Source organism: Sceloporus occidentalis, unplaced genomic scaffold (assembly GCF_023333645.1).
Source record: "Sceloporus occidentalis isolate IW3139 unplaced genomic scaffold, rSceOcc1.0.p SCAF_131, whole genome shotgun sequence".
NCBI lineage: Eukaryota > Metazoa > Chordata > Lepidosauria > Squamata > Phrynosomatidae > Sceloporus > Sceloporus occidentalis.
Window position 1 is genome coordinate 827569 of NW_028317111.1, and position 72089 is coordinate 899657.

Here is a 72089-nt window from a genome sequence, read left to right on the forward strand (position 1 = left end):
AATTTATAATTGGAGAGGCAAAGTCTTCCCACCCACACAGCGGTAATAACTTAATGATCCCATGAAAACTTCTGTGGAACTTGAAAACAGCAAGAAATTGTGATTATTTCAGTAGCTCATTATCTCACAGTGTTCAGGAAAAACATCCAAACGCACTTCTTCAGACACGCGTACAAATATCTGCCACTCTCTACACCCCACCCCCTCTAGATTGTAAGCTCTCTTTACCTAATGTATCGGTTCGTCTTAGTCTGTCAGTTCTAGTTTAGTCAGATCCTTTAGCTGTAGGGACTGTAAGAAGCGCCGCTTCAGGTCAATTTCTACCCCCGGGCACAAGAGCGGCATTTGGTCACATCCACTCCCCGCCCACTCTCTGCCCACTCCCCGCCCACTCTCCACCCATAAAAGGCTACCTGGAGGTAGCCTTGCCCCTACATGTTGGATAATAGATCCCGAATTGTCTCTCATGCTCTCTCTCACTCTCTCTTTTTGTCTCCTTACCTTATCCGCTGTGTTCAAGCGTGACTCCCGACGCACTTCTGTAAAAAGGGCGGAGCTTCCAGACACACCCACTCCCCCGATTAGAGAAACGGGGGGGCTGTCCCTGTGACTCCGCTCTTTTGCAGAAGTACCCTAAAAAGCCCCCATATTGCCGACAGATTTGCAGAGAAAGTGAGGTGCAGATAGAGGGGCGTCTTAGGGTAGTTCCACAAAGCAGCGGAGTCGCAGAGAGAGCCTCTTCCCCGTTCCTCCAATCAGAGGGGCCAGTGTGTCCAGAAGCCCCGCCCTTTAGCGGGAGTGCGCTGGAAGTAAAAACTAAACACACGGGACTAGCGAAAAAACCAGAAGACGTTTTCCCTGCTGTAACGACTCAAACCTCAATCAGTCTCATCTTAGATCCAGGAGCCATACACCTGTCCCATGCATGTTTAATACTCTCACTGTATTACCTTCTACCACTTCTGCTGAGAGGCTGTTCCACTTACCTACCACCCTCTAAGTAAAGTTAACTTTCTTAAGTTTCATCTAATCATGGCAAGTGTACTTTTGGTGGAATAGACGGTGGAAATACTGTCTAAAGAATAGGATGCCCCGTATTCTAGACAAACAAACAAACAAAAACAACAGCTGACAAATTCTCCAAATCAGATTCTGAAAGGAGCTAGAAATGAATCCAGATTTTTCGTGTTCACTCTAATGCCCTCCGATGAATTCTGTATTAACACACCGCCCATCGACATCCTGAAAACGGCTCGTTGAGACGCTCTTTAAAGACGGAGCGGTCACGACAGACAAGTTACCATGGAAACGCGCAATCATTAGGCAGGTAAGAGGCTCTTTCTCCATTGCACCTAAGATGAAGCTTGTGTCCTCAGAGTCATCAGGGGAAAATTGGACTTGCGCAGCCCTGGCTACTCCGGCTTGACTGCCAAATCACAATCCGAAGACACTCTCTTTCCATAGTAACCGAGTCCCCTGCCTTTCGTGTCCAAGCCCGTGTTTTCTATGTGAATCGCATTAAAAAAAACCCAAAGCGCTTCCCTCCTTTGATCTATTGATTGATATCCATTATAGCCTATGGCACATACATAATATTTAAGCGCTTTACTACTGATATTCTCAGCCTAGACAAGCGGTGGCTGAGAGTGATGGGAGTTTAAACCCCACCGGGACGAAAATATAGTAAAAATATATCCAAATATGGTCTACACCATGGATGAGAACAATATAAAACCACAACAATATGATATAATGGGTAAAAAATACAAAATTAATTATTGACCCACATATCCTACATAGGAAAATTAACTAAAACGAAATAACTTTCTTGTTTATCATGTTTATATGTAGCCGTACATATATGTAGTTTGCATGTGAAACCCATGTAAGTGATGATGCTTAGTATATTGCAGGATGTACACGCATAGAAGGAGTTAAATGACATCATAATGCTAGAGAGAAATAATAAATAGAAAATACATATTTCCAGAAGTTTGACCACCTTTTTGCTTTTGGGGGGTTACCACTTCCATCACCCTCATAATGGAAGCTGACCTCCAAATAAAAATGATCAGTGCAGAGTAAAGAGTCTCCATACGTGCGGCTCAGAGGAGAGAAGAGCGAGAGGGGGGAGTGATGGAAACATTTAAATACTTAAAGGGGTTTAACAAAGTGCAGGAGGGACGTTTATTTCAAAAGAGGAGAGACGTTACAACAAGAGCTCATAATCTAACACTAGAGAGACACAGGATTAGACTAAAGGAAGTTTAACTTTACTGAAAGGGTGGTGGATAAGTGGAACAGCCTCCCAGCAGAAGTGGTAGAGGGTAATACAGTGAGGGTATTAAACATGCAAGGGGACAGGCATACGGCTCCTGAATCTAAGATGAGATTGACGACGGATTAAGGTCTGATCTTTCCAGCAGGAGTAACGGGTGACTAGATGGGGGCCGACGGGGGCCGATCTGTTGTCAGATTGTGTGTGTAGAAATCTCCTTAGTAAACACGTTGCGTTTTAACCACAATGTTTGCAGGTGATTATTTAATACAAAATACCGTGTCCTCTCCATTGTTTTATATGAATGGGTTAGGCTCTGTACCTTTAACTACTTGCGTACCAAAAAATGCAGGGTGTCTTAGAGGACTCTAATCTAAACGTCGATAAAGAGTAATAAGGAGGCTTGATTTTCCAATTACACTCCAAAATCCATCTGCCCCCCCAATCAATAAGTCTCTAAGTGAAGCTCTATCCTTCACTACGCCGGCATGATCCCTACTGCCCCCCAAAAACAGGACAGGGGGGCAGCTACCCAGGACCGAGGAACAGTGCCTGAAAATTGGGACTATCCTGTGAAAACCCAGGACTATCGGGAGGGATGCATCCCCTGCTGCCTACCACCAGTTAGAGTTAGCGCTGGCTCATGCAAAAGTTCCAGTGGGGTTTAATGAGACCCCCGTAAGCAGCCAATCAACTGCACTGCGGAGCTGCAGCTTCTCCTAAAGAGACACATTGCCGTTTTTTTTATAACAGAACGGGTATTAAAACGTTTCCGAAGAGCGTTATCTTGCGAGGCTGCATGTGACATTAAACTGTCCCTACACTGAGTGACAGCTCTACTTTAACACTTTAAACGCCGCGGAGTATCTGTGCAGCCCACAACTGAACTTTTCCTAGTTACGACTGACCTGCTTACGCCAACATAGTTAAGCAGTAACCTGATCCATGGATTATTACGCCGCCGGGGGCCAAAGTCCCCAGCAGGGCAGGGCTCTGATTGGCTCGCGCTTCCCCCGGCTGGAAATAGCAACTATATAAATGGTGTCAGCGTGCGGACGAGAGGAAGCAGACGGCGTTCCTGCTCTTTCCTGCCGCATTGCGAAGTTTGGCGGAGCAGAGAGTTAATAACGTTTTTTATTTTGCCATAACAACAGACCTGATGAGATCGGAACAATGTGTTACCTTCCCGTAACCCCCCCAGGGGGTAACACGGGCTTCCTGGAGGAAAAAAAAAAATCCCCAGGTGGAAGAGGATCTCGAATGGGAATCATGGGAAGCATTCGGTTTATACGAAATAAAGGGTTTTTTTATATTTCCAAAAATGATTATATTCATTTTTTTCGTAAATATATTTTTATGAAAAAAATGGTTATATTTAATGACAAAAAGCTACAGGTAGGTTTAATAAAGGGATTTAGCTGCGAAAGCGATGGTTCCGAGGAAGTGACTCTTCTCCTTTTCGGAGGCCGCTATAAATAATAACGTTGACATTGGACGGTTTATAGCGGGTTTGATAAATGGATCCTAGCGTAATAATGACACAATGAGCTTTAAAACTCATTAACCCCATATCCTCCGTTCCAGGTGGCCAAAGCGGGCTACCTTCATTGGAGGGCACGGTTAGATGCAGGTGGGACATGCTAGTGACGGGGACCGGGGTAGGACCGCTTACCAACGCATTGGGGCGGGATAATGATGTTAATACGCCGCAAGGAAGCCCCGTGAGAGCGGTGATTGCAAAAGCACAGATATCAATGTGTTCTGGTCAGGAGAAACCCTCTGATCTCCCAAACCGGCCCACGATCTCCTCTGGCCATAAAAGTGGGACAGTGCCTAAAAATCGGGACTGTCCCCTGGGAAACGAGACGGTTGGGAGGTATGCCTTGACCATGTAAGGAAGCTTCATTGACCAAATGATTTATGAAGGTCGCTTTAGGTGCCCTGTGTCTGGAAATAGAATGCCTTCCGACAGGTCCTAATTGGCCAGGGTCGGGTTTGAGCTAAAATAAAAATACTTTTAATAAATAAAAAAAATATTGATCATAGAAAATATTTGGAGAGTTAAAAATAATTTAACTGCCGGTGATTGGGGGAACAGAAAGGGGTCTGAGGGGTAGAGTCATGGGAATGGGGAGAGAAGAGGCTGGTTGAAGGTATTAGTTTGGCTCGGAAGAGATCTGGATATTAAAAATACCAAAAAATTAGATATTAACCCCAATTTACATGGCTTCTGCTCAGTAAGAAAGGAAGTGCTGCCCTCTAGTGGAAGGTTGGCTCAAGCGCGGTTTTGTGCGTCCCGTATTATGTCACTGTTGCCAAAATTTGGACAAACAGAAGAAATGACACGTATGTATTATGTATTCATTGTGTATCCAACTGCATCGAAAACTTGTAGAAAAGAAATCGACATCTGGTGGATTTACTGAGTTTTCCACGATGATCGAAATTATTATTTATACAACAGTTCCCGCAGCGCTTCTTACAGTCCCTACTTTCAAAGGGTCTGGCAAAACTATGAACTATGTAGGTGAACTATATGTAGAAAGACCTGTCGAGCTACGTACAAAAGACACACCTGTGCTCAAGAAGGTATCCTCTCTGAGGCAACTCTGCTTGGTGACCCTAGGAGATTTGCTTGTGTACACACCTTTGTTGGGGGAGGTGTTGTTTGAGGCGGAGGGTCCGTGGCCCACACTGGGAGGGTCGGCGAGGATGCAGGACCATCCTTCCACCATCCATGAAGAGCCACCTTGCGGTGCTTAGCCTCAGAGGTTTGGACTACAAAAGCACAGACCTCTGTTGGTCTTCAATGTCTCCAAATCTGGGACACTAACATGGGCAGCCCCGACCCTGCATAACGTATACCTAAATCAGTGAGAAATGTCCCCCGCATGAACTATTCATTATGCAGGGGCAGCTCGGCCAGAATCCCATTGGGTGCGGCCCTCCATAAAGCGCGATAAAGCGTAGGGCTCCAAGTGTCAATCTCCCCGTTGAGTAAACTCGACGCCCAGGTGCGAGCAGAGAACGTTATTTTCAGGACGTATCGGCCTGAAATATTTTTATGTAGCCGAGGAATTTATATGGCAGCCGTCCACGACCATCCCAACGAATGGCAATGCTGTGACAGATCGCCATAAACGTGTCATGTTATGGACGGATACTAAGTTACGCCTTGGGTCCGACCTCCTTGACAAACACATTAGTTCACCGGGTTGGACTCCGCCGTAGCCGGGACCGCCGGTGAAGAATTCATATCTTCCTTTGTTGTGGTAACAATGGAAGGTTCTTTGTTGCTCATCAGAGCTGCTCAGCGTTTGGCGGCCGTCCGTTCTCTTTGTTCTGCTATTGTTTGGTAAAGGAGTTTAGCCCTGGAACCATTCCGTAAGAATATACTCGCAGTTTGCTGTTGACATTGGAACCTCCGCAAATTATCAGTACTGTGAGAACACCTCGGCTAACCAAGATAGGTGATTTCTTTCTGAGTCATGTAACCAGTTCTGTAACAGTGTATTATAAACCCGTAATGTGATGGGATTAGCTGCCAGCGAAGAAAAGGTAACATTAAAAGGATACTTAAATACATATGCTTAAACCCTGGAGCTGCAGCTTACCTGGCTCATTTGGGACTCCCTTCTCGGCCTTTTGGCTAAGAGAAGAGGGGAAGCTTGGTCCTCTGGCCTCAGGGCTGGGACCTGTGTCAGAGAGCCCGAGGCTGTTATAGTGGCCCCTGGCATGGATCCACTGGGGCACTTTGAGTGGTGCGCGGTGGGACATGTGACTTTGGGTTTCGGTAGTGAGTTAAGCACCATTGGGTGGCCTAAAGTCACAGTGGAACTAAGTCCCCGAAGATTCTGACCAGTTTTGGTGTGGGGGGGGTGGATTGTGTCTTCTGGCCCCCACTTTCCCTTGAAGACTTAAGTGTATGGATGTGAAGACTTCAGTGGGTCTCCTCTAGTGGAGACCCTAGAAGATCTGGCCCACCCAAGGTTTATGCCTGAGTGGGAAGGAAAGGGCTGCATGTCCCTTTGGGGGAGTACAGCCCCAGAAGACGAAGACTGGGGACTTGGCTCCACTGTTTGAATCACCAATCACCCTGTTTTCACTTGCACGGTGGTAGACGACGATGAGCACAACCTCGGGCTCTTCAAAAATGTCTATGTGCAGAAAGTGCTCCCATTGATTTCAGATCTGGAGCTGAAGCTTCTCCTTAAAGGTTGGGGGGGTTCTTAGCTTTTTTTTCATGCGGGACCCCCAGGAGGTCTAATAAGACTGCCCCATGTGTCTATGCAGAAAGTTTTTCCATTCATTTCAACTCTGGAGCTGCAGCATCTCCTAAAGGGCTTTTTTAACCCCTACAAGATTATGTTTCTGTGTCTTCTGTCTGGTGATCTTCTAAAGTGTATGCTGTGATTAAAGTGCAGTAACAAATAACCCTCAGAACAAATGTCTGCACACAAATTGATGCCACGCTGTATAATGCCCCCCTAATGGATAGGTTTGCTTTTCCTAGTATATAAGCACTGATATGTGCTCGGGGTTGGGGTCTGGGAAAACCCGCAGGAGGCCAGGGACATCCAATACAGCCCAGAATCAAGGGGGGGGCGGCACCTTCTGGCCCGGGGGGACAAGTAAAGTGGACCAATCGGCATCTTGCCTCTCTAACATAAGCACTGGCACACATATGCACATACATACACACTCACACTAACACACATAAACATACTTACAAATACTTACACTAACATACTCTTACTCATACTCACTAACACACACCCATGCCAACACAAACTCCCTCTCATACCACTTACACATAAGCATTCAAACTCACACCCTTACACATTTACGCTACCACACACAATAGCACATCCATGCTAACACACAAACACTTACACATTCATGCCTACACAAACGCTTACACATACACATCCATGCTTACACACAAACGCTTACACATGCATGCTTACACACAAACGCTTACACATACGCATCCATGCTAACACACAAACACTTACACATTCATGCTTACACACAAACGCTTACACATACACATTCCATGCTAACACACAAACACTTACACATTCATGCTTACACACAAATGCTTACACATACACAGCCATGCTAACACACAAACACTTACACATTCATGCTTACACACAAACGCTTACACATACGCAGCCATGCTAACACACAAACACTTACACATTCATGCTTACACACAAATGCTTACACATACGCATCCATGCTAACACACAAACAATTACACATTCATGCTTACACACAAACGCTTACACATACGCATCCATGCTAACACACAAACACTTACACATTCATGCGTACACACATATACACATCCAAGCCATCTTCCCTACATAATGATTGTAAATATATGAGCGATGTACGTTGAGAATGCCGTAACATCTGTCTGTGAATACTAAGCCCTTCTTTACACCGCAAGCAAACCATGAAGTGTGAGCTCTTTACACCATAACAGGGAAATCAGGTTTAAACATAGACCCGACACACTAAACAGGACGTTGTCTACTCTTACGGCGTCTAAAGCAACACCAGAATACAATTACCTGAACAGCTTTGTGGAAACAGAGGATTATGGCTGAAATCCGTCCGATTTATTAGGTTTTTTGGTCATCCCGAGCCACCGTATGATGTTTGCTTCATCGATCATTGAAAAAATGGCATAATATTTAAATTAACTAATTGTATATAGTTGAGTTTATTGTGAGTTTTCACATTACGGACGTCTGCAAATGTTTTGTGAAATATTCATGTTAAAAAAGATTTTTTTTTGCAAAAATACATATTTTGCAGGCTGTACCAATTATTGAAAGACGTGCATTTTTTTTCATCCATGAAACCCTGTAATTACACTAGGCCCAGACATCGCGTGTTCCTGTACTGTTATTGCCCCGCCGAGCTCTGTTTCTGCCCTGAAAAGCTGGAATGCAGCGGGACAGGGTGGCAAAATCGGGACTGTCACGCATGAAGCAGGACAGTTGGGAGGCATGCATATTTTCTAGAACAATGATACGATACGGGCTAAACCTCACCACGGGACTCTCTATTGAAATGTTGGGCAACAATTATCCATAGAATTATACCCAGAAACACAGAATGTGACGGCAGATCGGACCCGTTCTCACCGTCTAGTTGCCCGTTTCACCCGGTGTAATGACTCAGACCTCGTTTCTCATCTTAGATTCACTTGCTGTATTACCCTCTGCCACTTCCACTGGGAGGCTGTTCCCGGTACCTACCACCCTCTCAGAGAAATGAAACTCTCTTACGTTACATCTACGACCCTCTCGTTTTGGACGTTGCCCTCTCCTTCTGCCTCCTCTGAAATAAACGTCCCTCTTAAACCCGTCTAACCCCTTAACACACGGAAGCGTAGCTCGTCGTTCCGTAAAGAGCTATTAGTGTTCCCGCGTCCAAATAACAGCCCGGTGTCATCTCTCCAGTCCGCTCGGTGCGGGGAGGGACGCGCTGTCACACAGACATGTAAGGTACAAAAGGCCCGTCCCTTGTCACTTAATCACACCCCTCGTGTTTGCCTCGGGGCTATTTCGGTCTGTCGCACCGAGCAGGATCTCTGACAGATGACGATCTTGTAACCAACACAAGCAGCAGGACTTGTTGCTCCATCGAGCCGCTTCCAGCATCGGAGGAATTCCCTGGAACTGAAAGGGTTAACTTCTTCTTTGTCACACACATTTATATATATATAGATATATAACCGGGGAGGAAAAAGAATTCTGCTCAGAAAGAGGATGTGCCCGCAATAAACAACTCCATGCGTGGGTGCGAGGCACACGTGCTGTGAGGATTAGTCTTTGCAGGGACCGCAGGATCGGAACTGGTGGTTTATTGCAATTTACGGTAAACAACTAAGAGGAGAGCGGATTCCTGAAAAGGAAGAAGACGATGACGGACTCCGTTCCAACCAACGGGGAAGAGAAGGACCCCGACATCGAGCTGTTTGTGAAGGTAGGTGATTACACAGAGTTGTTTTACCCCAGAGATAGGTAACAGCCGGGTCAGTTGCATGGTGTCGGTGTAACTCCCATCACTCCGAGGGAGGCTGAAGTTGATAGGAGTTGTATTACAACAGTAGCCGGTCGCCTGATTAGGTTCTAATGATAAATATTCTGTGACCCGTTTCTAACGTAATCGGTTATTTTAAATTAAGGGATTCAATAAGAAAAAAAGATGTTTATAGGGTAACGTCACCCGCGCTTACTCCCGGGCCGCACTGTTTGTTACGGAACATTCGTCGTCACATCCAAAGTGCCCATATTGAACTAGCAAATGGAACAGCCTCCCAGCAGAAGTGGTAGAGGTTAATTCAGTGGGGGAATTTAAACATGCGCGAAGCCATCCTGAATCCTATGTTTCTATGTATGTGTAAAGGCTGGTAATTTACACGTGTAATGATGCCACAAGCCTTTGCGCCCGTCGTCCCCTCATTGGATCAGGATCTGGCAGCATTTAGTAATCGGGCCGACAGACGGGCTGGGGTGGCACAGAAAGCGCTTTGACTTTGTCGTGTAAAAGTCTGTGTTACAAGAACCGCTGGAAATCAAACAAACCGGCAATGGAAAGCAATGGAGGGTTTCCAGTACTGAAAGGGTTAAATCTCCTTAACGGTACGCTCACGATGCCTAAAACGCTCACACACACATATGGCGCTGAAACAGTTAAAAAATTCCGAGATATGGGGCTTTGACACCCAATAAAATACAAGCTGCTCATCCAAGGCCACCGAAATAATAATAATAATAATAATAATAATAATATATAATAAATATATTATTATTAATGTATATTATTATGAATATATATTGTTATTAATGTATATTATAATAATAATAGTTATTAATTAATTATTATTATTATTATATTATTATTTTGGTGCAAAGCATTCCAGCTCTAGAACAGTTAATATCTTTATTAAAGGGACACTCCAGCCTATATAAGCCCTTTATTCCATATGATAACTGAGCGGTCCCTTTAAATTGATATGGTGTCTCTCTTGCGTCTGCTTCTGCAGAATCCCCCCCATTGTACAGCGCTACGGAATTTGATGGCGCTATATAAAACAATAAATAATAATATGCATTTGCCCCTCTCCCTGCCCCCCCCCAAGCTATTTTCTCTTGGCAGAACATAAGATACTCACCACCAGTCAGTTCCAGCACTGCGGGCGAGGGTATATTCAGACCCCCCGGTGCGCATGTGCAGAACGTGTTCCCATTGGGAGCTCTTACCTGCCACTGCTTGATACAAATCACAGGAGGAGGGAAACTGCACATGCAAGGCTGCAGCTTCTCCATCGGGTAAGTCCTTTTTCAATTTTTTTTATTTAAACACAGGACTGCCTGTTGGGGGGGTGTTGTGGGGATTCATGGATATATACGGAGAGATAATTCTTTATTTATCGGAAGGGGAATTGGGGTAGGTCGCGCATGAAACTGCCGCACAGCTGTGTTTACAGGACGGGATGAAATACCGTTTGGATGGTTTCACTTTAAGGCTGGGGTGACGGCCGCCAAGGCGCTCGTTAGGTGTGTCTGCTGTTTTGATACTCAGCTATGTACGTCCGTACATTGTTTTGCCAATATTTCGTTTCTATGTAAGATCGTTCTTCCGAGCGCTTTAAAGCCGTTAAAGGTGCTGTTCCACTTAGACAAAACACTTACTGCACTCTCCTGTATGTTAAGCAACTTAGCAGATCTCTTATTTTATTCTTTCTCCTGAAGGTCTTTTCAGTTTCAGTTCTATGGCATGCCCCGACGTCACATGACATTTGAGTGTTCCCGGCGTAAATTGCAAATGAGATAAAATTTGACATGATTAAAAAAAAACTATTTCTGGGAAGGATTGAGGAATGATGTTTGTAATGCCGCATGTAGTTAAAAAGAGGTGGGACTGCAGCTTTAAATCTTAGACTCCCAAATGGGAGCACTTTTCCCGCTTACGCAGTGGGGGTGTCATTATGGCCCCCGCCAAAATATTTGCAGGGCCGGACCTGGAGCCAATTGGCGGCCGAACACCTCTCTGGCATGGTGACGGAAAGGGGCAAATTCATACAATGGGGGAGGGGGGGATTTTGTGGAATCTTCCCATTCTTTATAGTGCATATAAGGGCTGGAATGTCCCCTTAAGTATAACAGGGGTTAAATTCAGCTTAAAAACGGCGGTTCATTTCCTCAAATTCCTTTAATAGAACTTGAGTTTCTATAATAGAATTCAGCTTTATTTGTGAATTTTAGTGCTGCATTTTTTTCCCCCTGAAAGCAATTTTCTAGCTTAAAAGAACGTCAGAGCAAGAGGGGAGATTCACGACTTCAGACGAGGTTATCGGGCTGGGAAGAGATGTGAGAAAGAGAGCTCCCGGTTACCGGCGCACACGGCCGGGAACGGAGCGTTACAGGATATAACGCGGTTAAATGAACACGGCCTCCACCCAATAGACAGGGGCTTTTTGGGACAAGAACGTTTCTTAATGATTAATGTAACAGCCCCCCCCAGTCTCCTCGTTCACCCAGAAACACCTGCAGAGCCACATGGTCCTTCTCATTTCATTTTGATGGCACATACGCCTGCTCAGGTGTGCCGGGTAGCTGCCCTACTATAGGGATCATGGTTTGGTTGGGGAGATCCTCTGACCTCCCTGATCGTCCCAGGCTGCCATTAAACCCACAGAGGTCTGGGCAGTTATGTCAAGGTGGCCACCTTGCGAAGCTCTGAGTACCACGGGGCGGCTCTGTAAGCAAAGTTGGCAAGTCTCTGGCCCCGTCGGCTCCCTCATCCAGTCCCACCCGATCTCTGCCTCTAGTCACATCCCCCAACACTGGTGTCTCGATTTGGACACCGGAAATGTTGGGGAGTGTACATGAAAAAGATCCAGAACTTTGCCCTTCACAGGCATCTTGACTTCCTCATCAAAAGCATTTCAGTATTCGCAGTTTTCCAAATTGTTCAAACTAAAAACAAAGCTGTGTCCTATGAAGTAATTATTATTGCTCTCTGGGCTGGTCAGGGGAGATTAGAGGACCTCTCCAACAGGCTCATGATACCCAATGCCCGCAAAAGCGAGAGAGTGGGGCAGCTACATGGGACAGTGTCCAAAAATCTGGACTGTCCTGCAAAGACTTGGACACTTGGCACCCACGTTGGCACTTCTTGGTATTCAGATCTTCTGAATTACCTTCTGTAACGTCTTTGTATAAGGACCATTATTAGAACTATTTGGTTGTCAATGGAATGTTCGTGATGGGCTTTAATATTTGAAGATTCCGCGTCAGCTTCCAGCTAGGTTTTATACCCTGATGTTATAGAGAATGTGGGTTGACGCGGTGTAAATATCCCTAATTTGAGGTCAAGGTGTCAAAGAGATTAAATTCTGGTGATAACTCACCCCGGCCACCAGACAGACCAATACAGAGACCTAAATCGATCCTTTTGCATACATAGTAATGAATCATCTTCACGCTAATCTGTAAAGGGCCATCACAATAGGCAAAGCATGTAGCGTGAAAACAAAGCAACAAAGTATTTCCTCTAGCGCTGGATTCCAGGGCTGATTTAGTCTGGTTCCACCCTCTTCTTCACCGGTTTCAGTGCTGCCTGTGACCAAGGAGATAGGGAAACACACTGACAGCCCATATCTCTCAACACACATTGCTTTGCTCCAGAAAGATCCCAGGGTGTAAACAGCGCTTCTGCACCATAAACGCCATGCCAGCTGGAGTCATTCCAGGTCCGCCATGACAGCTAGTGATCACACGCTTAACCCTTCATGTGCTATAGGGCTGTGCAAGCTACTCAAGCATAGTCTTCATCTGCCGGTCCCTTTAAGGAATATTAAATGAATGTTCCCATTATTTCATCTTGTTTTATAACAAGCCCCCACTTTTCACAATCCTGAACCCTGACCCTAGGTAAGAACGCATAGGGACCGCTCGCGCCCCAATGCCTGTGTTGTCTACGATACCCCCATCCACAGCCCGTTATCTTAATCATTTGGAACCAAAAAATGAACTCTTTTGCGCACCAGAGTAAAGGAAACTCCCCCTGGGGGACTTAGAAAAGGGAACTGGAACTTGAGAGGTTCATTTTCAATCTGAGTCATTGTACGATGGTTCCGTAGAAAGGGTGGAAATGGGAAGCCACTAGAAGAGTATATCAGAAGTTGGCAGGAACCTAGAATGTAAGATCCCAACACTTGGCTTCCCAATACATGCTTCCTCCATCTTCATCTCCTATACAAGTATGGCGTCTATCAAGGAGGAAAGTCCCATTCGGCGAGCCAGACATAGGGTCCTGCCTTGGCCCCAAATTACCATCTCATCCACCATTAGCTTGGGTATTGACACGTGATAGATCTATCTGAAAAGCTTGAGGGCATCTTGCTTCTCCATGGGTAGTGCTACAAGCTGAAGTAGCTGTTTGGTGCTCCCATCATAGAATGCGGGACCAGGAAAGCATGAAACAGAAGAGAATACCGCCCTGTGTACTCATTAGACTAATAACGAATGCTTCATTCGGTACGGTGCTCTTTAGAATGATATTAATTCTCCATCAGTATTCACTTTTATCATTTGCATTCATGGTTGACGTTCTGTGAACCTTGATCCCTGAACCTGTCTGGGATTGGCACCTGGTTATTTTTAATGCACTCGTTGTGAAAGGCAGGGCTGTGCCGCCTGACATGCTTTCTTTAGGTCTTTATTTAAACATTTTAGCAATATAACAAAGCAGTTGACGCCGTATCGTGGGGGCTGGAGAATTACCAACTTAGGTGTAGACAAACAGCATAGCGAAATAATAACAACATCGTAGAACAGCAGCAGATTCTGGAGCGCTGTTACAGTAGGGGATAGTGAATACAACAATGTGGGGGTCATCTACTTAGGAGACACATTGTTTGGGGGTAACTTAATGTTTATTTATGGATGATCCATTGTTGGAAGTTAGATCCTATGAGCCAAAGCTGCAACAAAACATCCATCGGTCATCTTTCTTTGCCCAGCCGCTGTTCCCTACCTGTCCTTTCATTTTCTATTTGTAGAGCGGTAAAGTTGTCCGTTAGTTATGTGATGACAGCGTAAATGCAGGGGCAGGGGCCTTGGGAACATTTAAGGTGCTAAATCGTTAGGGCAGAGCTTGAGCCGCAGACCTTGTGACCAAAATGTCACCGGTATCGTCTGTCATCCTAAAAATAGGGACTATTAACAATGTCAGCGTGTGGGCTGATGGAGGCTTCAGCTGAAGGTGAATGTGACAGGTGAGTACGCAGGGTGCTCGATCTGAAGATATTACTGTATTACAAGTCACGGGTTACCTGGGCTTTACAGATGTAGAAGGACAAGTCAAACGGGGGACAAAGACGGACTCAACGACCTTTTCAGCACTTGTGTTGGAGTGTGTGTGGCAAGAGGCTTGGAGCGGCATGGCTAGGCTCAGGGGCGGACATGGTCAGGAGCGGGACCCGCAGCTGATTGTTGGAAGGTGGCACCATGGGAGCGACAATGGACATCTGTTCTGCAACAGCACAGGCCTACGAGTCCCTGGGCCGTTCGGGGGAGATCACAGGATCTCCTCCACTGATTCAGAATCCCCCATACTGGCAAAACTAAGAGAGTGGGGCAGCTATGCAGGGCAATGACCAAAGTTCTAGATACTTGGGAGGTATACAAGTGTTCTGTACAATGTATTCAATTGCAACATTTGAAATGACTTTGTTGCCATGTCCGCCCTTCTGTTATGATGTTGTTAGTAACAGACTTGTGATGGTACATGGTTCGGCTCAATGTTTTTAACCCAATCTCAGAGTTCTTGGCTTAAACTGGCAGATATTTTTATGGTGACAGAGCACCAAGTGGCTTATTCTGGCCTAGGACAAGTAGGACTGGGTTTCGGGTGCCTGGTCCAGGTGGCAGCAGCTCCTCCGCCACTTAACAGGGGCCCAGTTGTGCTTTTGGCTTCTGATCTCCCCAACTTGCCCATTAACGCTATGGAAGACCATGCTGAGTCAGCACAGCCTTCACACCTTACTTCCACCCAGAGCTGTGGAGTGGCCGGTTATGACATCATATCCCCGCACTCAGCTTTAAGGACCGCAGCGTGAGGGGAGAAAAAACAAAAACATTTTTGTTGGAAAACAATTGATATCATTTAACCCCCCAAATGCATACGATGCATTCAATATATCTTAATAAAATATATGGGATGAGAAAATAAAAAACGAAAGGAGTCATTGTCAGTGTTAGAAGCTGCAGTATTTTTTAGAATTCTGCATATCTCTCTCTTATCAAAAATGTTTGTAAAACTGGAGGCAATAATATCAAATTGCAAAATGCATAGAATATACAAAATAACACCAAATGGAGATCCCCAATGTTTTGGCTGTATAAACCTTTATCAAGGCATAACGTCACTTTTTTTCTCTTTCTCTCTCTTGTTTCTCTATCTCTCTCACTCGCTTCTCAATCAGTGATGGTGTTTCTTTTGGAATTAACCGTTACAAATGCTACACAGCACATCGATTCAGCCCCGTTTACCCTACCTGACCTGCCAACGGGTTTCCATATCAATACTCCACGCGCGATCTGTCCTCTATTTACATCTTTTGTATCTCTGAGTCTGAATGCGATATATTTTATTATTATTTGCATGATAAATAAGAGTCCCTTTATGGCCCAGGGAGACACCAACACAACATCTCATCAGCTGCTTGTTACTGTTACTGACAGATCAATGACAATTCCATCCATTGCTATAGTAAGGGTATGAGTGTCGTCTGCTTCAATAGTCCAGATTTAACCCTTCAAAGTAACGAGTCTGTGCAGAGCCAGCACTCAAAGGGGGAAAAACATGCAGTTATACCTTTTTTGGTCTTATTGTCCTTCTGTAAAAAAAATCTGTAAAGCGTCGTCCCTAGACCTGCCTCGTACCTAGACAGGTGTCACCAGGGCCAGATTACTGCCACATCTAGAAGCTTTTCAGGACTCCCAAGACCTTGATGACTCCGTACACCGCGGGGGGTCCCCTACCTGCTATTCCCCCCCCCCTAATAATTACAGATGATGAGTGACAGGTTCACTCCTAAAGCAGGATTTGCTTTGCAATCGTTTATGTGTTTTGTGCCGGAGATGCGATTACCGGGGAGGGAGCCGCTTCCAGATAAGATACTGCCCAGACGTTACCGGCTGATAAGAAACGCAGAATCCAACCTCTCTAACGCGATACGTTCCTCGCTACGTACAATTCTTGGCCTGGTATCTTTAACATGTTATGGCTGACCTTGTGTAGGAACAGCTGGTTCCTCTAGATTATAAAACCTTATATTGGTCAATGCATAAGTTTACCATTTCCCCCCAATACAGCACTTTCTTTTGCACCCCTCTGCAAGCAAATTATATATATATATATATATAAGGCTCATTGAGAGCCGAAACGTTGGACCTTCACCAAGTCAATACATTTTATAAAAAGAAGACCCGCTGAGTGCATCAACTTTATTTGCTGTATATATATATATATATATATATATATATATATATATAGTCTTTATCACTCCCATCACTCCTTTATCACTCCCATCACTCCTGTGTTCCAATGGCACGTTGTGTTCGCGGATCCAAGTTTAAGTTTAAAAGGCTAATTGATGGTTAGAAAACCCTTTTGCAATTATGTTACAGCTATGATGAAAACGAACAAGTGACCCTAAACTTTTGAATGGTAGTTAGCGTGTATGTGTGTGTATAAATATATATATATATGTTGTATGACTTGTACTTGTATTTGTCAAACAAAATAGCCGAATGTCCCGATGTGACATTTTTAGCATTTTTTAATAAATGTTTTCCAGTTTTTCCATTTAAAAGCATTCCCTGCTCAGTATTATGCAAATCTCTGGGTGTCGTAGTGATATAAAGATGCTAAATATCAACATCGGGTGGATGGGATCAGTCTGGCCTATGTCCTGCCGTCTGTCCAGGCCAACGTTCATATTTTGAAATTGCCAATATGCCCTCAGCGATAAAAAAAAGCACCTGAGTAGCGATTACCGGAAAGTTTCAATGGGCACCAGGCCGAGTGCCCACATGTGGGTGTAGCTGCGTCTGATGTGACCACGTTGCACGGCATCTCTGCCATTGTTATCCAAATTGGTAAATATGGGGCCCGCCGGCGGTATTAAATTATTAAAAAAAGTTATTAAAAAGATACAAAATCCAGCCCAATGAAACCTTCCATGTGAAAATTCCTATGCGTTACTTGTATCTTTGGTAAAGGGGGAGTTTGCCCCAAACACAGTCCTTTCCGCCATGCAGTTATACCCCGTCGGGCTCAACTTGTTTGACCCTGCCAGAGCTGTGAGAACATGATGAAAAAAACCCGAAGGATTAGAATGCTGCAGGAACGTAAACCCAGCAAGTAAAACAAAACCCCGACGCGCTCCGACCCGTTCTTCGCGAGGGAGTCTGCTTTATTAGATTCGGGAAAACATTGTAAGCGTGCTTCTGTTACCATCCCCCCCCCTCAGGATCCTTCTTACTTTGTGTTCTTTGACTCACTATTTGTCCTGTTTACCCATTGTACAGCGCTGTAGAATATGGCGGCGCTATTTCTAGATTGCAAGCTCTGTTGAGTAGGGCCCTCTCCACCTATTAATTCATATTTTTTTATGTTATGCGCTATGCTATGCGCTCGTTATCGCCTGTTTGCCATTGTACAGCGCCACAGAATATGGTGGCACTATACGGTATAAACAATAAACATGCTTTATGACTTTTATGCTGCTAAAAAGGTTCCGTGTTACTTGTCATAAAAACTGTTGTGGGAGCGAAATGTTACATTTTGGGTAAATCTAATTAATACTTCCGGCAATGGCTGTTTATAACGAGCTACCGCCAAGGGATTTGGTCCCTTTTTGATAAAGTTTATAAAAATGAGGGTATTTATTTAGATCACCACCAGTGTGGTTTGGTGTAAGACCTTCTTCATTCGTAATAACTGCTTAGCTGTAGATTCCGTGAGACTAAAATACTGGCCAAAAAATACTATGTGAAGCGAATCAGCTGATCTATCATATAGGTCTCCATAATTTCCATCTAATTTGTGTTTTGTACAAATATAGTAAAGAATTATTTATGTAGATTGTGTTAATAATTCAGACCACACAATTTATTACTGATAAAAGGGGAATTTCTCCTATATCTTTGATCTGCTTAATTAATTTTTAAAAATATTGAGCCGTTTTCTTTTTTTTTTTTTTTAAACGTTCTAGTCCCCCCCCCCCCCATAATATAATGTTTTCAGGAGTTCTCGCTCTGTTATCTGACCTCAATCTACTAGACAAACTCCCCGACTTCTTATCACACTGCCTGTGGGAAAAATAGATCGGCTCAGTCTAAATCACTCAGCCGGACTCTCTGGCTAATGAAGATCTATGGAGAAATGGACTTCATTTGGATTGCCATAAAGAATCAGCTCTGTGTGGTGTTGGGAAATATCACACGACTCCTCCTGTATACATTTGCCCCTTCCCCCACCCAGCAGTTATTGTGCGTGCAGGACATGCCTACACAATATATAAATACCGCCGGTGCTGGCACAGCGATCGCTGTAGGCGGGGGTCTGTTCTACCCCCTTGTGCAGCAAGCGCTTGCGCTTCTATTAATTTCAATGGGAGCACTTTCCTACCACTCATTGGCTGCATCAAGCAGCCAATCAATAGCAAGAATGATCGAACCGCAGAGGAGGGAGGAAGAAGAAAGCTGCAGCGCTGCATTTTACACCTTAAGCCAGTGCTTAATTTTATTATATATATTTTTAAATATTATTATTCTATTACTTTATATTATTATTATTATTATATTATTATTTTAAATATTTTTATATTTATATTAGGGCTGCAACTAACGATTATTTTAATAATCGATTAGTTGGCCGATTATTTTTTCGATTAATCGATTAATCGGATAAAAAAAAACAATATGCAAATTTTTTGTTTATTTAAAATAATTTAATGAACTGGATGTTAAAAAACAACTTAAAATTTACATTAACATTCTTATTTTGTTATGATGTAATAAAAAAACAATATTTTCAAAGTACAAAAACCCAAACACAATATTTATGAAACAAAATAACCCCAAACATTCTGAAAAGAGGTGGACTATTACTGTTCAAGAAACTTTGCACCCAGCACTTTGCATCCGGCACTTTGCACCCGGCACTTTGCCCCACCCCTGGCACTTTGCACCCAGCACTTTGCACCCGGCACTTTGCCCCAGCCCTGGCACTTTGCACCAGCCCTGGCACTTTGCACCCAGAACTTTGCACCCAGCACTTTGCACCCAGCCCTGGCACTTTGCACCCAGAACTTTGCACCCAGCCCTGGCACTTTGCACCCAGCACTTTGCACCCGGCACTTTGCACCCAGCCCTGGCACTTTGCACCCAGAACTTTGCACCCAGCCCTGGCACTTTGCACCCAGCCCTGGCACTTTGCACCCGGCACTTTGCACCCGGCACTTTGCACCCAGCCCTGGCACTTTGCACCCGGCACTTTGCACCCAGCCCTGGCACTTTGCACCCAGCACTTTGCACCCAGAACTTTGCACCCAGCCCTGGCACTTTGCACCCAGCCCTGGCACTTTGCACCCAGCCCTGGCACTTTGCACCCAGCCCTGGCACTTTGCCCCTGCACCCAGTCTCCAACTCTGCCCTGCACCCAGCCCTGCCCCCACATTCTGCCCTGCCGCCACACTCACACCCTGCACCCACTCTGCTCTGCACCCACACTCTGCCCTGCACCCAGTCTCCAACTCTGCCCTGCACCCCCACCCCCACTCTGCCCTGCACCCAGTCTCCTGCCCTGCCCCCACACTCACACCCTGCCCTGCATCCCCACCCCCACCCTGCCCTGCGTCTCCTACCCTGGCCTGCCCCCCCCCCACTCTGCCCTGCATCCCCTGAAACCCCACCCCCACCCCCGCGAATCGCTCTGTGCGAACGGAGCCACTCGCACAGAGCGAACCGCAACTAAAAGAAGGCGCGTGTAGCGGAAGCGGGGAACGCTCGCGGAGGTAGGTAAAAGGAGCCGAGTGCTCCAACAACTAATCGATCACTCGATTAATCGATAACGGAAATCGTCGACAACGATTTCCGTTATCGATTATTATCGATTTTATCGATTCGTTGTTTCAGCCCTAATTTATATTTTTTATTACATATGCATTCTACTATAGTTGTTCTCACAGATTATAGTGCTTTTAAGTCTTCTTGGTATATTTATAAAGAACCTGGACGTACAATAAGTGCTATTAAAACTATAAAATCAGGTTATATATATATATATATATATATATATATATATGTGTGTGTGTGTGTGTAGTGTATTTTATGAAAGCAGCTAATTCTTTGAGACATAACGTAATCTTGCAGAAGTTGCCCCGAAAGAAACGTTGTCAGGACGGCTCTCCTTTTGCTGCAGTAATTCAGTGTAAATGATCTTTGAAACCTCATAAAGCTCCGTTTCACGTGCCTGTGCATCGGCGAGAACACTATTTTTTAATAGTTTTTTTTACGCAGTACCTGGGCATTGTCCTCAAACAATTGAGACAGATAAAAGCCAACGTTGCAAAGCCACGGGCGCGTGAGTCCCATTGTCGGCCGGGCACATTCTGGACTCCAGGTCCCCTTTGTTTGCCGGCCGGCGTATTGTGTTACTGCTTTCGTTTTGCGTTACTGGATGAATGGAAAGCTTAATTCGGACAGAGCAGATTGAATATCAGGGGAGGAAATTATAGTCCCTTATTTGTCTGCAGACAGCCTTTTGTTTTTATGAGTTATGTGGCTGATTTTTTATTTATTTTTTACCGTTGTGATAAAGAAGGATCATTGTCTGTCCAGAACATTCTAAAAATAGCCTGTGTCAAAAATGAAGGAGACCGCTGAGGCTAGTTAAGAAGTTCTATTATTACTTAAGGCGAGTGTACGGCGCTGCAGCTTTCTACAGGTGTAGCAGCGAGGGAGAAGTTGATGATTAAAGCCAGACAGCCTTTTTCAGGGTTAACGCTACAGAGACCCACGCGTTCACATCCATCTTTACTCTTTCCCCCCAACTCCTACTGAATCCGTCATGTTTTGTGTAAGTGGAACAGCAGCTTTAACATTGTGTCAGTCTTCACACACAGAATAGGAAGTATATTTAAAGGGATACTTTAATGATGAGCGGTCCCTTTAAATGTCCATAGTGTCCCTCTTCCAAATGCCCCCCCCTCCGTATGCATGTGTCCGCTCCCCCACCCACCAGCTATTTGGACGGGTGCGTATTGAGACCCCCATGTGGTGCGATTTCAGCAGGAACTCTTTGCTGCAGCTGATTGGTTGCTTTAAACAGCCAGTCAGTGGCTAGAATCATCAGACCATAGAGAGGGGGGGGGGGTAAGTTGTGTAGCTGCAGCTTCTCCCTAAGGCAAGCATATTTTTTTATTATTATTTTTAGCAATGCGTATAAAATTACTTACTTTCATATGCAATGTTTGCTTAGGGTGTTTTCCTGGGATGCTGCAGCATCCCTTTAAGAAAGCATTCATAAATGTCTTTAACATTCATAAAAATAAATAAAACAACAATAAAAAAATCTTTTTTTTTTTTTTTTAACGGCCCAATCTATCAAACCTCGTCTTCCCCTGAGCTTTGATTTCAAGATATTGGCAGGCAGTTGCTAATTAAAGTTCATAACACGGTGATTAAATTGCTGTTAATTGGCAATAACATGGGGGTATTAACATGGGGGTATTAACATGGGGGTAACGCTGGTTGCTCCCGCGGGTTACCCCCCTATCATCGATACTGAATAGACATTACTAGCTGATGCCGGCACATTCCTATCAGGATTTATGGCTAGCAGCTCCGCCCCCTAGTATGGCAGCTAGCGGCTTTTAAAGGGACGGTCACAGGATTGTTACACCCCTAGGCCTTAAGTACGTCACAGCAGTTAGTCCCTCCCTTGTGTCTGCTTAATCCCACCCCTCACACAGTCAGGTCAGCTCCAGGAAGTTCCCAGCTATGACGATATATTTCTTTCTCGCCCAACGTGTGCAATCATTTAATATTCACGACTGGGTTCTATTTCCAGAGCAGACACCCGCTTGTCTGAAGAGCTTGCGCTCCGTCATGTCATTTGCCGCATGCTGATTATTCTCACCGTCCTCGTAATATGACGGTCGCTACGGCGAGTGCCTCCTGACGGAGCGAGTCTGAGTAGTGGAATTTCAATGAATAATTTAGCGTGAGCTTGTGTTTCAGTGCAAGGTTAACTTTCAACTTCTGACGGCCATCAACACGCTGTGTATTCGCAAAGAGATCCTAAGCCTGCGCAAACATGCGTGCCGCTGTCTGCCGCACACACACTCTTATTACATCATGCCTTATACCGGAAGCATTGTTGCGGATTAGGTTATTTGGAGAAATAGAAATATGTATTATTTTGACAGAATCGCTGACCTAGACTTGACCTAGGGTGGCGAACCCAGCCGGCCCCCACACGGCCGCCATCTTTGCTACAGGGCGCTGGGATATGATGTCATATCCCGTGGCACGCAGTCTACGTTGGCTGATCAGAGATCCCATTAAGCCACGGGACACCGGCAAGGACTGACCGCCCAAGAGGGCCATTTACCCCCTGGTTATGCTGTCTGGATGCCAATGGAAGCCCCTTAACCTCTGGGCTATTGATCCCATGTGATACCCATTTTTGATATGGGGGTTAGTATCTCTTTAAGGTTTTGGCACTAAATATTACACCCTTATGTCGGGCTTTCATACATCGATGCTTTCTTCATATCCTGCACGGGGGGGGGGGTGACATTTAGCTATATGTATGACAAAGAGTACCTACCTATAGATCTAGGATATGCTAAAGCCACGAGAGTGAATTTAAAGAGACAATTTAAAGCGCTTGGTCCAATGGCATGCAGAGGGTCTCATTAGACTGTGCCTCCCAACTGTCCGGCTTTGCAGGGGACAGTCCTGATTTTGCCGCTCTATCCCGCTGTAATCCCGAGCTCTATCTCTGCCCCGCTTATCGATAGATCTTGGTGGGTCCGCAGCATTGGGGATCGCAATTCTTTGACACCAGAGAATGCATGCTGCGCGTGTGCAGAATTGTGCACGTGCCCAGTAGCGCTACTGGTTTGAGTGACAGCATCCCGATTCTCCAGGGGTAGAAGTTAGGAGGCATGTTGGACCCATGTACTGCGCATGCACAATGGTCAGCAGGAGATGCATTCCGAAGAGTTTTGAACTCCTTTTCCTATTGTGCGTTGCGGCCTTATTTATTTATTATCTGTAATGCCTGTAAGAGAGAAGATAGATATCTACAGAAATATGTTTTATTTTACGTTCTATAAATTTATGTTGTAGAATTATATGAGCCAATCATTAACGGCACGGTCACTGCTGACCAATGGGAAGCTAGATATCCTTGATGAATCATGATCTTTTATCATTTTTAATCAGAAACTGTTTCTCAAATCATGGTAATTTAAGACATAGAGATAAATTATTATTACTATTATTAATTATTATTAATATTAATTGGCATGCTGTGTATTTTATGTCCCCCCTTTTGCAGGCTGGCAGCGATGGGGAGAGTATAGGAAATTGCCCCTTTTCTCAGCGGCTTTTCATGATCCTTTGGCTGAAGGGAGTTGTCTTTAACGTAACCACGGTTGACCTGAAAAGGTATGAATCGCATGGATGTTTAAAACACACGCAGCCCTTATGTAACGTGGCACATGCTAAACCACCCCGGGACACGGGTCTATGTTTTTAATGAGCCGCGGGGCAACGTTCTAGACGTGAATCAGTCGTCATGGAAACCAATGGAACGTTCTTGCTACACGCTCCAGATTGGGTTAGATTGCACTAGAATTTTTATAAATAAAAAGTACATATTGCATGGGGTGTGATATAATTACGTTTACTGAGAAAGGGGGCCCTTCTCATTGGGTGAGCTATGATTGGCTCAAACCAAAAGACCACATTTCCATCGTAGGCTCCTTGCGTGTGTTCTTGATGATGTGTTGCATGGGGACTTGTGTGGATGATCGTATAAATTGGGTGGAGAACTGAGATGGGTAGAAACCTAGCCAGCTTGGCTTTTCCCACTTGTTGGGTGGCTTGTCCATCTCTACAGCTTACAAGCTTACAGCCTAGAACAGGGGCGTCCAACCTGTGGCCCTCCAGCTGCTGCAGGGCTACATCTCCCATAATGCTATTTCAGCTAAGGGCCTGGCAGAGGAGTATGGGAGATGTAGTCCTGCAGTTGGAGGGCCGCAGGTTGGACACCCTTGGCCTAGAAGAAGCATGGGTCAAACGGCAGGGCCAATACTACTGCTAACGGGACTAAAAGCAGTTTAAGCCTAGATGACAATCTCCTCGACTCGTTCATGAAGCCCTTGCTGCTTGTTCTGGTTCTGAGAAACCCATGACAGCATACTCACATCTCATCCCGAAACGCTACAAGGTCATGGAACAAGGCTGTTGGGACCGCTCTCCTCACTAGAAGAGCTTGAGAAATACTAATCCGGACTACGCTGCTAGAAAAAAATCAAACATTAAAAGAAAAAACTCCTGAAGCTGATATTAATCAGTAACCCTCCTTCCCTGCCCCATTACGGGGCATTTACCTCACTTTTACAGAAAACCAGCTGACTTGCACAACTTAGCCCCTGGGACTCATCCACCGTTCCTGACCTACAATGGAGAGGTGAAGACCGACGTGAACAAAATCGAAGAGTTTCTGGAGGAGACGTTGGCCCCACCAAGGTATTTGTGTTATAACTCCCTGCTTAATGGAGAGACTCTGCAGTATGTGCTACTCCTGGGTTTACTACAATTAGTAGAATGTTCCACTTTTGATAAAATGAAATGAAGGGGTGACAGAACTTTGGAATTCACTGTTAATTGTTATATTTTTCCTAGCCCCCCCCCCCCGCCCCAAGTACAAAACTATTGACTCCAAACCTCGGTACAAAACTAGGCAGTTACCCAGTCATGAGGAATCAGGCCCTCAGTAATGGGTTTCTGTGAGTGGTCCTCCCTTCACGTTTTTCACAAATTCTACTGGAGACTATTAATTGCTGTTTAATTTCATTGAATAAACCCTAAATTTGCCAGATTATGTCCCACGAGAACTGTCCTGAATATCCCAGAGCTATACCAATCCAGAGAATCTTCTACCAGATGTCACCCGCATTCTATGACACCCACCCCTCCTATATACAGTAATTACCCCCAGCACTGTATACAGTAATAACCCCAAGCACTGTATACAATAATATAACCCCCCCAGCGCTGTATACAGTAATATAACCCCCCAGCGCTGTATACAGTAATAACCCCAGCACTGTATACAGTAATATAACCCCCCAGCGCTGTATACAGTAATAACCCCCAGTGCTGTATACAGTAATATAACCCCCAGCGCTGTATACAGTTATATAACCCCCAGCACTGTACACAGAAATATAACCCCCAGCACTGTATACAGTAATAACCCCCCCAGCGCTGTATACAGTAATATAACCCCCCCAGCCCTGTATAAAGTAATGTCGGTCGGCATTGACCTAGTCTATGTAATTTTTCTCCAATAGATTCCCTTCATATGCAAACCTGGAGGCCGCCATTGTTGTCAATCATGTGATATTGTGGGTGATTTTCCTGTCCCAAACACCACAATGAGCTGATGCTTTATGGCAATGCTAATGAAGTCCGTCTCTCCATAGACTTTCATTAGTCACAGAGTCATTCTATTGATTCCCACAGGCAGTATGATAAGGAGTCGGGGGGTTTAGTAGATCGGGGCTCAGATAACAGAGAGAAAACTAAATACAAATGGCTGATATGCAGCTGCCTGAAAACATTATAATTTAGGGCAAAAACTAGAACTGTTTTTTAAAAAAGCAGCAGAATATTTTTGAAAACACATTTTTAATCTGATATTATCAAATTGGTAAATGTTCCCTTTTAACATAATAGAGAGTACAAAGTATGGTTTGTAAATTAGTAGAAAAATACAAATCACCTTTTAGTTTCAATTGTTATTTTTCACGATTATCTGTGATAATCGCTGTTCATGCGCAGATATAAAAGTCCTGTTTACACCAATTATGTGGCAGCACCATTTTTCTTGTTTTAAGCCCAGTTTAATGTTGTTTTTTTGCAGATATCCCAAGCTCGCAGCGAAGCATCGAGAGTCCAACGCGGCCGGCATTGACATCTTTTCCAAATTTTCAGCATATATCAAAAATACCAAGCAACAGGACAATGCAGGTAAGTGACCAATCCCTGTCCCCCTCCCAGGGTCACATGATTTCTCCCCACACATTCATATTCAGCTACCTTCTTCACTTAGTTACATAGTTAATTCATTTACATATCCTTTATTCTACCTCCCAACCTCTATCCCTGGCGAATCAGGATGCTGAAGGGGGCGGAGCCTGGGAAGTAGAGTGTCAGTGCATGCGCACACAATGAAAACCAGGACAGCGGGATTGTGTTCCCGAATCCCGCTGTCCCACCAAGCCCTACCTCTATCCCGAAAATGTATAGTGTGGTCATGCGTATCCAGCTAGCCGACACACTTACATCATTAGGTGTAAATAATGTAAATTATAAAAAAAAGTATAATAATAATGATAATAAAATGTGGGCTCCGCCATTAAGGTGCCGGGGCTACCTCGTCATTCCCAGTCCGGCCCGGTTCCACAGTAACTCTCGTGTGAGTAACAATGTCTGTGGAAGTGGGTGGAAATGTGATGCTTATGGAAAATGTAACTTTCTACCCTTTTTCCCACCTCTACTTCCTACGCCTGCGCCATTCTTTCTCAGAGAATTACAGAAGGAGAATGCCTAGTGAAGTTATAAAAAGTGTTAAAAAGTTCTTCATTTAAACCTGTATATTTTACAAATAACATCTTTCATGCTCACATACTGACATGACACACGCACGCACACTTACCTTCTCACTTCTATCTGCCATACTTTCCTCTTCTCTCTCTTTTCCCCCCATATAATCGCCCCCCTTGGGTGCATATGGATAGATCACACAATAATATAAAAGAATATGCTGTGACTTCATTGTGAAACTTTGTTTCTTATCTGGTTTTGTACAAAGTTTTGCAACATTTATGCATAATAGGACATTTATATATAAAAGGTGCTCCCTAAGAGCCAAATATTATGCAAGATACGTTAATAGCATGAATTAAACCCCTATAACACTATAAAATGACTTTGATCAGGGGTGTCCAATCTGCGGCCCTCCAGCTGCAGCAGGACTACATCTCCCATAATGCTCTTTCAGCTAAGGGGCTGGCTGAGGAGTATGGGAGATTGTGTCGTGCAGCAGCTGGAGGGCCGCGGGTTGGACACCCCTGGCATAGGTAGAAGGAAATTGAATCTAAGAGGAGACCAACAACCGATTAAGGGTTGAGACTGGATGGGGAGAATGGGTGATATCTTCTGCATCTCCTCCATCACAATGCACCAGTATACATGCACACATCCATACTTAAATAATAAAATAATATAATTAAAGGGAAAGTATATCTATTTATCCCGAAGGTCGCACCTTCAATGCACCACAGAAGCTTGTTTTGTAGCATAAATCCCACAGATACATTAGGAAACGTATCTTTAAGAGTCATAATTGATGAAAATGACATCTGAGGGTGTCCAATATCAGAAAGCAAGAATTGGTTCCAGATCGTCAGGATGCAGACGGTTTGGCTTAAAGAGGAAAAAATGATGTGTTTATTTCTTTAAGTCACTTCTATTAACACGGGGTCTGATTGTAACAGGCTGTCCGTGTTAGCCGGCAAGATGTCTTCTGCTCTGACAAAGCCGGACCAAACTGTGCCTTATTAATGCTGCCTGCAGGGGAAAGCTGACAACATTCAGCCCTGGGTGGCAAGTCAAGCCCAAAATACATACGTGAGACAACACACTCAATATTCACCATCCAGTCCTGTCCAAATAACATTTACAGAAAGGGAAACTTAAAAGAAGCAAAGCAAGAACCCCTTCATCAGCTGAATGCCGCCTGGTGGCTAAGTGCGGAATTGCAAGTAAAACACATTAAAAGCTGAGTGGTGCTGTTTGCTCAGACAAAACATTAATTGTACTCCTTAATATGTTAAGCCAATATCTGCCATGTTATACTTTCTTCTAAAGGTTTAAAGCAACACAAGAAACATTTTCAGTGTATATGGCAACAAGTTGTAAGTGCCTGTGTGTGTCACATGACAATTAAGGGTTCCCTGCAAGAAATATGAATGAAGCAAAATTTTACGGAATGATTACGGAATTATTTTTGGGCATTTAACTTTCTAATACTGCATTTTCTTACAAAAGTGTCAAATTTAGAGAGGTAAAGTGTGCAATTGGGAACGCATTATTATTATTATTATCTTTTATTTATATAGCGATAACAATTTATGCAGCGCTTATAAAATAGTGGCCCAAAATAAAATCAGACCAGCGCAGGGGGTCCCTTGCAAAATAAATCCAGAACGCCAGATGTCTCAAAATAGCATTATATCACAGGAATTAAATAAAGCAAAACCATACTGATCTGTACCTCTGTAATAATGATGACTATTACCATACCTGGGTACTTAATTCCTTACTGATTTCTTTAAAGCCTTACGCAGGGCCGGCCACCTTGTCGCACCTGTAGATTTCTTTTTTTGTCAATTAACCCTTGGTAACTTGATATAAGGGAATAGTGAGCGTCGATCAATTTGCATTGACCCCACTAGACATACCTTTGCAGTGACTGCACTATTTTGTTACTGCACTAGAGGGCAGCAGAGTACCACGTTTGCATGGAAAGCAACCCTTCCATCTTTCAAGATTGACAAGTAAGGAGTATTCAGTTTAAAGGGAACTTAAGATCTACTGCAAAAGGTGGCAAAACTAGAATATCTAATCGGTTTACTATCCGCATGTTATATATATATATATATATATATATATAATTTCTTACTTAAGACCTTAAGACCTGCTGCAAAGGAGGTCCATAGCTGGCCTCTACTTAATATGAATAAAATATAGCAAATGGAAGAAAACTAAAGCAGCGGGAAAAAAACCTAAAAATTTATTTATTTAGTTGATTTGGAAACCACTTCAAATGCGCAGGATTTCCATGTATTTTGGAAATAACAGAGAAAATAGATTTTTCAAAATGTAAAGTTTTCACGTTTCGTATGGCCGCACCGTAACTTCAACAGTGGAAACAGAAAACAACATTGCCCTACAAACGTGTGTGTGTCTGAAAAGGTATTTCATAAGGGTCATTTTGTCATTTTTAAGCAGCCTATTCACTATAAGGTGCATCTAGTCGCTTATTCAGTCGTTGGTCTCGTCTTAGATTCAGGAGCCAGATGCCTTTCCCATGCATGTTTAAATTTCCCCAATGTGCTCTACCACTTCTACTGGGAGGCTGTTCCACTAACCTACCACCCTCACGGTAAAGTTAAACATCCTTACATTACATCCAACATTGCCAATGCTTGAGGGAAGAAAAAATATATATACTCGATACTTAACTTTTAAAGTTGCTCAGTATGCAGTGTAGCCCCAAATACAGAGGTTTTTATGTTTTGGGGAAGCTAGATGGATAAAGGTGTTCAAACCACTTTGGGTACAAAGCTCTATTATGATTTATATATATATATATCACATTCCAACCAATTTTAGCTTATTCCTACTGCTATAAAATGAAAATAATATTTTTCAGGATTTTTTTAATTTAAATTTTCTTAAAAAATTTTTTCTCATTAAGCCTACTGATTTTCACCAAATGCACTACCCACTTACTAAGCCCACAAATCTACCCTCTATTAATCGTAATTTTTTTTTACACTATCTAAATGTATTATATATATTTTTTTTATTATATATATATATACGTAATGTATTTTTTATTATATATATATATACGTAATGTATTTTTATTATTTATATATATATAGATGTATTTTTTATTATATATTTATATATATATATATTGTATTTTTATTATTTATATATATATATAATGTATTTTTTTTAATTATATATATATATATATATATATATATATATATATATATACTGTATATGTACATACGGCTATATAGTGTGATATAATCCTAACAGGGCTGGATTGCTTTCCATGGAGCTGAATCAGTGAGACTGTCCTGCAATTAAAAGCCCCCTCTGGGTACTATTAATAATAATATCAGGCCTTCTAAAACCACCCCAATTCCACTCACTTTTTACAAGTTTCACTAACCACATACCCAAGTGCCCAGATGTCAAGTTGAAATAAAGGCCACACACTATACTAGACAATCTATTCACCATCTATACCATACAGCGACCACCCATCGGCGGAATCGAAGGGTTAATTTTGGAACATTTTACTAAGTTAGAATTTTCTGTTTCAACTTTGCAACATTTTAACAGTTTGTCTCTCGCCTTCCTCATCTGTTTGAGGCAGGGAGAGGATCAGACTTACAGTCATGTGAACAAATTGCTGTGATTGGCTGTCACTGTGATCACGTGATACGTAAGTCTTTAACAGAGAACGCTCTATGCCGTCACGGACGGCTGCTGTCTTCAGGATGCCCTTTGTCCCAAAGCGGTTAACGAATGTGACAGCATGCTCGATTTTATCACCCTTTACCTTTAGTTGCCCCTATTACCTGCCCTTTAACACCGCGGTATGTATCGGACAGGGGTATTTCCAGCTCAGTAATTTGATAATCTGCAAAGATTCTGTTATCACTGACCAATCTTTCCCTTCGTTGTAATAAAATACAAAGCAGATGAGGCAGAATGACACAGAACAGCCGTGGGCAACCGGCTTCATGTCTCACTTAATCAGAACGCTAGTCATTTCTCTCTGTCATTCATGATCAGCCCGATCAGACCGGCCGCGGGAATGGTGTTCACACCACGTCGGCTATTAAAAGAAATACAACGTTTCATGGATTATTGTTGTCAAAGCGCATGACCCCCAGTCTGTATATCGAAACATACTATATATGACAGTAATATACGATATATAAGGGGGGGGGGTGCCACCAACGGGTCCAAATAAGTAATTATTATGTAAATATTACATACTTAAATCTCCAGTCTTACTTTAAATCTTTAATTTTACTTGCCTTGGACTTGAATATTAACCCACGCACGATCCCGTGGGGCACTCCAGTCCCTTCCCTCGCAATCTGTAATCTGCAAATCACCTACTTATTTGGGGCCAATATTCCACTTCACGTCTGTGGTGTCCCACGTGTGGTCAGACAGAAATCACAAGCCAGGCATTGGAGAAGAGGCCACAAACTGTAGCCTTATCCAAAATCCATGGTTCCACGCAAGGGGCGTCTGATATCACTGCTCTTTGCCAAAATGGTAGAGTCGTCTCCTACAATGCCTGATGAGGTTGGAGAATACATGGCGAGGGACCTGAGACCATTCCTCCAAACAGAAGGTGGTGGACACTGGTGGACTCTCCTCTTCAGTTCACCCCATAGTTTGAACTCTACACCCCCTAACCAGTCCTTCCACCTATGTGGCACCTTGCATCCCAACCTCAATGCTCCTCTGGATCCATTAAGGATCTGAGTAAAACTAGACTGCTTCCCACATGGTAGACTGGTAGGACTCTCTGCTGTTTTGGCCTGACATAGGTTTCGTATGTGCAGGAAGGTCAGGTCCGGACTGAACGTCTGGCACTCCGGGCAAATGTCAGCAGGGCCACTGGCCAACAGCACCACAATCTCACCTGAACTGTCACTCCAGTGGCCACTGCATAAAATAGTGGCAGATTAAAGTGCCGGGGCCACTGCGTCATCACAGTCCCTGAGTAAGTGCATGCTAAGGAACACACATGAATCTCCATATGGCTTGCAAAGACCAATGTGCTTCAAATACAACCCTTGCCAGGCTGCCACTAAAAAGAACTAAGTTGTTTATAAAGGGGATCTGGTTGTCAGTCTGGTTCCGTCGTAGTGCAGCTCGGCAGTGAAATGGTGGCATTCTGTGTCTGTTACCGGTCAGCACTCATCCTTGATTGCTCGTGAGTGCTGGTTAGGCTCGGCAGCTGTCACAAATTATCATGGCAGACATGAATGGATCAATGTTGGCGCTCGCCTGGCTCGGTGTCAATAAAATCAGAATAATTCCTTCTCTCCATTGGGTACGTCTTCCTGGCGCAGGAAAGACGGCATCGTGCAAACATCCACTTTTTTTTTTTTTGGCTAAAAAGTTACATTCTGATAGGCGTTTTGTCAATGTTTATATAGCTCAGACAGCTAATCCCATTCCCAGCTAAGGAGTTCACGTTTGGTACCCTAATCTGGCGATCAGCACATGTGGAAAAACAAAAAAACGCCGGTGACCTCAGGGGACCTTCTTTAAGGATTGCGAAGATATTCGCTTGTGTTTCACGGCAGCTACAAGGGAGATGCAATCAAAAATCTTTTATGCCACGCGGAGAGGCCCATAAATATGTGAATTATACATATATTTTTTTTAAATATTAAATAATATTATTTAAATTATTATTATTATTATCTTTATAGAAATATATATTTAAAATAATTATTTTGTTTGGGCATATTTAAAAAAAAAAATGATAATTTACATGTTTATGGGCCTCTTGATTCCAAAAGTGACGACTCCAAAACATCCATGTTCAATATTATTATTTTTTTTTTTAATGGAAGATTTTTTAGGGTCACCGCTACTGCATTTATGGCGTAAAAGTCGGTCAAACAAGTGCTTTAAAAAATAAAAAATTCTGGAAAAAAATATATTCTAAGGCAAGACTGAAAAATTTCTTAAAATATACGGATAAAAAAATTCGGATGGCTTGTCATTCTATGTTCGGGCGACATCACATCAGTTCACATAATGTTTGACCCAACATTTGTTCTTCAGCTAATCTCAGCACTGTCCATCAGTGCTAGAGAACTGCTAATGGAACTTTGGTTATACTAGAATTCCTCAGCTAGAAGGAACTGTTTAGAGTTGGGTGACATTAAGGGCGTATGTTCTATTAGTAAGGCAGACGCTATAAACAGAAGGCGAGGGCATCGGAGGAGAATGAACCCCTGACGCCTGCAAAATCATAGGAACCGTGTCAGCAACTCAGCAACTGTAGCTGGAACAAGTCACATAAGGCTGACCGCCTGCCAAGGACCGAGCCGTACCGTCCTGGCGGCAAATACATGGAGAAAGAATTGGGATGCCTGCAATGCAAGAATCCCCATTGAATGTGTTGTCCAGATGTGAACCTGCAGCGAGAGCTCGTGACACCTGCACCGACAGCCAGCGAGCCGCCGGGAGAGCGAAAACCCTGCGTGTAATCTGGAATCCAAGCCTCGTGTCTTCTGGATTCCGTAAACCTGGAGGAACAGGCATATGGGATTAATCACCGCTCGTGTCATATACACTTCCCATGTATCATAGGTTTATTACACACGCCACCTATAATTTTCTCTCTATACATATATCACTGTGATTATACGTTCTTCCACACGTTTATGTTTAAGTGGAGTTTGTGTTCTTGGCTGCTCTGGGTGGGGGGGGGTTGGCGTGTCACTGTAGACCCTTCAAAGAATACAAATAGGAGGGGAAGATAGTAGAAAGCTTCCATGCGCAGAAGAGCGAGGACTAGATTTTAAAGAACTAGATTTATCCATCTCGGCTTTATGGCTCTCTAAAAGGCCTATTATCAACCGGGAATTATCAAGTTTTGGATAATTATAGTTACGTTTCAACATGTCATGACTATATTTTTCAGTTGAGTCATCCAGGTGGTTGTGGTTTCTTTTCTGTCTGGTCCTCCTGGTTCTCACTTATGTTTCAGTACAGTATGGGTATCCAGCAATTCCATGTCTCTTCTATGGAGGTTTTGGGCTCAATGTAAAGCTATCTGTACCCCTTTATCTTGAAGACACCCAGTTTTTACCTCCTATGAGGAACAGAAGAAAGAGAGCTTTGAGGGACCAGCCCAAGCTTAGAATCCTAGGCTTTTACTTTTCCACCATGGCCTCTATCACCGGTGGTCCAAGAGGACCAAGATGTAGCCGCTCCTCAAAGTTGAGTTTTAACACTTAAGGAGTATGTTTAGCCAAATTTAGCCCATAATAAATAAAATATTTGCTTTCAATTGTTTGTTACCAAACACTGGAATACTCATGGAACACTTCTATACCCCACACACACCACAATGGCCTGTTTTCTCTTTTTTAAACGTTACTGTCAGGCGGCTAACCAAACGTGACTCTAACATTCCGAGGTTTGAGGAACAATCTGAAAGAGAAACTGTTACGCAGAACAATGGGGTCAGATTGTTCGAGCGTTAGGAAGGCTTGTGTCTTTCCCTCGCCTTTGACCTTGTCGGTTTGACGGAGAGACTTACGAGACCAGCAGCTAACGGGTAGCACATGTGAGCCTGACGTATAACGAAGTAAACTTGGTCGGTTTCAGCAGACAGCTCCTGAAAGTGACAGATCTGCCGGACGTCTACAAAATATTCTCTAATATTCCTATTCACCTATTCTACTTCTATAAAATAAGTCAGGGTATGTTAGGTAGTCTGAGGTTAAATCAGATTAAGCCAAGGCCTATCCCTTTAAATCCTGACTTCATCTGTGTTTTCTCAAAGGGTTTTTAACCCTACGCTATTGCACACTTACCAACATTAACTCCTTCATGTCAACAGTAATGACTGCAGCCTTTTATTTGCCATTTTAACCATAATTACCCTTTTTTCAAGATTAGCGTACACACATATATTATCTTTTTAAGAGCAGAGTGATTATTTTGACAATTCCTTTGATATTTATAGTATATAATTGAAATTTAGTAGTTAACTATAGAAAGGCCCGTTAGTTTATTTATGTGAAACTTATTTTTTCTTTTTCCAATTTTTCTATTAGTGTTTAAATTCTAATCCCTTTACATTTTATTCATCTGATCCTTACGGTGCCAAATAAAAATAAAATAATATATATATTTTTTTTTTCTTTATTTGCTTTTTGGAGTCTTGCGGCAGCATTGTGTTTGTTTTCTGGGGTATCTGCTTTCATATTTCTCATACGTAGCAATTACTCATAATTACGTCTAAACATTAGCATGCAGGTGATTGCAAGAATAACGCCAGGAGACGTGAAAAATGTGTCTAACTCTCAAAATCCCGTGTTATACCCAATTATAGATAATTGCAGCTCCTGTGTTCGCACGTGTGAATTCACAGTGCTTGCATTGTCCGCGCGGCGTAATTATTGACTTCAATCACTGTCTCCTTAATCGTCATCTTTCGGGGGGGGAAAACTGTAAATGAAACGTTCTGTAAACATAGCACTTACGTTGTTAATTGGAAAGTATTATAATAATAATAAGATAAGCTTCTGTGTCGTGCTTTTCATTGAAAATGGTTCAAGGATAGGATAGAAAATGGTTCATTCAGACAATAATTCTGTTTCTGGCAAGCACTGTAGTCCTTATATCGCCTGCTTGTCTCCCCAGCTCTGCAGAAGGGTTTGACGAAGGCTCTGAAGAAGCTGGATGATTATCTGAACGCACCGCTAACAGAGGAGATTGATGCCAACAGCCGGGAAGGAGAGAAGACCTCCAGGCGGAAGTTTTTAGATGGAGATGAACTCACCTTGGCAGACTGCAACCTTCTGCCCAAACTTCACGTGGTGAAGGTAACTTCTTGGGCTCAATAGCTTGGCTAGGCTGTAAACATATAGACTTTCACCGTTGCTTATTTAGAAAAGGTCCATTACGTTAATCGAGACATCCTAGTGGCCGTATGGGGAACTGCAAGGGTAACACAGTAGCCTAGAATGATCTCTTAATCATAACCTTAAGTAAAACTTTGAATACATGAACAGACTTTTAACTTTCTCAGTTTTATACTACGGCTAATTTTGTTTAGGCTTTGCATGCAACAACTCGGACGAGTAAGAGTAATAGAAAGATCTACAAAAACATATTTTAATGGCAAAACAAAAGCTGCATTATTATTATTATTATTTTTAAAAGTTTTTTTTTTTTCTTTTTTTATCGTCACCTATAGATTGTTGCAAAAAAGTACCGGAACTATGAAATCCCAGCAGACATGACCGGAGTCTGGAGATACCTAAAAAATGCCTATGCGAGGGATGAGTTTACCAACACCTGCGCCGCGGACAAAGAGACAGAGCTGGCTTACGCCGACGTGGCCAAGAGGCTCTCCAAGTCTTAAACAGCGTCTTATTGCCACGTGATAAAGTGTTTATTAATTCACGGACTCCTCTCCGCGGAGCCTTACGATGCCTTCTAACCCAGTGTCAGCATAGAACTAGAACCAGCAGCAGTCCAGTCCACGATGAACTACAACTCCCACAATCATGAATCGTGGGACTTGTAATCCATCCATATCGAACAAACTGCAGGTTGGCAACCCGTTTTATCTTCCAGACCGGCCAGCGGGGTGACTTACCAATATTTTTGCTGCCAGCAAACCGCTTAATGATTGCTTTAAAGGAAATATTGATAGGACTTGGTATGAATTCTATGAAAGATGAGCATAATGATATTCACAAACCGTACGCATAATTTCTAAAGTAGAATCATAGCTTCTTAAGACAATACATGATCGTCTATAAAGTATTTTTTTTATAAGCCGACTGTTATATTGGTGATTTACATACACAAGAATGTATTATTTTGCAGAAACTTGTACGATACACATTATTACATTTATTTCAGTGATGCTATATAGTAAATATTAGTATAATATTCATAGATTCCTATCGGAGCCTTCAGTGTTTGTGTATTATTGATGAAAATGTTGGGCGATCTCGAGACACAATGATAAGTATTAACATTTAAGGGGTGTTAGACCATGGATCTTGATAGCCACAGTCCATGAGAGCTACTGTTTGATTATATATATATATATATATATATATATATATATATATATATAGATAGATATAAAAAAAAAAAAAGGAATTTCTGTTGGCCTTATCACCATAGCAACCAGTGGAATGTTCTTCCTCACCGAACCATTCCATCGGTTGGTATGGCGATAAGACCACTTTCCAAATTTTGCCCAGAATCCTTTATTTTATACATAACCCCTAATGGGTATGGGAAACCTCTAGTACGTTGTATGGCTGTACATTATAATTGTATAAATATGGAAGGGGGGCTGACTTCGGGTCAGGACTGGATACCCCATAAGGTGGTCAATAATCAATAATAGCTTTCACCACTCTCTATTAATTTTTTAGTTAAGCTCTACTAATTCACGTACCATTTGAGAAAGTGTTTAGGAATATTTCAAGGAAATAACAAATCAGGAATAAAATTGGAAACTGGAATTTAGACAGACGTTTAATATTCTATGTCAACGCTAAGAACACAAATACTCCAACAGGATTGTGGCCCTTTCAGGACCGAGTTTCAGAAGCTCTCTGTAGGTCCTAGTTAATCCGCCATTTGCGATATATTGTAATGTATAAATATGAAATAAATTAATTTGACATAATTCTGGTATGGTTTTATTATTTATTTAGTATTCTGAAACAGGTATATTTTTTAAAGATGGTGTATTGTTAAAAAATGAAATAAAAATATTAATAATAAAAAAAAAAAAAAAAAAAAAAGTATTCCTCTATGTAGAAAAGCCACCATAATGCATCTGGATTCCCATAAATTTGGAGGTATAAACTTTTCCATGATACCGCTGCTTCATCAAAATGATATGCGTAGAAACAATAAAACCAATGGTTTTGATCCATACACAGTGAAGCACTGGCACGCAGTGACATTAACCAGGAAAAAACATGCATGTAATTTGTGAACAATGGCGTTCTCCATCTTTTGGGTCATCACACGTTGGGACCTCTTCAGGTTTGACCCTGAGTCTCCAGCTCAAGCCCTGCTTCCCTGGCCATGCTCACTTTCCACCTCGCCCATACTCCACCAACAAGACCCAAATTTCATTTTCATTTTTAACTATTTTTTAAGTTAAGGTTTCTAATTGGCAGTGTATATGAGTGTATATTTTATGTACCATCTGGAATGATAGAGCAAACTCACAATTCATTGAGTAACATAGTAACATAGTAACATAGTAACATAGTTCATAAGGTTGAAAAAAGACCAAAGTCCATCAAGTTCAACCTATATACATATTGTGTCCCTACTGTGTTGATCCAGAGGAAGGCAAAAAACCCTTATGAAGCAGATGCCAATTGCCCCATACCAGGGGGAAAATTCCTTCCCGACTCCAAATATGGCAATCAGAATAAATCCCTGGATCAACGTTCTGTCCCTATTAATCTAATATCCATAACTTGTAATATTATTGCTTTCAAGAAACACGTCCAGGCTCCTTTTGAACTCTTTTATTGAGTTTACCATTACCACTTCCTCTGGCAGAGAGTTCCATAATCTCACCGCTCTTACTGTAAAGAACCCCCGTCTGTGCTGGTGTAGAAACCTTCTTTCCTCCAGCCGTAGAGGATGTCCCCTTGTTATAGATACAGTCCTGGGTATAAATAGGTCCTGGGAGTGATCTCTGTACTGTCCCCTTATATATTTATACATAGTTATTAAGTCCCCCCTAAGCCGTCTTTTTTCCAAACTAAATAACCCCAATTCTGATAATCTTTCTGGGTACTGTAGTCCTCCCATTCCCCTTATTACTCTGGTTGCCCGTCTTTGAACCCTCTCCAGCTCCACTATATCTTTCTTGTACACTGGTGCCCAGTACTGTACACAGTATTCCATGTGTGGTCTGACTAGTGACTTGTACAGGGGTAAGTTCTGCGTGTTTCGGAAAACAGCCTTACATATGAAAAAGTGTTTATGTAATGAGACAAAGAATTAACATTCACTACCATGAACAATCCATCCATGAGCAAAGGCTATATAGAACAAATTATTATTAACCTGGACCATTATAAGACTTTTTAAATGCAGTCTTTTAAAATCAAAGACAATTTTAATTCTTCAAAATAAAATGACATATAAATGTATGGGGATGTCAAATAATGCAAAAAAGTCTTAGGGGTATGGAATAAATATAATAGATCAGGCCAATATGTAATTGACACAATCGTTATCGTACTCGCATATATATGTATTATATATATACATATATATATGTTTTATATATATATAAATATATATATATATTATTATTATTATTATCCTTTATTTATATAGCGCCAACAGTTTACGCAGCGCTTAATACAATACATAAATTCAAGGGATATGACAAGACAAGAATTGACAGACTAAGACAAACCGATACATTTGGTGGAGAGAGCCCTGCTCGCAAGCTTACAATCTAGAGGGAAATGGGGTGACAAACATAAGGCATAGAGAAAGGGTGAGAGGTATTGTGGGGGTTGTATCGATGACAAGGAAGTTCTAGCAGCTAAGATGGTCCGGCTTCTCTGAAGAAGTGGGTTTTTAGATGTTTCTTGAATGTCGGGAGGGAGGGAGAATGCTGAAGGTTCGGGGGGAGATTCCAGAGATATGGGGCAGCTCGAGTGAAATCTTGTAGACGGGAAAAGGAAGAGGTGATGAGTGAGGAGGAGAGCCTTAGCCCATGGGAGGAACGTAGGGATCGAGTAGGAGAGTATTTGCTAATGAGGTCAGAAATGTACGGAGGAGCAGTATTATGGATGGCCTTATATGTCAGTACCAGGATCTTAAATTTAATTCTAAAGGTAATTGGGAGCCAGTGGAGGGTTTCACAGAGGGGGGAAGCAGAAGAGGAGCGACGTGCAAGGAAGATGAGCCTAGCAGCCGCATTAAGGATAGACTGTAGAGGAGAGAGTCGAGACAGTGGAGTGCCAACCAGAAGAGTGTTGCAGTAGTCAAGACGGGAAATGATAAGGGAATGAACCAGGGTTTTTGTGGATTCTTGGGTGAGGAATGGGCGGATACGAGAGATGTTTTTTAGGTGCAAGCGGCAGGATCTGGCGAGGGACTGAATGTGAGGGATGAAGGAGAGGTTTGAGTCAAGGATGACCCCAAGGCATCGCACTATATATTACCAATATATATATATATATATATATATATATATATATATATATATATTTAAGAAAAAAGGGAATTATGCTGAGATCTTAACAGGACTCGTGAAAACGGATGAGACAGAAATTTGGCTCATTGATCACTTCAAGAAAAAAAACATTTTTTCACCCATTAGTTACCTTTCCATCTCTGAATTCTTTTCAACGTTTGGACTTTGCTGTACATACATTTAAATCACTAACATCCTTCGTGGCTCTGTGATTTTCTGGTTCCATATGTAGCCTCTTGGCCCTGCTCACTTGGCTCCCGTTCAAGTCCTGTTCTTGCTCTTGGTTTACATTTTGTTACTGTGGAGAGAGAGAATAAGCTTATTCATATTAAGCCACCTACATGTGGAATTCATTGTCTGTGCCAGCGCTGAGGTACGGCACAGACACACGGAGATTTAGCACACCCGTGAATCCAATGCCTTTTTTCCACGTACTTTCATTGACGTTCACAATCTAAACTATTGGTTTATAATTGTTACCAGCGTACATAGTGCTAGACGCTTAATCACATATTAGCTTGACATCATATAAATTCACCTGAAGTAGAAGTTTAGATTAATACAAAGATTAATAACTGCGAAAGAAAGGGACTATGCAAAGAGAGAAGTATTTGAGTGAACTATCGCAAGGTAACAATGAGTTTATAAAGGATGTAGTACCACAATGCTGCCTCTAGGGGGCAAGCCAAAAATTGTAAATAATTATTGATAGCAAAATATATATATATATATATATTTATATAGATTTTCATAATTATTGATAGCAAATTATATATATATATATTTACACCACTAAAATAATTAGCATTTTTAAACAGGCTGATACTAGAAATTGTTTTTACAGTTAAATATGATTTTACCATACATTAATAATAATAATAATAATAATTTGTTTTTATATACAGATGAAGCCTACTTTACAGTCCTGATGGCTGAATATTTTAATTACAGTAAATTCTCTTAATTACACAAAAGCAAAATAAAATACATTTATGTTGATAAAAAATGATCGTGCTCTATTTGCAAGGTTTTCAAGAGGGTCAGGAAGTTAATGCCCCTAAATGCCCCGATCTGGCAGCACACAGGCATGTGCTTCAAACAAAGTGTTTAATAAAAAAAGGCTAAATACATTAAAAAAAAAAAATTATAGCCTTTAGTTTTTTAATGGTACTCTCGCTTTGATCGTTTTACTAATGTATTGCTACCTTGTATTTCTTTCTGAAGGTTATTTGTGCTACAATAGACATACACCAACCTCTTCCTCTACCCATCGAGTAGATCGGCTACCAGTAGCTTATTATTTATTGATTTCTATAGCGCCATCAAATTCTGCAGCTCTGTACAATGTGGAAAGAGAACACAACAAGTAGTGCATCCCATAAAAATTTGGACCTTGCGCAAACAGGCTTACATAGAAACATAGAATTTCCCGGCAGATCAGACCCATTCCCCGGTCTAGTCGCCAGTTTCTCCTACTCTAAAGGCTGAAACCTTAATAAGTCATTGGTCTCGTCTTATATTCAGGAGCCATATGCCTATCCAATACGTGTTTTCTAACACTTCCCCTCTTTTGAAATAAAAAGATTGTGTAGCTTGAATATAAAAAATATGAAAATGTAAAAAAAAGTTGCGAAGGTAAATTACAGAGGAAAAATCTAAAAAAGTTTATAGATCTATTATAGTATTAAGATGACCGTCCCGAGGCCAGGATCGAACCTGCGGACTTTTAAATCTCTTTTCCCCGTCTGATTTCTCATTAATGTTGATGTGGATCCGTGCGACTCGATACTGAATGAAAAAAATAAATCGGAATGTAGTCTAAAGGGGTATAAAAAATGGTTCCGTACAATAATAATAAAGACTGATGTTCTCCCTAAGAGCTTTTCATGGTCGTGCCACATAATTTAACATCTTAATGGCGGCATGTGGCCTTATCGCTAAACTTGGCCGTGGAGCTAAAGTAACAGTCATCTGTCTAAGGTTTTTTCGCTCGATTCCTGCGTAGTTTGAAAGCTCCACGTTGGGCCGATGTGCCAGGGACACTGTATGAACTGAACTTTGTCACGTTATTAACCTGTCAGCAACGCGCACTGGTTATTAAAATTCTTGGTGGGAACGCTGCTCCCATATGGTTCATGTTCCATACCGGGATTATATCAACACCATTTGTATGTAAAGTCTGCAGAGAGAGAGAGAGAGCGGAGAGCGAGAGACGGCTTGATGAAGAAAAGGTGGCTGTGAGAAGGATACAGAAAAACTTCTGTTTATGTATAGACTCCAAAATTCTTCTTGACAGACTATGATTTCCCAAAACGCGCCTACCATTTTTATTCTGGGTAGGTGCAAAGTCCAGAATACCAGCTGAAAATGGAACGCTTCACTTGTTAAAGTGACGCATGGGGTGTGAGACACCAAATCCAGAAAAAAAGGTTACAAGAGAATATAAAACATACAATATGTTAGTCAGGGGGAATCTCGAACATACGCAGCTTGAGTTTATTAACTTAATAACCCAAGGGATACTTTCCGAAAGAGACGTGTTATGTATATGCTATTCCAAGTCTTTCATGGGACAGGTACGTTGGGCTACACAAAACCGAGCATGGAAATTTTCTTATGGATGAAAGGAGGCCAACTGGTGAATTACAAAGAAAAAATACCAGCCTCTTGAACCAACCAGCATTCTTAAAGCGAACAAATATTAAGATACAACTCAATTCTGTGAAAGGGCAAAAAAAAGTAGGGTGAAAAAAATGGTGACTAAAAGCATCTGAGAAGAACAGGACAGATTGCCAGTAGAACATGCAGAAGAGGTAGCCATATTGTTGCCTTTGGCAATGTGGAACCACAACTCGTGTGATGTCCCCACGAACACCATGGGAGAAGCCACCTGTGAAGTAGGACATTCTGAGCTAGGTTGACGGGTAAACAGGTGCTCGAAAGACACCAAGTAAGTAGTTGGAGGCAGGAACATCCATTAGAGAGGTAGACTATGAGACTAGAGAACACAAACTCAGAGACTGAACACGAGCATGGCCAACCGACCTTTCAGCCAAGGGTCTGCTGCTGTGGAGGATGACAAGAGAACAGCAACTATAGGGGGACATTAACCTAAAGCTAGTGTGTTAATACATTATATTACATCATACATTACATTAGAAAGAGGCGGTAGAAGAGGAGAGGCGGCTACTTTAAGTTCATGGAATCTCAAAAGAAATTCCAACCCACAACCATAATAACAGAAATATACATTTCTCACTTACCTTTTCTGCTTTCCCTATTAAATGGTTACTTTTTAGTAATGTGAATGGAGTCTTGTACGGCATTTCTCACGCCAATCGCTGAGACAAAGGTATGTCTGAACGCTACGGAAATGAGTCAGAGTAAAGGAGTCTTTGAGCAGGTAGGATCTTTGGAGGCGGATGATGCATCCATACTGCAGAACGGGGGTTCCCAAGCCAGTAAGTTTGCTGAGCCATTTAACTTGCCTACTAAGGAGAGATTTATTGGTACCCCGATCTAGTATCTTTAACCAAAACCTGAGAAATTAAAGATAAAAATTGCCCATTAAAAAGACTCTCCAGACATCTTATGTGCTTTAATAAATATAATGGCTGTTTCCCAGTCAGATTAGAATTTTCCCCTTCCAAACACTTGAAGGGGGTTCATCAGAATCCACTTGGCTTGCGGAATGTTGTGTTCGGCTATAAGAGTAAAATTCTATCTTATTTTTCTTATGTGTTGGCCGAGTGAAAATTCACTGTGAAAACCTGGCACTGTTCTTTTTATTGTATTTCTCTCTCTTTTCCTTGTAACGGTGATGACTTGTACCGTATTGTGAGACTGCTCCCAAAGATTTGTCGGCCGAACGTCCTGGCTTTTGACAGACCCATCACTCTCAGTTAAGCTCAACGCCACGGCCTTTTTGTGAAGAGCCGGAGGAAATTGTTTATGACAGGTAAGAAAATGCAAAAGATGGTTGCGAAAAAAAGGAAATGTTTGCGTGGTCACTGGAAACCGTCTTTAAAACGATATAATGGAGACAATTTTACATGGTGGCTTGAGACAGATAAATACTGGACCATCGCTTATAAACAATTAGCCCGTAGGCCACTTGGCAGATCTGTAGTGGCCATGTGGCACACCGGGCACAAAAATACAACATGCAGCCTGTCGTACGTAGCCGCCGGCCGCACTTATGTCATTTGGCGGCCCCTGGGCTTTAAGTCCCAGGGTGGCCTTCTTATCCCCAGTCTGGCCCTTCTTCATGGTACCACAGGTTTCACTTTAATAAAGGTACTGTTCCACTTCAAAACATGAATTTAACTTTTTAGCCTACTTAGCAGATAAAACTCAATGCATCTGGCATTTTTCCCCTTTCCATTTTAATGGGACAAAAACCACACAAACAGGAACCCCACTGACCCCTTTGTCTCACCAAATGACATCATTTATTCAAAACAAAGAGATTCTTGATCCAAGAAGAAATCTGATTGTCAGGAAAGAATCACCCCCCTAAGTGGCAAAATTCAAAAAAAAAATGGCAAAAAATAGCTTAATTGGGGTTTTTTCCCTTCTTTTCGCTCAAAAACAGGAATGATCGGTGTAAGGGTTCAACTTGATAAACTTTTTGCAACCTAAATGACTATATTACTACATTACTTTGTTACTATGTTACTACTTTACTATGTATTACTACGTTACTATGTATTACTACGTTACTATGTTACTATGTATTACTACATTACTATGTATTACTACGTTACTATGTTACTATGTATTACTACATTACTATGTATTACTACGTTACTATGTTACTATGTATTACTACGTTACTTTGTATTACTACGTTACTATGTTACTATGTATTGCTATATTACTACGTTACTATGTATTACTACGTTACTATGTATTACTACATTACTATGTATTACTATGTTACTATGTATTGCTACAGTACTGTCATTTTAAGGCAAGTGTTTCCAAACCCCACAACCCTGCCAAAGTTTTCGAATAACCCCCAATTAACATAGATTTACTAATATAATTTTGTGTAAACAACATTATGTATTATCCTGAATATATCCTCTGCCGTTTCGATCAGTTCTGGAACCCTCTGCATTAGAAGCCTCCATAGCGGATCATCGGAGTAATTAATAGCACCATGGACAGCAACGGCTTTACTTCAATTCTCTTGGGAGCGATAGGGATAACTATCCCGTACCCCATACATCATCATAATAGCAACGCATGTGGACTCAAAGCGTACATTTTTCTAAACTCCAATAATCTCCCAAAATATTTCACTTTAATCTCACTGGCCCATGACCCCCCCACTGGCCACAAGACCAGTGTATCAGCTACCTAGTGTTGGGAAATCAGGACTGTCCTGTTAAATCCAGGAAGTTGGGAGGTATGTAATAAATGGTACATAATTCGATTTATTCGGCCCGAGAACCTGGTGCAGCATTCTGAATGTGTATTATACCGTGCCGTGTTCATCAGCCGCGCCTTTCATATGTCTCGCAGATCCCGAGACACATTTTTCTAAACTATTGTTTTTATATAGTTGTAAAACCATAACAACTGTCAGCCGTCATCGTACGGGAGACGCAGAGTAAACACGGCCAACTGCCCACACTCGCGTTTAATCACCCAAAATGCATTCCTTGTTTTCACCAGACTTGGTCCTTGGCATCGGAACAAATGACTTCCATATTTTCTATAAAATGCACAGGCAACGTTCTGTTTAAGAAAAACGCATATATCAGAAGGGAAACGAGTGTGAAAAAATGTGAGTACATGACCGTCCGATCATTCAAACATCAAAAAACAAGACAGAATGACAGGCAGACAGACGGAAAAGACAGAGGGTATCAGATATAGAAAGACAGTCAGACAAACAGGGGCACTTGTGTGGATAGAGGCATCACTTGGGGCTTCTGAATACTTTGAGGTGGCTTTCTGCCCCTTTCATAGCTATTTATGTAGCCGAGTACGGCATTAGCGAGAGAATGTGTCAGATCAGGCCCATTCGGCCCCCATCTAGTCACTCGTTTTTCCTGCTGTAAACACTTAAGCCTTAACCAGTCGTTGGTCTTGTCTTAGATTGCGGAGCCGTATGCGTATGAAGAAGAATGTATTTTAAATATGATTCAGCGAATAAATGCAATACCTGCAGTTTCTATACACATTATCGGGGCTTTTGGGGCTGTGGAACCCTGCGATACCCTCATACCCAGCAAATATTCTGAGCTCTTAGAAAAGTGGGGCATCAGGGGAGGAATAATGGGGTTTGGGTCACAAACGAGAGCCTGTCCCTTATAAACAAGCGCACTTGAGAGGCATGTAATTTCAGAAGATTTAAAAAAAAAAATAGATGTAGTTCTCAGCCTTACATGTCCCTAGTGACGGGATCAGCCTACAGTTAGTGACATCTTGGTGCGGTATATCTTCAGCACTTCCTCCCCATAAATAACACACTAACACGCAAAGTTGCTTTAACACCATACACTAACACACACACTCAATGTAATACCATACACTCACATACACACACACACACACTCTCCATCTCCCAGGGGCCACTAACCCTAGGCTCACCCCATCATACGCTGACATATACAGACGCTTAAGAGCATATTACACGCACACACTTGCTAACACCATACCCTTACATACACGTGCTCACACACACACTCACCCACTGTAACACTCTCTAACCTCTCTTTCTTTTCCCATTTCCATCTCCATCACCTCTCCTTCCCTCGTACTTTACGTGTGGAACCTTTACCTTTAGTGCACCCAGCTTCTACCCCACTGGGCGCCAGAAAAATCCTAAATCGATGACGAGGGAAATTCTAAATTCTGCTGGCCTACAGAAGGGTTAAACATCAGATGTCAAGTTAAAAAAGTGTAAATGGAAACTGCAGTAAAAATTTTTATATTCTACAATCCAAGTTCACATTCAGCCTAAAGGAAACCTGTTATTTTAGACGGTCGTACCTAAATAGACGCTAAATTATATAGAACGAACATGGCTGAAGAGGCTACAATAATTTGTCAAAGTGCCAGTGAAATTAATATTTAACACGAATGTAAATATTGCGATAACTCAATCATTTCCATAAAGGGCTACTTGTGAACGGAGAAACGAGCTGGCACGAGAAGAAAGCCCGACGAGGGCCAGGTTGGCAAGCGTCTCTCTGGCAAGATGTCGATACTTTAATGAGTCTTGACTCAAATGATATGCCTGCTTGATGCACACCTTTTCCAAAAACACAAGAATATGAGAGTTTTCCAAACATTTGCCACAGCAGACTCGCTTGTTAGGTCGCGGGTGAGTAAAAAACACACGAAATAAGGCAATCTTTTGTTTTGGTCTCGTTTCAGTGTGCTTATGTTAATTCATGATGTGAATAGTTTAAGAAGGTCCTGGATTAAGAACATATGCAACGTTTGGCGAGCTCTCTAAGACCCCAATCTACTGGCTACTGTTCCGTGTTCCGTATTCTATCGACGTATCCATAAACAGCTGCGAAATGAAATTAGTACTGTTTACCGTCAAATTAACATGGATACCGATACTCTGGATGTTTTTTAACGTTTCGGGTTCTGCGCCGTCTCCATCGCAGAGCGGCCACGTCAAATGAGAGCGGACAGCTTCCATCGCTCGATAGCGTTTCTGATCAAAATATAGGAAAACACTGTTTGTCTTTCCAGATAAACAGCATCTTTTCCGGTTCACAGGCTCTCGATAAACGCTATCGCTTTCCAACACATGCTTTTTATTTAGGATTTATTTTTTTTTTTTTGGTTTAGCATTGTTCTCTGACGTGGAGAACCAACAGCGACGTCTTCTGGGTATTTTTTTTTTTGGTCGTCCGAACACCATCGTTACGAACTACAAATTTAGTTTAAAAAAATACAGAAGAAGCCAGTTATATTTTTACAACACGCTCAGAATTTTGAGAAAGCAGCCTGTACGGCGGAAGTTTCACGCTGCTTTATCAGGATAAACAACAGTCAGTGAGTGACCACATTCTTCACATAGAGGGGATCCTAGTTTCCTCCTGATAAGTGGGACAACCTCCCAGCAGAAGTGGTAGAGGTTAAAACAGTGAGAGAATTTAAGCATGCATAGGATAGGCGTTGGGCTCTTTTGATACTCCATACTGTGTCATGGAGTCTTTTGAAGACTACCAGTCCTATCATCCAATAGCATTGTGGGTATCTTCCATTTTCTACTACATATGGCTCCTGAATCTAAGACGAGACCAACGACTGATTAATGTCTGAGTCTTTACAGCAGGAATAACGGACAGACTAGACGGGGAGAGAATGGGTCTTTTCTCCCGTCACATTCTATGCTTCTATGTTTACGGATTGAAAGTCGAAACAGGTGTTTCCCGTTAACTGCGTAGCAACTGTTTGTTAGAGGCTTTCTGTTGCAGGGTAGGCCCGATATTCAAGATGGCTGCTACCACTTGTAGCAAAATGTAAACATTTTAGTCATGTAGATCAGATGAATGCAAAATCTTCGCTCAGGAAGACGAATGTCAAAACCGACGAGAAGTAATTAAGCCTTTTTTTAACGTGGCCTCAAATTTGTGCCTACTTACTTTAGTTAAACATACCTTTTTTTAGCGTATATGACTTATGTTATATGATTATTTACATTTAATTGTTCAATTACTTACTTCAGTTTCCAGTGAGCGTTTTTGGGTAATGCTGTGCATAATTATTGTTCATTTACCGTTAAAATTGTTACCGATTTTGTTTTGACGTGAATTAAATACGTGTCTCTGCCAGATCTGTTGGCTCCGGCTGGAGCCCAAAGGAGCTTGAAAGTAAGACAGATTCTTGACTTGGATATTGCTTAGAATTGTCCTTGAAATCTTGGCTTTCCGATTGTGTTTTAAACAATGTAAACATTCAAACCCAACATTTGCATTCGAAGCAAACACTTTGCCGGTATTTTCACCCGTCCACGGACGAGCATTATCCAATTTACGGAAACGTCTTCAGACCGTAGACCTGATTTGAGATATAACATGTAGCCACAGAACCTCAAACTGGCCGCTTTCCTTTTGTGAATCCAGATTTCGCTACGTGCAAGATGCAGTCATGTAGGATCCGAGTGCGTTCTAATAGTTAGAGGCAGCTTATTTATTCAATGTCTCTTTTAATTTGACTTTGTGCTGTTATGTTTTACATTACTTCCATTCGACATTGTTTCACCGTATATACAAATGAAATTGTATAGCGGGAGAGATTCGAAGAGACTGCACACTAAACTCGAGCGTTTGCCTGTGAGGGAGTCATGGAGTTAGAACCCCAGGGGTGATTAATGGTGGGGAATTGGACACTTGGACATGTCGCAATGAGTGGAGTACGACTTGAGGGAGACTCTACTTCTTCCACACATTAAGGTTGACTAACTCACAACCAATGGCATGGGTCCACCTCATGAAGGACCCATCCCAGTGCGCCTTTTTTTTTTATTAAAAATGGCTGGGCTGGTCCTGTATAACATCAAGGGGGTTATTCACTAAAGGGGCAGTAGTTAGGAGAGTTTGCGGGAGAGTTTTGGTTTCAGCTCCCTCAAGTCACAATTTATTATGATGGGCCAACACGGGCACGTTTCTCCAGCAAGAAAGGCTGAGCTGACCCCGTACAATGTATAATTCAGTGTGTCAGGAGACTTTGAAGAAACCTCCCAATTATTCAGCTATACATTATACAGGGCCTGCCAAATTCTTCCCGCAGCACACTCTCACTTGGGTCGGAACTTCATGGTGTATAGTGAAGTCAAGGAGCTGAAACAGAACTCCATCATGGCCCTGCCGCTTGCCATACTCCCCATGTACATATGTTTGCACCGTTGACGTAGGTGTGGAGTGGAGGTGCTTGTCATCTCTGTTAGCTATTTTCTAGAAAACTTGGGTGTCCAACGTGATGATTCGGATTCTCAAATCTAGAATCTTGGATCTTAACTCAAATCCCCAGCTGTGAAACAACTATTTTAAGTCCTTTTAATGTCAGCACGTTGTGAAGAGTGAATAGTGCTACTCTAAAATATTTTTTATAATGTAAGGGATTTCAAAGCATGACCACAACATGTAAATAATTGCATCCAAAAATGTGTTTTTAACTCATTAATTTCCAGCAGACCATAATATATTTCTCTGTAATGTGTCAAATATTCCGGTTCCATTAAAGAAATAAACGATTTGGCAAGAATCTAGCGTATTCTTGAAGGAGTTCAGGACCTGTACTTGGATATCTGCCTAGACTACCAATTTGCTCCTTTTTGTTTCAGATTTTACATGATTTGTCTGGATAAAATGAATTTGGTTTCATTCTTTCTATTAATACAAAAAGAAAACATTATTATTCATATATTGATCAAGGAGAATGGAGGATTTGAACCGGGGTGATGACTTTTACATTATCTTGGTCTGTTCTTACCATTAAACGAAGACTTGGAGTCTGATTTTCTAATGCTTCTAGAAAATGCCTCATTCATTGTGGAATAATTTAGCCTATTGTGTGTTTTATCAAGGTCCCTTTAGTTGTAGGGTCTGTTTGTAGGGTCAGTCCCTCCTTTGGACCACAAATCCCTCCGTTCTTCTCTCCTAGGAGCTCAGAATGTTTCCCGAAGTTTATACCTAAAATGAACCAGGATACCAGATTAGAACCAAACAAAAAAAAAACATGGAGAAACCCTTCAACTATTTATTTATCATTTATTATAAGCTAAACTGTCACAGGACAGTTCACCAAACAAGATTTTCAGAAAGTCGTCTCTCTCCATAGTACAGGGTTAATGTACCTTTTTCACCGGAGCTGTCCCTTTGTCATCAGTGACAAATTTAAGGGGTTTTTATTATGTTGGATGGAAAAATCTACTATAGAAATCTCCGCAGAGCACGGAAAGTTTTCCGTCTCAGATCTCTGAGTTCCCTTCTATGACATGCAGCGCACTTGGGAAGCCAATCACCCATCTGAGCTCTTAGCAAAAAGGTCCAGTTTCTGGCCACCCCACCCTGTGGTCCTGCCACGCTAGACCACAACTTTAATACCACAAATTTACTGCAAACATACAGACTTCCACTTAAGTGAATAAGCCCCGTTGTCTCCAGCTGATTATCCTCCTAACACATTCAGAAGGCCACTTCTACAAGATAGTCTACGTCTGTGATTTACCATGTATCCTTTCAAGAAATTTCCATGGACACTGATATCTGGGTTTTACCCAATTACTCTATCATAAACAAAAATTCTTTTTTTGTATGATATATTTTTGCCAAAAACCTATTCTAAAAAAAACTAAAGTTTTGCTAATCTATATTTTAATTGCATATTTTAAATTCTAGATACAGCAGTAGAAATATTCTAGAAAAAAAAACTACCTTTATTGCCATTGTGACCCAAGATAGATAAATACTTTTTTAAAACAGTAACCAAGAGACACATTTAAGTTTTGTCCAAAAACTTAATGCGGTGTTACTAGAAATAGACAAACTTTTTCATGTATCATCTAACAAAAAAATGATCATCCAAAAGCTACCATTACGTTTGAGTAGAGACCTTTTGGCTAGGTGGCAGGAGAATGGAAAGCTGAATATAAATGAATGCAATTTGTGTATATTAATGACAAAATGAGTTATTTGTAGTAAATAGTATCGCTCTAACAAAGAACAAACATTGCTTATAGGATTAAAATGAATCGCACGGAACAATATTGGTTTTACAGAGTGTAAGAGAACGTCAGTCTAAACATTTGGAAGGACAGGAACCTCTGCTCTTGAGATGCACTCACAGTTTTGTTTAGCTAAGCAGCGCTTCTATGGGAATTTTAGGTTACGATCATTTGGCCTTCTTTCAAGGAGCCTCCTCGTAATGTTATTTTTGGGGTGGGAAGTTCCGACTTTACAGCTATTGTCATAGCCTCGTGGAGGTTCTCGAGGGCTGTAATTCATAAAGCTAGAGTGGGGTGGACAGGAGTCCGTCTCTAGGATGTGTAGGTCAGGGAGAGAGTACAAAGTAACTCCTAAGAAGCGAAATGATACTGAAGTCCCTTTGAGGTGCTCTGAAGTTTAAATGTTCTTTAAAGACTCGGGTGATCAGGTCGGGTAGGAGCCCATGCTCAGGGGATACTTGGGGTTCAGTATGTAACCCACGGTGCATGATTATGCAAACAATGACACCACAAGCAGAAATCCAGGTAATGCAGTGTATTTTATGTATATAACAGGACCAGCAAATAAGGGTAATACAGTCTAAGCACGAAACCGGACGTATGGCAAAATAAAATACCGGTAATAAGTCTTTTAGCAGGGAGCCCGCTTGGACGGGCACGAAAGGCACACAGCCCGCTTGGAAGGGCACGAAAGGCACACAGCCCGCTTGGAAGGGCACGAAAGGCACACAGCCCGCTTGGAAGGGCACGAAAGGCACACAGCCCGCTTGGAAGGCCACAAAGCAGGGAGTCCACAAAGCAGGGAGTCCACAAAGCAGGGAGTCCACAAAGCAGGGAGTCCACTTGGAAGGACACAAAGCAGGGAACCAGGAAAAGTACGGGTGCAGAGCCACAGAAGGAAGGTCCATAGACTTTAATAAAAAGGCCCTGATTGAAGGGCAGGGCAGGTTCATAAAGGCAGGGTAATCCAGGTAACAAGGCCCAGCTGGATGTATGGACTAGGGCTCAACCCAAGTAACAAGGCACACCTGATCCTAGTAATAGAGTTCTGAGTGCTCCAGAGGGCAGAGGGTGGCCACTAGTGGTAGCAGATTTAAATGCCACAGGTATGAAAAAGCCATGGTTCAGGCAGCGAAAAAGTGGTTCCTGACACAGCTACAGATGAAAAGGAACGGATCATTATTAAGCATGGCTTCTGAATTAGGTAGGTAGGCAATGCAACAAAGCAGATGGGAACACAAGCAGGATGTTAGGTTGTATGGTGAGGGGCATTAACAGTGGCATTAAAGAGGGATTTGGTCAGTTAACAAATCCACGGTCGCACATCTACTAGAGGATTCCGAACAGAAGCGGAGACCCGTGACCAGATCCAGTGACCCATCTGAACCGTAACTGATTTTAAGGAACGTAAATAACGTGTGGTTTGTGGTTCAATGACATGTCTAAAGTTAAGTCTCAACTGTAGAAATTAGACGACTATTGGAAAGCACTGGTACAATTAAAGGTAACAGCAACATCTGCACATAAGTGATTTGGTGGCGTCTGTATTCTGTGGACAACAAGCACATTTAAAGTGATACATTTTGGTTTTGATCGAAAAACTACATTTAGAAATTTGTAGACAAATCTTAACTAAAACTAACACTCAATACATGCACAGAGGATTGTAAATATACTTTAACAAAAGTATTTTAACCCTTTTTGACAGATTAAATTAAGTAGGTACCAAGTGTTATTTACCCCCACGTGACATAGGACATACTATTACGTCCTCAGAAACAAGAGCTAGGTGACCCGCTTCCCCCCACGGGTACACAGGAGATCAGGCTGTCAATAGACTTACTAGCATTGCTAGCTTCCTGCTTACTGATTCGATTAGATCAGAATACCGGAGTTTGGGCATTCTCTGCCAGCAGTGTCACTCCTTGACACCACTGGAAACAACATTAAATGTAAAAAAGTTTCCTAGAGGGTCTATCCAGACTCTCTTGAAGCAGTGGCAGAAATAGTGCTCCTCCATCTTCAAAAAAATATTATAAAATGTAAAATGTATTTAAAAAGTATTTTAAATAGTAAAACTATATAAATAAATTGAAGTGAAAATAAAAAATATATATAAATAAACAGATTTAATGATGTCACCGCAATATCATAATCATTCAATTATCATCATCCAAGACAGATCCCTGGACCTCAAAGGGATCTCTAGTAAAAAAAAAAACTGTAAAAAGTAGAATTTTTTTTTAAAATTTATTGATGCCAGCAGAATTAAAACCCACTTGAAATTATTTTATTGCTGAACTTGTCACAATGTTGCAAAGTTAAGTAGGAAATTATTTCACTATTTATACAGGTTCACAAGTCTGGGCTGTATGTTAGGAGCATTCTACTTTATTTATTGGTGAACCTATAAAACATTTTAATCGATCCAGAGAAATGTAGAGAGCAAATGCACACCCTGAAAGTCCTTACGTGGGAGGGAAAAAATTATTTGAAATGGCAGGAATTCTGTGAAAGGAGAAGGGATAGACTGGGGATTACATCTGGAACCGGCACTGGGCAGCAAGTTATAATCAAAATGTAACTTCGTTGAGAGGGTGGTTGGCATGAGAAATAACCTTCCAGCAGAAGTGGTAGGAAGCACTATCCTCTATATTTATAGCCTCTGAGAGTCAAGGTGGGATTGTTCAAGGTTGAGAGGTGGGGTAACCTAGCACATGGCTAGGAATTATTCAATGATAACGTTGGCAGGCCAAAAAAGAGTTGCCCCAGAGGGCCATTTATCAGCTCAAATAAATCCACTTTGCTATATCTTTTTGAGCTAAAATGTGATTTTAAATAAATAAAAAATCTTTAAGGGCTCTTTCTACGTAGCAAACATTTGTTTTTAGATGTATTTTGTTACTGGAAATATCTTGTTACCAAAAACAATAATTATTCCAGTTTTGCATTTTTTTAATACTAAAAATGGAAACTTATTCTGATATAAATAAGACTTAAAGAAGAAGAAGGTTAAACTATTTCAGCGCTTGGAAGCAATACCAACGGATGGGAGCCAAATTATGTAATAATGAAAAATAATTCCGTTTTGGGTATGTAGTAATATATTTACCCATTGCTTCTGAGACTAATTAATTGAGGCTGTCCATGGAAGTAAACAGTCAGATCATATATCAGCTAACATTGAAATATTGCCTATATTATTGTAGTTATTATTATTATTTTACTATTATATTAGTGGTAGGTTGCGCAATCTGACTCCTGTGCAGTACTATTGCAGTAGCTTGCTGGCAAATTGAATGCTTTGTCTCCCTGATTTAATTATGCATTATACAGGGCCAGCTCAGCCCTTACTGTAGAAGAAGCTCACTGAGACAGACCACCCATAAAGCGCACTGAAGTTAAGACATTCAACTCTCCTCAGGGGTGTAACAAGAAGCCTCAGGGCCCCGGTGCGAGAATCTGTTAAGGGCCCCCCCAACCCAATCTACCCCCCTTCTCACTCTATCTACCCCCTCTCCCTCCCTTCTCATGCTATCTACCTCTCCATACCCCCTCTTCTCACTATCTACCCTCTCCTTACCCCCCTCACACTATCTACCCAACTCCAACTCCCTATGACATCATATGCCGGCACTCAGCGTGAAGCCCCGGCACCCGAGACAGACGCCTCACGCTCCCACCACTGCAGTCGGGGTAGCGCTGGGGCAGCGCTGAGGCAGGCAGCGGCAGCAGGGAGAAGAGGAGACAGAGGGTCGCCGAGCGGTTGGTGAAAACGACCGCTTGTCACCCCTTGGGCCCCCCTGACTGGCAGAACTCCAGGGCCCGGTCGCGACCCCGGTAGTTCCGCCACTGACTCTCCTGCAACCCTTCTTGCTCTTTTATCACTGTGTAATCTACTAGGTGAACACCCTGACTCATTATCGTAATGCCTTGTGTTAAATTTATTAAATAATAGAATGGCTCAGTCTTATCACCCATCCGGACTCTCTGTCTCTTAAATGTCTATGGAGGAAGGGACTTCATTATCTTTCAATTCAATTATAATTATTTCTTAAATACAGATTTCACACCATTGCAGGTGCTATTTCTTGTTACGGGACACAAAGGGTTAATTTCACTAAGCGTTTTACAGCACAAATAATAATGGAAAGCGCAACACCGAGCTATACAACTCCACGCGAGGTGGTGTAACATACAAGCAAAGTTTAACACGCATGACCCTCCAAGTGTTCAATCAAAATTTTGGTGCCTGGGGCGAGGAGAGACGGCGTGACTTCACCACTTGTTAGGAAAACAGGTTCCACGTCTCCGAAGACTGTCGGATCTGAAGTCATTATAGCGAAGGCAGTGTTTAAAGGAAACCTTATTAATGCGGGGACCATGAATATTTTTATAGGCTGTGGGAATGGCTCCCAGAGGTCCTGTTAGTGGAAGGGATAAGGTTGCCCATCACTCTGGGAGACAAAGCCCCCGGGGCTATATTCTATTAGTTTCTTGGTTGTTGGCCTCCTGGGGGTCAATTAATAGAGTTCTTGTGAGGGGCAACTTTTCACAGCTTGTTTTATTCGAACATGTTTTCTCAATTTGGAATTTGACTATTTAATCAGATTGAGCACTCGCGGCCCTCGCCTCTTTCCAAATGGGATCGGAAAGCTGTCAAAAAATACAATCCCCTCCCTGTTCACATGGATTGTATTTTTGGGGAATTTTGATGAAGTTTTACACGCGTCTTTGTGCAGAGTTGACGTGGAAAGAACAACTACACTTCTGAACTCAACGGAAAGAAATGCCTGATTTAAATTATTGTACGTAAGCCGCCATCGTCCCTGTTTTATAAGCATTTTCTTTGTGCACTGAAAGAACGTAGTAATGTAGCAGCTTTAGCAATCCATAAAAGCGTTAGGCGGCCAATAGCTGTGGCTGGGCTAGCTTCCATAACCCTTGGAAAGCCTCCTGGATAAAAACTCCCATTACCCTCAGCAGGTTTCTGTTCCCGCAGTCCCTAGTCCCTCTACCTTTTGCTATAGATCCAGTCGTTTAAAGATGGCACCCATCAGATGGTGGTGATGAGAGAGCAATAGTAACAGGTAACAGGTGTTTGCTTTAAACCGGCTAATTCTGATGTGGATGAGAATGATGAGACATTTAGTCTGGGGGTCTACATATGGCCAAGTTAGATGCAACATGGTGCAAGTCAAGCCAGGGTTAAAACATACCTGCTTGGTTTGGGACATAGAGCCCACACTCAAGCCCATGGAGATACAAGCCTTATATATTCAAAGGACGTCTATGAGGTAAGATGACCGCGTCGGCCGTATTTTCCAGGACATACATCATTTTCACACATGGCCGACTAGCACAGGTAAAGGGCAGTGTATGGGGTGTATAACCAACTAATTGGCTCCATTTCTTGAGCTTGTACATCCCACATACGGTAGGGCAACATGTTACGTGTGCTGGTTAGCAATCTGTAAAACGTATGTGTATGGCCGAAGTGGTCACCTGCGGATAAGGGACCACTGACTTAAGCTGGTCTCATCTCTGTAAGGTTCATGCTCCTTTCTGACCTGATGAGCAAGGTGTCTTGCCTTCCCACACTACTATTAATGGTGCCTTCTACTATTGGTACCTACTTTGAGTGAGCCATCTATATTCAAGAAGACCTGGAATAAAAAAAAAATCATCCCTGCCACTTTAAGGCCAGCTGCCAATAAATCATTAACACACAGCTGCCTGCATGCCCAACTATTACCTCGGCCTCCTGGTAGGTCCTCATGGCCCTATCTGCCACCGATCCAGCGTGCGATTCCCCGCTGCGCCCAAAAAGCAAGTCCGTGCCTTCAAGAAGAAGTCCTGGTCTGTTTGGGGTTTTGAAGGCCATGGCGTGAGTGTGACAATCCAGCCTTATTCCATACCAGCGACCGGTATTTTTATTTCGGGGGGCATAACCTTAAGGCAAGTATTGTATAGCATGAGTATGTTCATGGGTGTGTATCAATTTCCTTTTCAAACAGGAGTTATTCTGGCTCCTTGACATGTTAGAAGTGCGACACTTCAGAGATGTGTAATTACGGGTGAATAATTGCATTTTACTCCAACGTGCTTAAAGGTCATCTCTCTGGAGCCGTGTAATTATCCTATATAATCACACATCCTGGCGTCTTGTTGCATACTTATAAGAGTTCCTTTATTGGAGAGTGTGATTTCTTCCAGTGTTGTATTAAAAGGCCAGTGTTTTTCAGTACTTTATCAAATGAAATTCTCCATCTCTCCCTCTCTCTCTCTCTCTGAATGACGTTTGATGTTTTTCATCTGCGCTAAGGAGGCTTCCAGTAAAATTAACATTTTCTTTTGGTATTTAATCTTGATGTTTCGTTTTTTCGGTAATAAAGTTAATCCCTGATATTGAAGCTTCCATTCTACGGAATGATTTGAAGCTTCCATTCCATATTACTCCTGGCAGGCAGATAGTTGGAAAACGGCTTACATATTTTAACATTTCTATTTGAAGCGATCAAGGAAATGTTTTCAGCCAATGATATCTACACAATAATAATTAATATCAGTTGTAGTATGTTGATGAACCCTCAAGACCCTACACAACCCAAGCTGACATTAAACATTTTTTCTTCCCTGTCCAAGACGGATGGGATATTTCCAAGGTAGGAGTCAATATAATGAGCTCCAGAAGGAAAAGAAGTAGTATTAATATCACATTTATACATAAATATAAAATAATGAGCATATCAGACCCCATACGTCCTAAACATGTCTACATATATCTGTTTGGTAACCGATGGCTTTATCAAGATGTTTGACTTCCTTGTTGTCAAGACGTGAGAAATCCTAAAGAACATTCATATACATTCAAGCTTCATATGAGGACGTTGAAGGATAACTTCACCCTATGGATAATAGGAGACCATTTACGATAAGAGGAAGCACAGTTATATGATAATCTTAAATGAAGAAGGATATTCTTTGCAGTTGTAAAGTGCCCAGGAGAGATGGGGATAACAGGTAATTGAGGGGTTTTAGGAATAAAGTAGCCTGCCTCTGCCCATGGGAGTAGAGGTAGATAAATAGACAATATGTATTACCATATTCCCTGTAATTTAAGGTTTTTATCATCTAATAGGGTATTTATGTTATTGTCTTTGGGGCTTTTTCTCATTCTTTTAGCTCATTCTTACGCTATGACTCATTCCATACTGAGACATAAAGAGACCCCGGTGTCTCAGGGCAGTTCTGGATGGACTTCTTTAAAGTCAATGTCCACTAAACGATGTACATACGTGTGGCCTCCGACTGGAGCCCTTTGAAGCACCTGAACTGCCCCAATAGTGGTGCTAAAGGCAAGTACCTGGCCACTGGTTTGCCAGATGGCTGATCCGGCCCTGCACTGTCTGCATGAAAAGAAGTACATTCTTTTTACTACTGAAACAAAAAGGGCAATGATATATCTCCCTTAGATTGTAAGCTCATAAGCAGGGCTCTCAAAACCTCTCACAAGTATGTATAAAAGTAATATGAGAATGCAAGCTTACGGGCCCGGTTCACACCTGATGTGTCTCTATGTATTAACGTATATTTTTAATGTGTGTTAACTGCGCTCCATTAAAACTGTACAGCGCTGCGGACTTTGTTGGCGCTTAATGAATAAAAGATAATAATAATGATGATGATGATGAAGCCGTGAATAATGAGAAAGCGGGAGACTTTACATCACATTATATTGATTGATATTTAAACAATAAACAAACAGCCAACGTGTCACACAGTCCAGATGTTTCGATTTTCCCAAAAATCTGGGTTTGAATTTGTCCCTTTTTTTTGGCTCAACGTACAGTTCTTCACCGTTTGCTGTCGCTTATTGATCAGTCATAAGAGCTCTGTAAATATCGTCCAAACTGAGGAAGGAGCAATGTTACATGAAGAATGTTTTCTATTCTAGACTTTCCAACCTTAAGTCAGGGGGATAAAAAAAAAATAAGAATAAAATAGAAAGAAAATGAAAGAAAGGAAAAATATAGATTTTTTTTTTCTTTTAAGTTTTTTTTAAAACATTTTTGGTTCTCTGTATAACGGTATATGTCAGAGCATCTTAACTACAATCAATAAGTGTAAATAACCTTTGGAACATATATTTTTTAATATTTATTTCAGTGCTCTATGGATTAACAGACTTTACACCTTCCTTATTTTTTTTTAATTTTTTTTTATTTAGTGCTATAGAAAAGAACGCACTTCATACCATGAATTGCAATCAGTCATAATTTATGTTGACATTTTCATAAATATACATTCATCAGGAAATACGTACGTTCTCTTAGCAACCAGGTAGCAACCCCGAGTTATACACAGCATTCCTGCGAACTGCATAGACTGCAATCAGCGATACATTCTTCAGACGGAGATACATTTTCATTCGGGACCCAAATGGCCACTGAGAGCAACGTATTCCAGAAAATGTAATCATTTCTAACTTTCCAGATCATGTTCGTGTTTGGGGTTCATTACATTGGAGCAGAAGAAGCGTCGGTTGCTTAAAGGGACCCTCCAGTCATTTTAATGCATACGATAGCTGACAGGGGGTGTCCACCTTTCCTCACCCCCTAGCTATTTTTTGACGCGGTTAACACACAAGTCAAGTGGGCATGCGAATAAAACGACTTCAATGTGGATAAAAACGCTAAACCGCGAAGGAAGCATTTTGCTGTATGTTTGGAGCTGCAGCTTCTCCATTAGGTCATTGAAAAAAGGAGATTTCTATATTGTAAGTTGAATAAATGCATATGGATGTACCCAAAAGTACTTTTATATGCATTTATTGTTTAGGGGGGGTCCCTTGGGCATTAAAGTGTCCCTTTAAAGGAACAGTCTTATCAGTTTTCCTGATATTTTCAGGAATTTTCAGTTGCCTTCTGTGAATTTAGAAATGTAGTTAAAGGGGGCACTCCAATGTCCCACGTAGGATATTCAACACAAAAAGCATATTTAAGTACTTTGCAAATACTTTAAAAAAGCATTCGTCCTAGCTGCAAAAACAAAAAAAAAATACTTTCCTTTAGGAGAAGCTGCAGCTCCAGAGCCGCAGCGAAAAGCTTTCTCCGTGGACTGACATTATGTGACACCCGAAGCAGCCAATCAGAGGCAGGAAAGTGCTTCCATTATGCAGAACCCCTCCCCTGCGTTCTCAAAAGGGACCCCATGTAAATTTAAAGGGGCCGCACACTATCATACGCATTAAAGAGGGTGTGATGGTGGGGTGATGGCCAATTGCCTTTTTATCACGCAGACGGCAGGACAGGATGGTCACGGAGGCTCAGACGAAAACACACGCCGGGTTTGTAGCAAGTGCAGGCAGGTGCGGGTTACACGGAGATAGTCTGATCTTTGTCAGTCTGTGGTTTTGGTTAAGATTAATGAAAACCTTACTCAGGATAATTATGTTTACAATAAGCTTACAAGAGTCTTTTCACAAGGTAGAGCATAGCCACAGGGGATCAGGCTAAACCAATTATTTAACTTTCACATGCCTTTTCTCAGCCATATCGAGGAGGAACAGCTTAGGAATTGAATAATTTGTTATGCCCTTAAGGACAAACATTCTGCGCTTGTTTTTTTAAAGGGGACCTGTCACCGTCACAGCGATCAGCATCGCTATTAGTTCAGACTACCCACAGCTTGTGCCTTTCTATCAGAACAAGTTTGGGGGATACTTAGTTTTAACGTTCATCTTTTGGAAGCTGAGTTATGTCTCAGAGTTATCTGAGCAACGTGTTGCCTTTAAGGTCTGTCCGTTATCCTCCGAGATTCTTGCATTAGCCGCCTGAACCGATCCACAACAATCAGTAACTTAATGATTGTGGAGAGTTAACACAATAGGGAGGAATAACAATGCAGTTGGTGGGAACATGGAGTTATAATACCTCTCCCTATATATAGGTCGGGGGGGGGGCAGCGCTAACCCTAGAATGGGAATGGAAGTTGTCGTGAAATAGATGAGATATGGTCAGGGAGTGGATGTAGCCAAAAGTTGCTCCCATTCCCAGAGAAAGACGAAACTGACCCAGAGACCCGGGGAAGCCAGACGTCCGCTGGGTCAAACTCAGAGAATTGTAATTGTTTCCCCCATCTCAGTTGGTATAAGGCAGGGGCATCCAACCTGCGGCCCTCCAGCTGCTGAAGGACTACATCTCCCACAATGCTCTTTCAGCTAAGGGGCTAACTGAGGAGCATGGGCGATGTAGTCCTGCAGCAGCTGGTCTTTTGACTTCAAAGTGTTCCAATACCTCTTCAAAGTCACCTCACAAATTGAATGTTATGTATTATACGGGGCCAGTGAATCTCTTCTTGAATTAGAAACTCACTGGAAAAGCTAAGAAACATAGAAGGTGCCGGCAGATCAGACACATTTGGCCCATTTACTCTTTTTATCCTGCTGTAAAGAACTTAATCAGTTGTTGGTCTCACCTTAGATTCAGGAACCATATGTCTATCCCATGTATGTGTTATCCTCTACCACTTTTCCTGGGAAATTGTTCCACCTATCTACCACTCTCTCAGTAAAGTAAAACTTACTTATTTTACATCTAAACCTTTGACCTTCTAGTTAATTTATGACCTTGACTAAGTTAATTTATGATGGGGGTCTCCAGAACTGTACCCACTACTCTACGTGAAGTCTGACCAGAGATCTGGGAAGCTGCGGAACCTTCTCTCTCTCTCTCTTGCTGTCCTTAGTAGATCTATACCTACTCTTGAATATAAAAGGAGTAACCGGGTCTCAGTAGAAGATGACTTGGGTTCATCCAATGCAGCTGACCTACATTTATAAACAATGTGCTTCCTTCCAGGGATGGTTATATGATTGCGGTATGGATATGATACCCACATGTCCTTTCGCAAACTTTGTTAAAATAATAGCACTCCAGCCCAAAACTTGAATTAATCAAAATTTTATAACCTTATTTCCTATGAGCTACAGAGCAAGGAATGAATTACAATGAGGACATGTGGATAGATAATTTGCATCAAGGAAAATCTCTCAGTGCCAGAGCCAGGAAATCCATATAATGGTTTCTGTCCAGAAGCTTTAAATTACACGTATTTGTTTAACTATATATGTAGAGTAGTAAATTAAGTTGTATTACTCTGGCAAAGCCCTTTACTAAAACCTCTTGGCATCACGTAGAGTACCTGAATTCCATTCAGGGACAAGCAGATGTTTGCCCGTACTGTAGATTGCACATTTTAAGGTAAAACAAAGCTTAAATGTAAAGTTCTAGCCCCATAATTTAAATGGAGGAGTAGAATTCCCATCAAAGACATATATAGAGCTGGATGTTGTGTGTATAGAGACCCATATGTTCCTTTCTATAAGCTGCCGGCAGATGGGAACTTAAGGGAGGGTCACATGACCTGCAGAGTGAAGTCAGGAGCCACCAGGGGTCAGCATTGCGCAGGGATGGAATCTGAACGTCGATTAAAGTGGAGCAATCGGCAGGAATATTCCATTACTTGCCATGGTGACTGCAAGGAATTTTACCAAGGGGGAAAAATACTAGCCTCGCCCAATGGGTGGAGCATAGGCAGGATAAGGTGGAGCATGGGTGGGGCTAATATTCCACACCCATTCCAATGGGGCATGGTTTCGTCAGAATGATATGGAGCGTTGGCACTGCCAACATCGTTGATCATCACGGTTGATTCTGTAGTAATCGGAGGTCTGCACAGACCTTGGAAATGTCACTGGCTCCATCTCAATGGAGATCTTTGATCTCCTCAACCGCCCCATTGAGACATGTGGCGCAAGTCAGTTGGTCAATAGGGCAATCAACCCCTAGTAAAGCACTACTGCCCCCACCACATCTACTGGCCTAGACCTAGGACTAAAAAACAAAACTTTGTATGAGACTCGAGTTATTGGACGGAGGAATGTTCATTTAATTAAAATTCTTTTTAACATTGTTTTTATAAAAATATGAACTACCCCTGTTACGTTATTTTCCACCACTTAATGGATAGCATTTCTGTAATTTATGCTGACAGTCTATTAATAATCACATGCAGAGCCAATGTCGCAATATTACAATAATAATACAAGTTAGCGTTTAATTCTGTCTCTGATTTCTTTTTCCATTTTAAGAAATCACTATTTTTGTTGTCTGGAATAAATCTTTTCGGGGCGTGTTGGCTAGGGTCTACGTATGGGTCTTATCTGATGCCAAATATTAATTGAATTGACTATTTACTGAGAGAGTAGTAGATAAGCGGAACAGCCTCCCAGCAGAAGTGTCAGGGGTTAATACAGTGAGGGAATTGCATATGGCTCCCGAATCCAAAAATGGGCAGACTCGATGGGCTGAAATGGGTCTTATCTGCTGTCAACCTCAAAACAAAGGAAAAGGAATGCAGATGAATGAGACATTTTTTTTTTTACCCAATGCATAAGTCTAGAATATTATGTACGAGGAAATATACCATGGGACACTAATATAATAAATATGTCCAAATCCGTGTTTTGGGAAACCACTGAATCATATTCACTCTCATCAGTCGTGAGTCACTGTGGTTTTAATGTATTAAATCCCCCTTCTGAACACGTTACACAATAAGTTATGAAAGCGGCTGCCAATTTCCATTCATAATAAGATTTGTTGCTATGCCAACTGCTCACTTATTGTCAGTAAAGCCACCTAATGAAACAAACTGTTAGTGTTTATGATCTGCGAATCCATCGGTTACTGGAGCGGCCTTGGATGCCCATGGAACGGTATTCAATGAGAACATATAGAGCGGTTCATGTTAAAGAAGAAGAAGCTCTCCCACGTAGGGCGTCGGGGCTCCAGTTCTGCGCTCCCGTTTATTAAGTATTTATGGGATGATGAACCATCACAGCGTATTAGGAGTAATCATGTTGTCTATGAACCCAGAGTTGTGAAGATTTTTAAAAGATTTCTCACATTAGGGATTTTATTATATATTATATAATATATATTATATACCGTATTTGCTCTATTATAAGACGAGGTTTTTTTCAGAAAAATACCCCTCGTCTTATAATCGGGGTCGTCTTATAATCAGACCTCAAATAGAGGTCTGACTATGAGACTAAGATCCAGATCTCCTGCAGCTCTGCAGGGGACCTGGATCCTCCTGTCTGATAACCCCAGCTGCTGCCGGCACTTCCACCGAGCGCCGGCGAAAGTGCGGACAGCAGCGGAGGTTGCATATGTGCGTACCTTCTCACTGCCGAGATAGCCCGCTCACTCCCGGGAAGCAGAGCCGGTCGGAGAGATCAGAAGAAACACCGGGACCCCGCGGCACTGTGCCGTCCCAAAGTCATTGGCGGATCCGGTAATTTTCTGGAGGAGACGGGCCTAGCGGGGTCACACAGCGTCATTGTGCGTGATCCCGTGGGAGCTGCAGTAAGCGCCTGCTGAGGCATCACAGTGAGTGAAGTGCCTTAGTTGCTTGAGTGTATATTAGTGTCTGGGTATGTAAGTGTCAGAGTGGGTATGTAAGTGGGTATATTAGTGTCTTGGTGTGTAAGTGTCCCCCTATATGCCACTCTGCCCCATGTTATGCCTTTTAACCCCCTATATGCCACTCTGTCCCATGATATGCCTTTTAACCCCCTATATGCCAGAGTGGCATATAGGGGTATAAGGCATTTCTGGAGGCAGAGTGGCATATAGGGGGTTAAAAAGCACTACATGGGCAGAGTGGTATATAGGAGGATAAAAGGCATATCAGAGAGGGAAAGTGGCACATAGGGGGTATAAGGCATTTCTGGGGGCAGGTTGGCAAATAAAAGGAAATAAAAACAAACAAAAAAAAAAAGTTTACATTAATTAAACTTTTTTCCTTTAGGGTGGTCTTATAATCAGGCTTTTTCTTTTTTTTAAATTAATATTCAGATTTTGGGGGGTCATCTTATAATCGAGCAAATACGGTATTTAAATTCATTTGTAAGGTAACTTTAAGTAAGGCGGTGGGGTTTCTTCCTTAAAAAGTCTAATGTTTAATGTAGCCTCTCCAAATAAAAAGGCAAATAGTAATTAATTAATTAATTTATTAATACCCCTTAAGTTTGCCTGAGATGGTAGGAATAAGCAACCCTGGCACTTTAAGGACCCAATGCGCTGCTGTGGTGGCAGTATCGGCAAGCATTTGGGTTTATCGGGCACCAGCCAAATAACCCTACTTGGGAACTCTCTGTGTTTCTCTGGTTCTGATTGTCGGACATCTTCCGGGTCGTGGGAGCAGGGTCCTGACATGCCCCACTCCCTGCCCATGGGGGGGGGGTCCCGCAACATCAGTGGGACCACCCACTGGCCACGGCCCGCAAAGGGTAGGCTCTGGCTAGCCAGAACCCAAAAGTTCCCAGGTATGCAAAAGCCTTATAAACCTGTATGGATACCGGTCGGTGGATACAATTTAACTTTTGATGAAAAAGTCTACTGGCCATCTTACAAAGAGCCATTATCATCTGTTTATTATTATATTATTATTTCACCAAAATGGGGTTTAACAGGGAAGATAAACCGATACGAACATCTTGTATTCAGGTCTGTCCTGGATTATATTACAGTCTATTTGAAGATGCAGCGTCTGGGACATTTCTCGTTCGGTGCATCCTAGAGCCATCCAAGGATATAATCCGACGGGTGGAATCCTGCCCAAATACATTTAAGGATTTTTTATGAGCGCATACGTTCGCTCATCGACAGACGTACAAGGGGACGGAAATAAATCAGCCCTAAAGGACAATTGTCTGTTTGGCAGCCGCAATCCGTTGTAAAGACATTACCGAAGCAGGTTTGGAATTCTGGTGGGCTTTGACCTGTAGTTTTCGCTTCCAAAATAACTCAACGTTTCTAAAGTAGTAATTTCGTTTTCATGATAACACTAAACTAAATCCACATGTGCTTTAATGTAAAGCAGGGACTTCGTAACAAACCTTGCCAAAGAAACAATAGAGAGGGGAAAAAAAAAGGCTTAATGTATGGAGTTGCTCAAGGCAGGATGTATTTTTCAATACCTAAAAAAGAATGTATTTATTTATTTAATGACTTATTTATGTTTGAAAGAATTTCATGAAAAAAAAAAAAAAACTTGATAAACGCGAGATTTTGCATTGACATTTTCTAATCATTGATTAAATTGCATAATAATAAATAATGGGGGAAATAATAATAAAAATAATAATAAATAGACAATGGGGGGAATAATAATAATAAATAGACAAATGGGGAAAAAACATATTTTAGTAAATTAAAATGTAATTAATGGTGGTTAAAAAGAGGGAAATAAATATTATTATTATTTGAGCAGCGATGCAGTACAGTGTGTAGGAATGTAGTTAAGCAAAAGTGAGTTGTGTGTGATTTTGTTACATTACACTTCGTCGTTTCGGGCCGTTGTCATGCTTTGGAGGATTTTTCGTGTTCAACCACCAAACTGAGCTGATTCTTTTTGGCAATGCTAGTAAAGTCTGGGTTATGTAATTAAGTCTTCTCCTCTATAGACTTTTATGAGTCGCGGAGTCCCTTTGGGTTATGAAGACTGAGACATTCTATTGTTTCCCACAGGCAGTGGTTTTGAATTTATGGGGAAATATTCGGGAACGTTTATGTTTTTTCCAAAGGCGTTGTATCTTTACCACTATACAACGTGATCGGATACACAGTTTACCTTAAACTATGACTCTAGGAACTCGCTCTTTAGAAAAAGATATATGTAACTATAGCAAAACTATTAAAATTGGCCCATTCCCCCAAGAGGAGAAATCTGGCCTGATCTTTGGCACCCAAGGTATTAAGAGTGATGTCCTCTAGCCAACTTAACCATTTTCTGACTTGTTTCTACTGTGATTCTCACATGAGCATCATGCCAAGTTGAGTTTGAGGTCATATAGAAGATGGCAGTGGGAGCTTTAAGGTTATTTCACTTACGATTAGGATTAAGCTGTCATGGGTGGATGTGTGAGAGATATATGAGGGGTTTATGTTAGCCCCCAATCAGCCTACGAGCCATGAGCAACATTCTTGGATGGAGATGTAAATGCAAAGCCGGTTAACTACGCGTAGTTGAGACACAGATATCAGTTTGTTCTCTCATCCTGTCCTCTATCGAGGAACAGAACATCACCTCTTAGAGTCTTTGGTCGCTGACTATGTAGGTGAAATTTTTATTTACAGGTATTTGATCTGCCCTTTACTTTAATCGTTGGTAGGTTAGCAACTTTATGTTAGGGGTAAATGAAGGCTTATCTTGATAATATACCATCAAACAAAGGGATCTCATCTAGATGAAAGCAAATACTTTATTTTATTGGACTGAGCTGGAATAAAAAATGAAGCGGTGATGACAAATTACAAAAGGTAAAATCTAGTACAGGGATAATTGTCTTACTTATTTCTAAAAAGAGTGTTTTGATGGATAAACAGATGGCCATAAACTCCAAAACCAGGTTCAGACAAGTCAAACATCACATGGAAGTTAGTCATGTTTTTGCGGGGAGACAGTTAAAGATAAAGAACGGTGAATTACAAACGGTGATTATCCCCTTTATAGTAGTTTTGTTACTTTTATTAGGCAAGCTTGAAAGAAATAAATGGAAAAAAAACCCACAAAAATAAAACATTTATCTGGAGGCATGTCATATACTCAGCATTCAAATGTCTCCCCCTATACACTAAATAAGGATGGAATACGAGGGGGTCAGGGCATAACCCATAGTAGCGCCCTTTGATCTGACCCTTCAAAGAAACACATTTTTACTTTTCTACTTAAATTAACACAAACCGCTGCGAAATATCCTGAGATATTGGGTTACAAGGTGTAACTTCAGTACACTTAATAAAAACATTAAACAATAGTATGTATTGGAGATGCATCTAATGTGTATATGTTAGGCAAAACCTTCTTAACTCCATGGTCTCAGGATCGTAATAATTCTTCTGTAATTATTACAGTAACATGTCTCTTTTGTTAGGTTACTTTCCCTCTTCTACCTAACCTTCCTATTCTTGATCCAAAAGAAGGCCAAAAAACCCTAATTAATCTACTTCCAATTCTGCCATCAGGATTTCTCCTTGGATCAAGAAGCTCTAAAATTTTAATGTTATTCTATTTTTTTCTGTTAAGTTGGTTCTGACAGCTCTCGTCGCACATCTAGTCTTCTCTAACATGTAATGGTCACGTATTTTTAAACTTAATACCCAAGAAGAAAAACTGAGAGTAAAAAAGCAGTTTTAATAGGTTAACTTTAAGACTTTTAGAAGCTCCCCAAAGCCCACATTTATCTGTACGGCCCCCCATAATTCCAAAAATTGTTTCAGAGATCAACCTTGCTAGAAATAGATCAGTCCGGTGGTCATAATACCAATGCGGAAAAGTGACAAGAGGGTCCAGCTTAATTAAAATAAAAATAATAATAAAATATTGATTTTTAGTTTAATGTACATTGTCGCCAAATAATACGATTTCCATAGACATGTTAGGTTTGTCATTCAATATTACTTACAATGGATTTTATAAACCGGGGGGGGGGGGGGGGGACTAATCCACTTTATACTCGTTACTGTAAAGAACATCTCTATTGCTTAGGAAACTGACACCGGATCGAGCTACACTGGCACTTGGCACTTTACAACAATCAAATCACAGACAATCATAATAAATAATTTGGGGTGGCTTGACGTGGACCAGATGGATGTGTCTGTGCAATGAAGGGCTACATTGTTTATTTTGTAAAGTTCCCTTTGTAATCCCCCCTTCATCGTGATTCTCTCCCAAGATTAGCAGGAGGGTCTCCACCTAGAACTTTCAGGATCTCGTCCAAAGAAAATGTTGTCTTTAGTCACTGCCACGGAGTCAGTCATTTGTCTTGCTGTATATATATGAGTGTTCATGTTATGTGAATTGACTTCAGTGTTTATTTCGCTCATTCATCATTAGACGTGCTCGCCGGAGTGTTCCGCTCGCCTTATTGTTGCGGGGAGGTTGACTCTATTTGCTTGTATGGAAAAAAAACAAATATTTTTTCTCGCCATTGTATGGGGTCATGACAGGTCCGATTAACAATGGGCCAAAAAGGGACACCCATGTGATCAGGGCCGGCCCGACAATGGAGCCGAGTGGGGCAACCGCTCCAGGCGGCACTTTTGAAGCCCCTTTTTTTTTTTTTTTTTTTTTAAAGCGAAAGAGAGAGAAAGGGGCGCCGAGTGGTTTTCGCTTACCAAGCTGTCAGTACCCGCTCCGTGCCCCCCTCTCTCTCTCCTCTGCGGCGAGTCTCCCTGCTCGGTCTCGGTGCCGGCTTGTAATGCCGAGTGCCGGAAGATTTCAGGCGCTCAGCATTACGAGCCGGCACCGAGACCGAACAGGGAGACTCGCCGCAGGACTGCTGAAAGGTAAGTACAAGGGGGGGGGGCGGCAGGGACGGAGGGAGAGAAAGGGTAGATAAGGGGGGGGGGCGGCAGGGACGGAGGGAGAGGAAGGGTAGATAAGGGGCGGGGCATTTTAAAATTCACCCCAGGCGGCATTTTGCCTTGGGCCGGCCCTGCATGTGATATGATGTGGCATTCACTTTGTATTGACATGTTGCAGTCAGTAAAAGTGGAGGCTGCGTGGCGGGAGTAACCAGAAGCTTGCAGCTGGGGGAGCAGAGATACTCTGCGCAGACAGTAGCCGGGATCCTCATGTATGTTACAGTGTTTTTGTGTATGCGTCTATGTGGGGATGTACTTGCGGGAATGCATGTGGCTGCGTATCTGTGTATGTTTGCGTGTAAATGCTTTTGTGTGTCTATGTTAACCAGTGTAGCGGCCCAAGAACGGAAGCAGTGTCCCTGCTTCCATGATATGGAAGATTTCTTTTTTATACTGAATTGTCTGAAGGATACTTGGTTATGTTTGGGCATTCAATTAACAAAGTAACAGTAATTTAGGTTAAAAAGTCCATCAACTTTAACCCCGATATTGATCCAGAAGAAGGCAAAAACCACATATTGGGGTTTTTTGGGTGATTTAGAATTGTGCCTTTAATAGAGGGAAACACTTCTCGATAACCTGATAAACTATAACCATATTATATTATAACAGGTTGTATCCCTCTATATTGTTCCTGGCTAAAGAAAAAAGGCACCGAGCCCATATTTCAAGGCATCAATGAACTTTGATATTTGGGTAGTGAATTCCACATCTTTATTGTTTTTACTGTAAAAAAACACATCTTTTTTTAGATGCTGCTTTAGGTGAAAATCCCTTTCTCAAGTCTCAGTGGATGACGTGACTAATGAACAGGTCTCTAGAGAGAGGTTTTATATGTATTGTATGTCATCATATCTCCTTTATGATGTTTTTTCTGGTGTAAACAAGTTCCATAATGTTTCTTTCATGAACAGGTGCTTGGAACTGCGCTTTATAGTCAAGATGGGGTATTATCATTGACTAATACAAATGCTAAATGATATTTTCCATACTCAAGTCAATATCCTCCTTTATAAGTGAGAATATTGTATAATTGTATAAAGTTTATTATCTACAATGATTCCCTAGAACGTCTCCTTTCATAGTTTCCATAACACAACCCTATTTAAGGCAATATATTGCAAAAGCTCAGCTTATATCGCCCCCCCCCCCCAAAAAAAAACTAACATCTAGAACAGCCCCGTAGGGAAAGAATTGGACGAAGGGGCCCCATGAATGAAGTGCCGGACGAGGTACCCTGTTGAATGCCTAGTGTTAAGGGTTAAGGCATGACTAGGCAAAATTTTAGCACCTAAGGTGTTAAGCCTTTGAGGCACGTGCAAGACCAGAAGGGAGGGTTTAATTGCCCTGCCTGAATGGATATATAAAGGGGGGGTTTATGCTATAGGGTCAGCATTTTAAAAAATAT

At 41.9% G+C, this 72089-nt stretch overlaps 1 protein-coding gene across 2 annotated transcripts; it reads left to right on the forward strand.

Moving 5' to 3' along the window:
- Positions 1 to 9220: 9220 nt before the first annotated feature.
- Positions 9221 to 36628, forward strand: CLIC5 (CLIC family member 5). 2 transcript variants are annotated; one of them, XM_089499190.1, is made up of 6 exons: positions 9221 to 9283; positions 23948 to 24057; positions 25018 to 25143; positions 26543 to 26649; positions 35905 to 36086; positions 36461 to 36628. In XM_089499190.1, exons 1-6 carry the CDS (start codon positions 9221 to 9223, stop codon positions 36626 to 36628), a joined length of 756 nt encoding a protein of 251 aa, XP_089355316.1. The 2 variants fall into 2 exon arrangements, with proteins under 2 accessions (XP_089355316.1, XP_089355317.1); XM_089499191.1 differs by lacking the exon at positions 9221 to 9283 and adding an exon at positions 23376 to 23388 and having other exon boundaries at positions 23940 to 24057.
- Positions 36629 to 72089: the final 35461 nt, after the last annotated feature.

Excerpts from the sequence above, each read along its gene's own strand:
- CLIC5 (XM_089499190.1), top strand. The coding sequence starts at position 9,221 with ATGACGGACTCCGTTCCAACCAACGGGGAAGAGAAGGACCCCGACATC. Across the intron at positions 9,284-23,947 it reads ACATCGAGCTGTTTGTGAAG|GCTGGCAGCGATGGGGAGAG; the intron begins GTAGGTGATTAC and ends CCCCTTTTGCAG. Across the intron at positions 25,144-26,542 it reads GAGACGTTGGCCCCACCAAG|ATATCCCAAGCTCGCAGCGA; the intron begins GTATTTGTGTTA and ends GTTTTTTTGCAG.